Raw genomic sequence first — 70101 nt, forward strand, 5'->3', positions numbered from 1 at the left:
AGGATCAAATTTGATAGATAAAAAATTTCAATTAAAAAATGATAAGGGAAAAGCAAATAGCAATTATAAAAATGAGGACCAAAGTTAATATAAAAATTAAATTCTAAGGGATGAAATTAAAAAACAAATATTCAAAAAAAAATAGATATAGCAATCAAAAGTTTGAAGACCAAATTTGATATAATCAGTAAATAATATGATATTTCTAAATTTTTCACAACTTCCAAAAAGTGTTTTCCGCCCAAAATAAAAGGAAAACACTTTCCTGGAAATCAAGCCAAATTTTTCTTTGACTGGAAAGTGTTTTCCATTGACCAAAAAGTGTTTTCTGTTGACCAACTTTTCTAATGACAAACAAACACAGGAAAGTTTGGAAAATGATTTTCCAGAAATCACTTTCTAGGAAACAAACACATCCTAGGAGTATATAACAAGAGAAAAGAACCACCTCTCTTGAATTTTGAAACACTCAACTTAAAAGTTCAACCTTAAAGCTAATATCACTTCTCCTCTTTAGTACTCCTTTTTAGGATTATTATTATTATTATTATTATTATTATTATTATTATTATTTCTTTCTACCTTTTACTTTTACTATTGTGTATTGTTTTTTCTTTGTCACTTATCAATTGTTTTAACTTTTTGTTTTCTATGCTTTACACATGATTTTCACTTTCTTTCTAACAAATTTATTAACATAACATAGTAGAAGAGGTGTAAATTTAAATAAGAAGTTATTGTGTTACTAAAATTAAAAAGAAAACTTTTAAAGGGTGTAAATCAAAATAGATCACAGTTTAAGATAGTTTTTGTACGAACTAGTTCTATTTTACCAATAATAACCAGAAAGGGAAGAAAAAAAATTAAAAGATTTGAATTGGCATTTTTTTATTTATTACACTAGTATAATTGAGTTTCTGTAAATTCTAAGTTTAATATTACGGTTCACACATATTGTCATAAACCAGTTTTTGACCCTTCTTAAATATCCCTAAAAAATGCAAAAGGTATTTAAATAAAAAAGCAAAAAAAAATAATTCAAAAAAACAATATTTCAAGTAAAAAATGATGAAAATAAAAATAAAATTGAAAAATAAAATAAAATAAAATTAGGGATGAAATTGAGAAGAAATATTGAGAAATTGGCTTAATAATTAAAAATTGGAAAGCCAAGGACTTAATTCAAAGAAGCTGAGAACTTGAGGGACCATCGATCTTAATACAACCAGGGATAAATGAAAAAATATTGAGAAAACAAATTGAAAAAATTAGCCAAAAAAAGGTGAAAAACCAATGAGTGAACTAAAAAAAGTGAAGGAATTAAGGGACCTTTTTGAAAAAAAAAAAAAGGTGAAAACAACGTCATTTTATTTAAGTGAAACAATGAATTTCAACCTTAAGTGAAATTGCACAAGCCCTAAGTGAAACAAAGCATTTCACTTTTTTTTTTAAGCACACAACAACATTGTTTTGTGCATAACTTTGAAAGAGTCCTCTTTCTCCCATGCATGGCTTGTGCAACTTATTTCTTGTTTTTTTTTTCATGGTTATTTGTCATACTTTGGCCTCATTTTTTTGTTTTCCATGCCTTCAACAAACACCAAACAATACATCACTCCCCTAGTTTACATGTGTACTAAATGATTAGCTTAAAAATATCACACTAAGATAATTGTCATTTATTTCTGAGCATTTATTTTATTTATAATTTATTTATTTTATTTCCTTTTATTGTAGTCCGTTTTATTAAATATGCATTCATATTATTTTTCACTCATTCACAAAAACCAACAAAAGCTCTAGACTCGAGCTCGTATCGTTTTAGGATTAGATAAGGAGATTCAAGTGATAAGTGTGCCTTTTGTCCACTGATGTACATTTGGACTTATACTCAAATTGGAACTCACCCTATGCACATGGTATTATGGAGTTACTTCCTTACTCATGATGCATAAGGTTAAGAGGTCGGGTTACCCCACTAATAATTCAAACAATCTAGGAAACTAAAAAGTATTTAGGGATACATTAGTTGACCCAACCTTTGCATGATTTAGATCTTATCTACTAGGGTCGACCATCAATAAGACATAAATCATATCATGACAAATAGTATTCATTAGTGCTTATGGTGACCTTATTTTTTCTCTATCGATCATTACATAAAGTGTGAGATGTCGGGACATAAGATTACCAATAAGGACATGAGAACCAAATCGGAGAAATGCCTACCGATAAAATTTGAGTCTAAATTACTAGAGCGAGTAAAGCTTGAAAATAAAATACCTAATGTTAGCCAATTATTAGGTTGTTAGGAGATGTTATCTTTACAAGATCAAATTGTCTTCTAAAAGTAATATGAAGATATAACTCAACTACTCAAAAATCCAAGTACAACCCTCATGTTTCCAAGCTATGATAGATTTCTAAGACTTAAAATATAGATGGTTCACATTTAATATTGTACATATGACTCTTACTCTCAAGGAGTATGATTCTCTTTTAAGTTGTCAAAAAAAAAAAACTCAGTATACTTTAATATGTCAAGAGAACAAGGTCTATCAAATTATGTCCTGTTAACCAAGGTAGATTGTAAGATAATGGATGAAAGATGACCAAGAAAGGTTTCAATAATAGTTAGTTGCGGAACACATCAAACTCGTATTCAAAAGGAGATTGCATAATGAAGAAAATGAAATTCATTTGAGCATTTTGGCTTTGAGCACTTACAATTTAATCTTGTTTTTCCTTTAAGTGGAAGGAATGATTGACTTTGAGGTTGTCAATGTGTTTCAGAGTGTGATTGCTCTTAAGATTAATCTAGAAGTAGCAGTATTAACTGAGACTTGTTTATTTTTAAATCATTATAGAAAATAGAAAATGGTCATTTGAGATGTTGTTTGTTGTTGTTATTTGTTTGGATAATAAGCCACATGATAGTAGGTAAGATATTGGGTTTATTTGGAGCGCCGTGATGTTTATACTCAAAATTAGAGAAAACAAATGCTTACATCCACTAAAAGAGTTAGTAAAGACAACTTGAGAGCTGATGTTTTTAAGCTTGAACGAATCTCTACTTTATCAAAAAAAAAACATAATATGCCTATTTTGTTTTTATCTTTACAAACTATGGTGTTTACAAACTATGGTGATTACTCCTGAGTCTTGTTGACGGGAATTTGATGTTCCATTATTTATTGCCTTAATATAGTTATACAACATTTATGATTGGAGTAATTCATTTCGAGAACCACAAGTTTGGCTTATTTTTATAAAGAGTTCAGAATCCCAGGGAACTTACTTGAATATATTTATACAACAAGTTTAGAAGTGCCTTGGTATAGTTACAACTGCTAGAAGTGTTGATGGAAAATTTACTCCTAGGTATTCGATGTGGTAGAAGACTAGAGGAAAAAAAGGCATTGGGTTCCATGTTTTGAGGGACCATAAAGATTGATGTCTTAGATCTCAAAAGATGTTAATAAGAATATCTAAACATAACAAGAGTTTTACATTTCAGGCCTAAATTCAAAGTTGGATGAGTTAGGTGGCAAAACAATAAAATTAAAGGCCAATCTTGTAGGTTGAGAGCATGTGCTTGTCACCATAGAAACAAAAAAAAAAAAAAAAAAAAAAAGACCTGGTGACTCAATTGCAGCAACATAAACACATTTTCAAAGAATTTTAAGCAAGGTTTAGAAAGATGTCAGAAGCAAAAAAGGAGCAAGACCATAAGGAGGTAGAAATGATGCAGGCAATATTGGTAGGTGTAAGGAGAAAATTATGGAAAAGGAACACATAATAATCAAGCTCGGGGATGCTTAAATTGAGATGAATGGATTGAAACAAATAAAAGAAATGATTCAAGATGTACATTGTTTTCTGGATTAATGAAAACATGTTTTTCACACTTTCTAGACATACAATGGCTTGCATGGTATTCGATGTTGACTTATGTTTAAATAAACTCTTGTGAGATAAATATTTAGTGAAAATTTACTTCTTATTGTTAGAAAATATCCCAAAATCGAGCAAATTTCATATGGGTTTGGTGTCCTTAGTGAAACGTTTTCTAGAAAATTCAACCTAGTTTCTCCTTATAGTCCCAATATAAATAACAAGCATGCATACCCAATCCAACGTTTTGAATTCATTTATGCATTATATTTATTTTGTACATATCCATAATAAAAAATGTCAAATAAATAAATAAATAAAATTAATTTTTCTAAAACTAAAAAATTATCAAGTTGCGAGACTCTTGATTCAGGGTCTAACACTAACTAGACGAACATCCAACAACAATAGATGACCTGCAAATAAGCTCATAAAAGTAATTTGTACAGTTAAAAATATATGTAAAGTAAATTCACGAGAAACACGCAGCTAAAGTAACATTTCTTTGAAAAGATGTGGTGGTGGTAATTTTAATATTCTCTTAAGCGTAACCATGTCCTTGCTCATATATCTAAAATCATTGTATATTTTAGAATTCTTAATCTTTTTTAAGGAACTAGGTGACAACTTCATTTTCCATAATTCTCATTAATTTTTTGAGGTTTTATTTAAGTAGGTTGCGACACATATTTTACCTATGAGTCATATCTACCCAATCCAAAATTCTAGAGTTACAACTTTATTTTTATGAATGAGTTTGGGAAAGGTTGATAGATTGGGTACATATTTTCCAATATATATATATATATATATATAACTCAACATATGTAATGCACACATAATTATATTGGCTATTTTTACTAATATTAATATTTTTCATCTTTATTACTCTCAAATTAAGTTTAAATCAATATAATATCTTTTATTATAGAGTTATTGATTTTTTTTCTGTTACTTAAAATATTAAAACTATTTTCAAGTTTTTTTTTTTCCCGGAGATAAGGATATTTTCCAATTAGTTTACGTGTTAATCAAGACTAAGTCCTTCCTCTAGCAATTTTAAAGACACATCCCATAGTCTAGTAGAAATTTAATAAAATTTCTTAGATGTTAGCCTTAAAATTTGAACCTAGAAAGTCAATAAATGAAACAAACCTCCTTCACTACCGGTTCACACCATTTGAGGTTAACTATTTCCATGTTAACATTATATATATATATATATATATATATATATATATATATATATATATATATATATATATAAATCAATCTTTCAAAAATAGTTGATTTAATATTTTTCAAGAGGGTTTTAATAGTAAAAGTATTATTAAACTAGTTTTCGCTTATTGAAATAAAATCTTTTTTTTTTCAATCAAGTCTTAAAAAAAAGTATTTACACCCGAATATGCATTTATAAAAAAATAATCCATATAATAAGAGTTGAAATATTTTCTTTGCAAGAAAAAAAATATCAACTTCATAAATTGACCTAAACATACTGAAAATTGATGGACTAGAGTTGAGATTATAATCGAGCATGTTTCATCCTAACTTTTAACGATCTAAATTTAAGAAAATTCAATTCTTTTTCAATTTGAATCTATCAAACTGAATTACCAAATTTATGTATAGTTTTATGAGGGACAAATACATTAAAAAAAAAAAAGACTCCTCGTGATTTTGACACAAAATACTATTCATTATAATAGTATAATTACAAAATTGTTCTTGAACAAAAAAATCTTTGAACTAGGCATTGAGGCAATATAGTCTTTTCATCATGATAAAATTGTCGTTTTCGAATTATATAAGGGAAGATTAGTCTTTTCAATTTTTTTGGCCCAATAAAATTACTTAGCTACCCCTCAAACGAAAAATTAATTGAACTTATGTTTAGGGATATTTTAGTCTTTTTTATATTTTTTAAAACAGTAGAATGACTTTATTACCCTTAAAGATAAAACCCACTAAACTCTTATAGGGGCCTTTTTGTATTTAAGTATTTCTTAAATATTATTTTTTTAAAAAAATTATTGGTGTTTGCGTTGCACGTGCTAGTAAGTGGAGAACGTATGAAGGGTTGTTTGATAGCCGAATATCGCCTTTCATTATGGCGTTTGAATCATCTCGGTATCATCTTCGTGATGAGGTGGGGAGTGTTCTGAATGGCCATCTGGTTTGGCGTTGTCGACCTTTTTTTTTTCTCTCTCTTTATCTTGATTTCTATGTTGCCCCCTTTTAAATTCCAAAGCAACAATTTGAATTTATTTTTCTTTAGGTTTAGTCCCTCTTCTTTTGATTACCTTTTGTTTTATTTGGAATAATTTGTAGAACTAGAATTCTTTTTCGATTTCATCCCCATTCAATTTTTTACCTTTCAAATTTGGTCATCATTCTTTTGATTATTATTTTTTTAGATTATTTTTTTTATATAATTTTATCCTCCTTAAGTTTTTTTTTATTTTCCTATCAAATTTAATTCTCATTCATTTGATTACTATGTTTTTCTTGGAAAATTTTTTAAATTGATATTTTTTTTCTTATTTCATCATTCAACATTATATCAATCGAGAATTCAACCTCTTAATTGAGCCATAGTCTAGACTCTAGGATTTCATGGGTATTGAGTTTTAGAGATTAGTCTAGGTTTAGAAGGTTCGTCCAGGTTTATTTGATTTTTTTTTTAAGCTCATGTCTTTTTCAGTTTTATCCTTCAATATTTATATTATTTGCGATTAGGCCCTGTTATTTTTTTTTGTTTTTTATAGGATTTTCTTTTTAATTTTTAAACCTACATGGATAATGTTGGGTTTTTTTTTATTTGTCATGTTTTGTTGAGCTTACTTTGGCAAATTTTTTTAAATTGATATTTTTTTTTATTATTTCAGTTGGGAATTAGTTTTCTTTTTTAGTTCCATTCTTCAAAGTTGAGGTTTTCTGAAATTGGGTTTCTTGATTTTCTTTGATTTTGTTTCTATTCATTTATCATAATCTCATCACTTAAACTGTAAGTTTGAAGGGTTGACTTTGGTTGGCTCGGTTTTTTATAATCTTGTTTTTTAAAAAAAAAAAACATTTAATATCTTTTACGTCCCTTCCTTCAAATTAAGTTGTTTTAGAATTGAGTTTCGTAATGTTTCTTGGTTTTCTTTCTATTTGGGTTATCTCATTTGTATGATTTGGATCACAGAGTTTGATTGGGTGTTTGGTTCGCTTTGTGTTTTTTTTTTTTATCTTCTTTTAAATTTCATTCTTCCATGTTGGATTTGTTTGGAATTAAATTTTACTGGTTTATCTTGATCTCATGATCTAATTTGTATATTTAACATGCTCGTTTAGGTTGGTTTTTTTTTTTTCTTAACTTTTGTTCTTTCACATTTGATATACTGTAATCTTAGCTTTGCCGTCTCTTTCATTTCGTAATACTTTTTTTTTTTGGTTGGCACTTTTATTATTGTTATATGTTATTTTATTATGTAATTAATTATACCAAAATATTTTTGCTCCGTTGTGCTATACCCAAAGTATTTTTTTTTACTTTTTCAAAACATACTTCATCGGCCTGACATCATTTTTTACCGATAAAATAAATTATTCTAGCCTGCGGTGAAATGCACACCAGAATAGAAGGCTAATTACGAGTGCTAATAAATAAATATATTTTTTTATAGTATAAATAATTATAATTTTATTTATAGAAATTTTAAATTTTGATATGAAATTTGTTTATTTATTTTCCTTTCCTTTATATATATATATATATATATATATATATATATATATAAAAACAGACAGGGTTAGGTGAAAAGGATATATTGGTAAAGTAAATTAAGTAGCAAACTTTCGAAAAGTATTTTTCGTCTAAAATAAAAAGAAAATACTTTTCTAAAAATCAAGTCAAATTTTTTTTTGACTGGAAAGTATTTTCTGTTGATTGAAAAGTGTTTTTCATTGATCAACTTTTCTAATAACAAACAAACATAAAAAATTTTGAAAAATAATTTTTTAAAAATTATTTAAAAAAAAAAAACGCAACGATATACATATTAATTATCTAGTGCTCCTGCCACGATATGACCAAGATAATGGAGAAACGATGAATCACTTCATAGTTTCTGAAACCCTATTATCTTACATAATGACAAATAATACATTGATGGAAAAATATTTTGTATTTGTTCACCAACTGGGCAATACTCCGCTGGGCATAGCATGTAAGAAATTTTATTCGATAATTTACTGTATTTGAAAAAAAAAATTTCAAAAATAATTATTCACATAGTAGGTTGTAAATTTTTATTATACTGAATTTGGTAAAGAGAAATTTCCCAAATATAGTGAGATCTGTCGAAATAAATATGACTACTGCAAATACAAAAAGAAAAAGAAAAAAATGATTTATTTTACCACTGGAAATTCAATTTCAAACAATTACTTTATTTTCTCAAGAGAGACTAAATTAGAAAAACAATACAATATTATAAGTAATAAGGAGAGCAATAAAAATCTAAGAAAATCATACTTTTACTAATACAACTAAATAAGAGATGCAAGATATATATACTATAAGATCAAATCTTTTTTTAGAAATATAATATTTCTATATATTAGTCAGGTACCCGCACTACATTGCGGGTAGGATTCCAAAATAGCTTTTAGTGCAAGAGAAGAATATCCAGGCATTGTTTGTATTTTTTGGCATCTTTCAAAAATTTAATTGAGAATTTAAAAGTTGATGTATATCTTTAATAAAATAAATTAAAAATTATATAAATATTAATTATAAAAAAAGTTGGTAATGTTAACTAAATTCTAAAACAAGAAGCTGAAAGATATATATATAGACTCGTATAAAATATTAAGCATGGATTTCTTCTTGTTCTTCTTTTGTATAAAATATTAAGTAAGACTCGTATAAAGTGCAAATATATTTTAAAAGTTAAAATGAATACTATAGACTTTCATGCCATAACCAAAAAATTGAAAAACAAAGCGGTAGAATTACAATAAAAAATATTTCATCATTGTTTACCAACAAAAATTACAACAAAAATAGCGACGAAATAAAATAAAACAAAAAAAAATCAATAATTTTATCCGTATTGATTTTCATTGGTAATTTTAAAAGAAAATTAAACTCTAACAGTTCTCTTACCCAATATATTAGTCTCGATGCAACCTCCTTCTCTTGATTCTATTTCTTGTCAAGCTTCACTTTGTCAAGTAAGAAAACTTATCCATTTTTGTTGTAACACCCATTTATATTTAAAGTTAATTTATTCAAAATTTGTTTGTTGAATTTGTAGTTTACATGTCTATTTAAGTATCTTACTTATTTTATAATGATAATTTTGTTGTATTAATGTATGATTTGTATTTTAGGGTTTGTTTAGGATTTGAGAAAAATGAATTTAATTTGTGACTTGATGAAATTAGATGTGATTTTGTAACTTATGTGTGTTAGAATTTAAGATAAGTAATTTAATGGGTACTAATTAGTTTTTGTCAATTTTATGGTTAAGTTGAAAATTTAGATTCTTTAGATTTCATAGACTATATGAGGATTTTATGTATACCAATTTAAAATAATTCAGAGGATAAATGTTATTTTTTTGTTTGATTATTAGACAAATTAGTGCAACGTTGTTTTTAGATTATTTCTAATGGATTTTATGGTTGATAAACATCTTCTAAAAATATTATGTCTTTCAACAAACTTGGTAGGCGATTCAAAACTCCCCACTCTCATCGTAGCCAATCTAACAAGACCAATCAACTTGACAAGGAAGCTGAATCTATCCTACATGATCAAGGTATCAATCACTTTGTGCTTTACTATATATATATATATATATATATATATATATATATATATATATATATATATATATATATTACTCCAATGAAATTTAATTTTAGGCTTGAATAGGTATGTTTGATGAAGATTATTAACTTTATGAATGAATGAATTATATTAAGAGGTGTTATTTGAATTTTAGCTGAGAATGAATGAAATTAAACGTGTAACCTTTTTTAGCATATTATTATTAATTCTTTATATTCCAGTTCAGTTTGTGGGTATAAATATAATTGATTCCATGTTATTATTTTAGATTTTAGACAGCGTGATTGTTGAGGTTATAAAATATTTATAATTTTTAATAAAAAAATTTATCGATAATTCTATCAGCATTGAAATATACTAATGAAATAGAAAGCCTCAACGAGATACTTTTCGACCATGGTTTTTTATTTACAATTCTGTCAGCAATGCATTACCAATAAAATTTTGCTTAAACAACGGAATATTCCATCAATGTTTTCCAATTTTCTGATATCATTCAATAAAACTAATAAAACTGTATTATATATCTAATGTATAAACCTATGATGCTCGAACTCGGGATCAAATATAGGGATGCATGTCCGATTTGGCTATTTTGTCAATTTGTTTTCGATTTTTTCATGTAATCGTAGCGTTCAATTATCCATGCTCATGTCGAAGTATCCAATGTCAGGCATGGGTATTCCAAAGAAAAAGGAGAATAGAAGCACCAAAGTATACATATAACCGAGCAATTTATAGATGAATTTGCGAAAAAAGGGATGCAGTAAAGCAACACCAAATGATACGAGCAAAGAACCAAAGATAACAACACAAGAAATCAAGTATAAAGAGGTTTTTATTTCATTATGTTTTCATTCCAATATTTGTAACTGTAAACTTTAATACTGTCTAAATGGAGTCACATCGTCAATGTTCAATTCTCCATGGCTGTGTTCCATATGTCTATCTATAACCTGATAAGCGACAACAGTCTCAAAATGCTGCTTCCAGCATCCATTAACATAAGGCTCAAGGAATTGGAGATGAGATTCTTGAAAATTGGATGCCATACTGCAGAATCTTGTAACAGGAGTGTGTTCTACCCTGTTTGAGGTCCAGGCCATGAAACAAAACTGAAGCATGAAACACCGAGGCATCTCATGAACTTGCTTATTATAGTTATTGATAACAGTTCTATAATCAAAGGAAGATAATGTCAGCAAATGGCTAAGAACAATGGTCCATGGGCAAGGACGATTGTCCAGAGACAAAACTAGTGATCTCAAACATCCACGGCTGCTTTTTTGCAGATGGGGCAATTGTTCTTCTCTACGAGCCACCTCTTAATGCAGTTGAAGTGAAAGTCATGCCCACATTTCAGCTTCCCAAGATCATCTTCATCAGCATATGCCTCCTGCAAAATGATGTGCAAATACATAGTGCATGCAGGATTTTACCAACCAAAAAAACCTAAGATACAATGCACCAATTAATAACAATGAGCAAATATCAAGACTACAGAAATGTGTTCTTTAGTAAAAATGAAAACTATTTCTTTTTTCCTGAAAACTGAAATTGTTTTATTTTAAAAAATTTCTACTGAAAAACTACGAACACAGTTGTACTTTCCATTTAAGTACACCACTTCTCCTTAAGCATCTCTTGAGAATCACCGAGGTGAAGTAAATTACAGTGGAAAAGTGAAATTATTGATACTTGTAAACTATTCATGATCACACTGGCTTATGTATTTGTCTTTTAGATTATTCCTGTGGTAGAAGGTAGAAGAATTGAGCCAGTCTTACCTGACAGATGCAGCATGGTTCATCTTCACTGTCAGACCCATCTGCAACTGCTTGATACTTCCAATGCTTTAGAGTTGCCACAATAGCATCCTCACTTAATCCGGTGGAAACATTTCCCATTTGCTCCTCCAGAGCCAAAAGTTGCTAAAGCACAGAATCATTATTAAAAAAACAGTGGTCAATAAAGAATGAATGCAAAGTTATCATCTACAGGCAAGAAAAAACTTCAAAAAGGCGTTCATGAATGCCTTAATTTCTTAAATTCTTACCTCATAAGACATGTTGTCCACATCAAGACGCATATCTTCAAGTTCATCAGCCTCCTCATCATCAGAATCACCAAACAAAGCTGAACGGTCAATTAGCATCACATTCTGACATACCATCAATGGATCAAAATCATGAGCAGATTCTTCATCAAGTCAAAAGGAAAAGGATAAGCTGAACAAAGTTATTCTTTCCATTTGAATCAAAACTTCAATTTACTGTAAAGACTTCAGCTTAGCAAAGTGATATATATAATCTAAATACAGCATTAAGTTCAGCTAGAATCCGTACCCCAAACTGTAACGAACCCCTCCTACGCACAAGCGTCAGAGCATTGCGGACCTGTTAAGCCAAAAACAAGTGAACTTAAGAGCATCTGACTAAGATAATGGTTGACTAATATTGATTTATGAAGAAATAAAACCGATGGAGAAAATTACATTTATATAGGTTATAAGGAATTAGCAAAAATTGTTGCTGACATGTTCAAGGAAAAAATGAGTTTCAAGCTTTCTATTATGGTGTAGATAATCTAACCTGTATAACAGATTAGGGAATGTTATAAATGGATTTTTTTTTAATTCCCTTAAGCCATCAATACTCACTCTAGACTGATAATGTAAGTACATATAATTTGAAAAATTACTGTCAGGACTGCACGAAAGTTTCAATGCTCAGAAGCACCTCGATTCTTCATCAAGGATTCATATAGAAAAACATGCATATTTGAGCACACTTTTAATAGAGAATGGAATTAATCAGGAGGTCATAACTATATACTGATAAAATAAAAGGGTGAATATACCAAGAATTCATATGGGCCAGGATGAATACCAGCAGCTAAAAGCTTTACCCTGTCTCTTCTTGTTTTATATTTCTCAATAAGGCTAAAACAAATGGTAAATAATGGTGGCAGAGATGATTTGCCTACCCTTTAATTTGTGGTAAAAGTAGTTAAGTTTAAGAAGGAAATGATCTATTAAGAATACCTCAGTTGCTAGTCTGTTTCTCCTCTGAACAGCAGTCAAAGCCCGGCGTGCCATTTCACGAGTGACAGTTTGTCTCTCGGACCTCATCTCCAAGCCTGGTATAAGAGGCATCTGAGAAGGCCTTATATTGCCGCTTCCCTCTTGTAATCCCCTCTCTATTGTATCAGAAGAGGCAACCAGATTAAACGGACGATAACAAACTTGCCCCTGAGGCTCAGTGCGATTGACAAGGTTTGGCATTCTCCCATGATACTGCTCTTCCATATTACCTTGGACATACCAAATAGGATTATGTGGTTGGGAAATGGGAGACATACTTCCTGGAAAATATCTCCCATTGGCAAAGTGAAGGTTTGTTGGCATGTTCGGCATATGTGTCCTTTGAAATTCAGAAAAGAACATGTCATTCCTCGGATCATTCCTTAAGCTCCGATCCTGATGCAAGGTATTTCCTCCATTCATAGCATGAGTAGATGGCCCACTGGTTCTTTCCGCGGTGACCCCATTCCACTGGAAAGGTTGTAGAGGCTGTGAAGGATTGGGAGTATGCATAAAAGGCTGCGTTGGAGAAGCTACATTAACCATTCCCGTTGTTGCAGCTGTGTTTGAACTTGGAAGGTGATTGAATTGATAAAACACAGGTTGTTGACCAGATGATTGCACACGAGGATTCCTTATGGTCCAAAAAGACGAGTTATGGCCAGGTGCAGAATCTAATCGACTTGCAGATCTTCTCAAACGGGTATATCTCTGGGTGTTCTCAGCTTGTCCAACCACACTTGGATTTTGATGCACTTCAGAACTTGTCCCAGTTCCAGTTACAAATTCACTTGCTGCAGCACTCGAAGGTTGATACGGGGAAGGAGCTATTCTCACACCAACCGAAAGTCTAGCAGAATTTGGGTTACTATTCAAGGAGGATGGTAAATTGAAGCTTTTAGGAGCATTTTCTTCAGGAATATCTCCTAGCTTAACTGATCTCGAGCTTTCACCCAAAGAAAATTGTCTAGAAGCATCTTCAGTAGCTCTTCTTTTACAGGACAGACGCCTACCACCCGATGCAGAATCTTGTCCACCCTCGTTTTCTTCCAACACATACCCAGCAATTCCAGAAGAGATCATAATTGCATTAGAATTAGATGAATCACTAACGAGCAAATTTTTGTTCGTGTCCGATCCTCCTCCTAGCTCTTGATTGTCACCCATGCCATTGCCTTCATATGCAGCATTCAAGTCTATGTTGCGAGGGAGAACACTAGGACTAGCCGCCATTGTAGCTGATGGTCCATTACTATTAGTGAGCTGACTATTATTGTCTGAAGGAGCAATGTTCACCTCAGAATGTGTTCCTTCCGAAGAAGAATTGTCCGAATCTACATTCTGATTGCAGAGTAAATTGATGCCATTAGGGCCATAACCCAAATAAAACTTTCCTGGGAAGGCATTGGACTTGCTACCTTGACCTGCCATGTATAAATTCTGCTCTTAAGTTACTATGCAACCAAAGCAAGACTCCCCTCCAAGCCTGAGAATACACAAAACCATGCATATATCATCGATACGTAATACACAGAAACAAGAACATAATTGATTTACAAATGTTTACTCAAAGATAAATATAAAACTTTCCATTACCTGTTCTACAAGCTTTCAGGATTTTCCACATCCATTTATTTCAAACTTCATCTCACTTTTTTCTATATGAGACAGAAACACAAAACAAATTGATATTTATGAGATAGAAACGTTGAACTCTTAAAGATTAAAACAATTTCATGGGAAAAAACAGTACAGATTCAGATAAAAGGAACAAGGAAAAAGATATCAGCATCCCTTATTCACTCTTATCATGACTCAAAGCAGATTAACACACACGTGAAAGGCTTTTCTGTATGGAAATTATAGATCACCAAGAAGCATAGTAAAACAAATAAAAAATCTATAAAAAAAAAATCGGGATGGAAAAATATTTCTAGAAAACCCTCAGAACAAGAGTCTTCTATATATCAATCTTATGTCAAAGCCATATTTTCTTTAACACCAAACCCTAGTGTTTATTGCACAAAGAATTGTATTAAAAAAGAAATCCTATCAAACAAGGAATTCTACTCTAAATTGGAAAACCTAAGCATTTTTCCCGATATATAATATTCAACAAATTGCCCTTTTTATACACAGCAGAAAGATCTCAAACTAAAATACAGAATTTGAAGCAGAGTAAAAACTTCTTTAAACTCCAATACAAATAGTATTTAAATTTCATTAAGAATAAAAAAGTTTTCAATTCTAATATTTTAATAATGAGTGAGTATTTCCAAACTATATGTATATTTGTTCTCTTCTCCATATTAATCAACTCTGTGATTTTAATAGTTTCTGCAAGGAATTTCCATACTTAAATTTTCTGCAAATCCAAGTTTGAATCATTAGATCTTCGTTTATTACTTCAATCAAACCAATTTATAATTATGTAAAACCACAGTGCATATATATATATATATATATATATATATATATATATATATATATATATATATATCAGCATAAACAGGCAGGATCTTATGATGGATCTTCTATTTTTCATTCTAAATCTTTGAAAACTAATACATAGATTTTTGAATATAACGAAAAAATAATATTCTTATAAAAGTTTCTGGAATTATAGGGCATCATTTTTTTATTACGAAAAATGTGCTATTTTTGGAGGCATGTATCAAGATTGGTTCATGAACTCCCTTACATGATATCTATTCATTCCAATTTAATGATTCATGAACCAAATTATAGGATGATGTATGACCCTCAACCTCCACACGGTCAAATGATCATGTTTTTTTTTTTTACCAAGAGAGAGAGAGAGAGAGTAAGAGAGAATCACCGAAAATTAAAGGGGTGTTTGAAACAGTGATAACGACTGCTTTTCAAATTGTTTTTTACTTAAAAATATATTAAAATAATATTTTTTTACTTTTAAAAAATTATTTTTAACAACAGCATATAAAATGATCCAAATATATATATAAAAAAAATCAAATTTTAAAAAACACGATTTCAATCGCGTTTCCAAACAAACACTAAAAAAAACCAAAGAAACAGTATTTTTGTAAAAGGATGGTTTTAAAAAAAAAAAACAAACAAAAAGGTGTGTGAATGTATAATTAAAGATCTCAGAAAAATATAAATAAATGTTAACGCATGCCCTAAACCATAAGAGTAATTTGGTTTAACATCCCTCGTCAGTGAAACAATTTTGGTTTAAAACTTATTATTTAGTTTGATTCTCGTTTTTGTTTAATAGTTTTGAAGCCAAACAAATAGTTAAAAAAAAATCACTTAATTATACTATATAAGATAAAAAAAAAGTTTAAATATATTTCAAAATAAAATCAAATTATACCATCAATCAAAATAATTAGTATGATTAAAAAAAAAATCCTTAGAACATATGACTCTTCCCTAAAATAACTGCATAATACATCTGATTTATTCAGAAAAAAGTTAAAAACCAGTACTGCACAAGTAAATCAAGGAAAACAAACACTAACAACGTAAAAAACCAATCACTTGAAAGCACTATAATTTTAACCAACCCAACAATCCACACAAATCTCATTCAGACAAACAAAACTAATAGAAGGAAGCAATATACATACCTGGAAAAAAAACAAAAAAAACAACAGCTAGTCTCTCAAGAATCCGATGAGACAAGAAAACCTAGGTATAAAAAAGAACACACACAGTAACTCTTATTTAATCTCTCACTCTAGTTTGTAAGGATAGAAATCTAGCAAGAGCGAAGATTTCTAACGATAGATAAGGATCATAATTACAGAGACAAGTATGATAGTAAGGTGTCATGGTTGGCTGCTGGCAAGTGAGAGATTCTGCTCCAAGACTGATGGACCCGTGTCAAGCATTAGCCTGTCCTCCTCTCTCTCTCTCTCTATATCTGAGATTTTATGGAAACAAAACTCTCCTTCAATATTCCTAACAAAGGGTGCCGTTATTTTTCTCTTTTCTTTTGTGGGGTTGTGTTGTTTTCTTGGCGTGGGTTTTTGTTTTTCCCTCCTATGCTCGTGTCTCTTGCTCTCCTTTCAAACTTGCCTTACGAGGAACCAACTCATTTAATTTTTAGTTATTACTTACCATCCTGTTTTTTTATCTCATTGCTTTTTTACCTTTTGTGTTCTCTTAGTTTCTTTATATATATATTAAAGCTAAGAATATAGTTTTTATTATCTAAGAATATAGTTTTAAGCTATAATAGTCACTTTAAATTTTAAGCTAAGAATATAGTTTTTATTATCTATTTCAATTAAGTCTTTGTATGTTTTTTATTTAGGGTATTTTACACCTTTTATTGATATATTTAAATTTATCATCGTAGTCGAATTATTTTAATCATTCAATGTGATAAATGTTTGTTTTTTATACCGGCTAATAACTTTTATTACTTCAACTTGTTGATCTTGTATCGGTCTCTATTATTTTTGTTAATCTTATTGGTTACGGTAATTAATTTTATAATATTGTTGATTTAATAGCCTGATATTTTTGCCTTTTGAGAAATGATAAAAAACTAATATTATTCTCATATCATAATATTTTTTTTTATATTGTGAAATACACTAGAAATTATAGCTTAGAAAGTAAGGATTTCAGCATAATATACTCTAATTCTAATAGTTAAAATGTAAAATGATTGGTGTTTGGTTGGTAAATATGTTGTGAAAACAAAATTAAGGAATTGTTAGGTTAAGTAACATGTAAATTATTTTTCATGTGAAAACATATATAGTGGTGGTGCATAGAGTCTTGATCACATATTTACCCCACACTAAATAGAGGTCTAAAAACGACAATAACATACCTGATACTATTATGCATTTTAAGTAACTCTCTATGTGACCACAAATTAATTAATTGTTTCATATTCATTCAACTTGATGTGTATGAAAAATCCAAATCTTAGCTCTATATTGCACTCATGTGGCCTCAAATGAAATCCAAAGTAAATCTCAAACATTCAAAGACATTGAAACAAAAATCTAAACCAAGACTTGTAATATACTTGTTTGAAGCAAGGGAGAATAAAAGAGAAATATTTTCTGGACAACCAAAGGCATAAATTAGCATGTGGAGTTATATCAATTTTGTTACCTTTAATCTTTTTCTATCAAATACACTGGTGAAAAGGATTGTCACTTAATTCAATTCATTTTCTCTTCTATTAAAGACTTTTCAAAAGCATGTGGAGTTCTTTTATTTTTGTGCAATTACTTTGAGTCTGACATATTCACCAGACCAACGTTACCTGGGCTTGGCTATCTGTCATGTCCAAGTTCTTTGGGTCTGGCATGTTTGTCAAACCTATTTTATTTAAGATGATTTTTAGTTATAAAAATCTTAACCAAAAATTTAATTCATCAGTTTCCCTCAAGCCTTTAATGCGTAATCTTGCATTAGAGATTTAAGAGATTTTGAGGGAGACAATCGGTTAGTAGACATCTTGTTGTCCTTTGGGAAGAAACGGTAAGACGTTTTAGATCTCAAAAGATTTCTAGATGAAAGGAAAAGGTTTTAGGAAAGACCACTCGACGGCACACAATAAATATTGTAAGCTTTCTAGGGTTATAAATGAGGTGTCATTTATCTTGCATTCATATCTTCCTCTTTTCTTGTACTTTTCTTAAACCTTTTTTCCATTATTTCCTGACTTAGAAAATTTCCATATTTTACAAGAAAAAGGCAATTTAACAGCAAAGAGGATTTCATTGGCTAGGTAAATCAGATCTTCTTTCCTTGTGCTTTCATAAAATCTTCTTCAATATTTTCTTTCTTCTACCATCATGACTTCTAGAAAAAAAAAAGAAAATATTTCTCCTGAAGGTCATTTTAGTTTCAAGGTTGAAACTAAAACCACTCATCACATATCTCCGACCATAAAAATTGGTCCTAAATTTAAGAGGGATGGTGTCCAACCTTCTTCTTCCGAAAGAAATAATGGGGATTTTCCCCATGAGGTTTCAAACCTAAAGGGACATCTAAAACTACACAAGACTCATATGGACAACACACAAAGTTCAGTGACTTAGGACCAAGTATTCCTGGCTGATGCTAGTCATCCAAGAGATTATACGGTGGTTGTTTCTAAAGCTGGTGATCGTATCTCTCAGGTCACCATCAAATATAGTGGGGGTAATATTATCATTACAGCCCCATATGTCTATACGAGTTCAAATACTCATTTTCTTTACAAGGATTTGTAAGGGATGTTCTAAGGTATTACAACCTCAGTCCTGCTCAGATTCATCTCAATTGATAGACCATTTTATCCTCATTTAAAAAATTATTAAGGGTTTTAAATAAGGAGCCTACAATCAAGGTATTCAAGCACTGTTATACCTTGGTCAGTGGCACTTAAGGGCTTTAATCCCTTGGTTTTTTACTTTCTTCAATAGACGAAATGGACTAATAAAAAATACCATGAGGGGAAGGTTCTTTCCATCAAAAAAGTGGAGGGAGTAGTGAGTAATAATGAGATATATTGGCTTAGTCAGACCTCAAGATGAGCATAACCCAATCTAGGGTTGTACCTACTATTAGAGGACACCCCCCGTGGGTGCAAATGAAAAGTCTTTCTTGGGCCCAGAAAAGGAGAGGGTTTGTACTAGGTTAGAAAACCTTCAAACTGAATATGGCATTAGTTATTAAAGGGCTATACAACTTTTCACATAATTTGGCTTTTATATGTTTTTTTTATTTCAATACCTTTCATTTCTTGATTGTTTTTTATATAGGGTCTTTACTTGGGACTGCTAGATCTGAATTCAGTGGGTCTATATCATCTATACCTAGTCGCGTATCCATGTCTTCTCTTAGTGGAGACTCATCTTTTGAAAAAAATCAACTATTGGAGCGAAGATCAAGGGTTTGGTCTTTCATTCAAATGAACATTGAGGAGATTTCCATAGTCCAAGTCCAAGTACAAGCTGAGGATGTTCTTAAAGACATCCTTGTAACTAACCTTCCTGTTGATGAGATTTGTCAAGAGGTAGCGGAGGGTCGCGCTCTCCCCTATCAAGGGGTCCTGGGGTGCTAAAGCCAACACCGTTCATTCTGGAGGCTGCTTCCTATTGGAAAAGAATAAGAATCTCCATCTCTTTTTATTTTGATGTGGAGATCATTCCCTCTCCACATAGCATTCCTGCTCCCATAAGTCCAGTTTACTTATTTTCCTCCAATCAAGCTCCTCCACCCTTTAGGGTAGAGAACATCTTCAATCTCAAGTTGAACCATGCCCCCTTTTATTTCCCCACTCTAAGTAAGGAAAAGAGAGGGATAATAGAGACTATTCTTTAGGAGAGGTTCACGCTAGAACCTGTTGGGTTAAACATGATAAAGACATTGGAAAAACTCATCACCTTTTCTTCTGATATGGAAGGACTGACCAACTTAAGCTTCCAGCATCATTTAGCCATTACTGGACATATGGCTTTTCAGGTAAGATAGTAAATTAATTTAATTTAATTTTTCTATGATATTTTGAAAGTTAACTTATATTATCTCTTTTATTGTTTAGACCTTATGATGTGTGCCCACTCCAAGAGTAGATGGGCTGAAGAGAGAAGGGTCATAAAGGAGGCTATTAAGTAGTATCGTGCTGATAAGTCTAAAGTACGCAGACTTAGAGAAAAAACTTTTGCTCAAGATATTTAAATGTATTCTCTTAGGACTGCGTATTTCAAGCTGCAATGGCAAATGAAAGCTTAGACCTATGTCTTAAAGTAAACTGAACAACAGCTGACAGAAGCTTACAACTATATTGACCTCCTAGAAAGAGAGATGGTTGACTTAGAGAAAGAGATAACTGAGCTTAAAGGGGCAAGTGACATCCTATGAGAAAAGCTGGATTTCATTAGCATCTAGATAGGTTGTGTTTGGTTCTTGTTATAACTATTTTTCAAACAAATTATTTTAAAAAAAATTAATATAAAAATTTCAAGAAAAAAAGCATTATCAATGCAATTCAGCTAACTTGTGCTTATGAACCCAACCCACTATATAATACTTTCAGCACGCACATTATCTTTAGGTTAATAAGGGGAGCTACTAGATCCTCAATGATTGTTGAGTCCAGTAACACTTGTGAAACAACTAAACTCTTAGGGATAGTTTTTTTATCATGATTAATAGCTCATGAGCATTGTTTTTATTTATTTTCTTTGCACCTTATAGGCCTTGATTTAATTTATTAATGCCTATTAATCAAGCAATGAAGGATTTTTTTAGACCAAATATAAAACAAAGAAAACAAATATAAATTATATTTTAAAAGCTTAATTTTTCTTGAAAACCTACATAATTCCAAGTTATGAGAGATAAAGAGGGAGCTCAATTCAAGAGAATTAGATCAACTTCTTGAATTACGAAATTACTCAGCTAATTGTTTTGCTATAACAAACTATTCACCCTGAAATTTTTTATAGGAGACCTATGCACACAAAAGCTAATACCGTATAGACATTTTCAAACAAAATAATATTAAATTAAGCTGGTTAACACTCGATAAGGAATTAATTGATCGGTTCTTGAAACTAGATAGAATTGTTTAATTCATTACAAATTAATTTATAATTTATTAACTTTTAGTTATTAAATTAAGCATGGTTAATAAAATAATAATAATCTTTATTTTATTTTTTTGGTGAAAAACCGAGAGAATTGGTGATATGATCTTACGATGTAAAAAAATGACCACATTCTGTCTCTTTATATTTGCCTTAATAATTGTTATTATTTCATAAATTTCTTAGTACCCATTCTGCTTGTTTCTACGTGCAACAAGAAGCCTAAACTCAAAGAAGTCTTCTCCCTCTTAACTTCTCTGTTTCTTTGCTGAAAGAAACGAAGAAAGAAAATCTATATGGAGAAGGAAGAGGCAGGGATTGATCGTTTACCAATAGACTTGCTGGCTTACATATTTGGTTTGATAACTCCCTTCACTGATTTAGCCCAGGCAAGTAGTGTTTGCAGGAAATGGAAAGAAGGGGTGAAGCAATCTTTGGCACAAAGAAACAGCTTGAGCTTTTCTGGTTGGAAGATGGATGATGACTCCACTACCCGTCTTGTTCGCCTTGCTTACAACCTTAAAGAACTCGATATGTATGCCTCTGTCCCTTTTCAATTAATGATTGAGACTTGGTGGTAATTTTTATTTAATGGGTTGTTTGCTGATAGTAATTAAACCACTAAAAGATTGGAACTTTGTTCAATAGAAAAATGTAATGTTTGCAAGAGGTCAGGAAAGTTGGTTTATTTTTTCTGTGATTTTGGGTTTTGTTTGAAACTAAGGCTTTTACGTTCTTGAAAGATTCAAGCATAAGCAGTCATGTCTCTAGCTTTGATATCTTTTAAGATTTTAGATATCGTTTTTTCGTGGGATGGCTTGAGAAACATGCAACTTGTTTCCCGTTTTGATTGCCCAGTGAACACTATTGCCTAGAACAGCCAGAGCCTTCAATATTTATGTGTATAGTGGTTGATTTGGCTATTAACATCGCCTGTTGGATGATTATTTGTGTTCAATATATATAGTGGTTGAATTGGTTATTCGGAGCTTGAATTGGCAAGAGCTTGAAAATAATTTCTCATTTGCCTTTTCAATTTTCAATTCAAGGAGCCGGTGGGGTTGCCAGATAACTGACAATGGACTGTACCAAATTTCTTTGGCAAACTGAAATCCATATCTCTATGGGGCATGGCCAGGATCACCGACAGGGGTGTTGTTCAACTGGTATGTGATAGACGATAACTGTAACTTTGTTTAGTGTAGAACTTCATGTGATAAGCTTTGGTGACTGTACCAGTCTCCAATCACGCAAAATGATTCAACCTTGAAGTATTTCATAGCTTTCTTCAAGTTTCAACAGATTTCAAGGGTAACTCCTTGCAACACCTGGACATAGGTGGTACTTTTATGACAGATGAGTCTTTATTTGCTATCGCAGATAGCTTTCCACATTTAAAGGTGAGTTGCCTGATGACATCACCCCGAATTCCATTTTGGACATAGTTTTAGATGTTTCCATGTTTATTTGTCAAATAGCAGTGATGGTCTAACAATTGAACTGCTCGAAGGATGAAATCTTGCTTGACTGATGTTAATATTGGTCTCTAGAAAGTAATCTTACTGGAAATGACTTTGCATCTTCCTTCTTTCTAGACTGTTGTCCTATGGAGCTGCCGCCATGTAACAGAAATCGGTCTTCTTTCTTTCTTAACGTATGGGGAACCAGAATTCCTGTAGATTTCTTCATTGATTTGCGTGACACTAGTCCTGCCCTTCAAATTTAACCCCCAGGAGCACTATTAAACAGTGCTCATTGCTCTTGTATGGATTATTATTTCCCGATGGATCCAATAAACAGCTGGGAATATCCTTCAGATTCTTCCTCTGTAACAATGAAGTTAATTATTCGTATCTGTAAATTATGAAATTTGGCTTTGATACGTCAAGATTTGTGCTTTATACAAATGAATCTTCTGGTTTTTCAATCTATGCAGGCTATGATTTCTGTTTGCAAAAAATAACAAGGCAGAACTAACAAAACAGCTTTGCCCTGCTGATGCGTTCATATTTTGATTTCTTAACTGTCGTTGTGCTTATTATGTATTGTTCTATCCCTTGCATATAATTCTCAAGAACCAAGCCATCATGCTTTTTTATTCCAATTGCTAGAATTCACTGAAACATGTGAAACAACATGACCTATTTCATTCTAGAAGACAAGCCCTCGAAAAACTCCTTATCCTAACAGCCTACATGTTCCACATTATTCAGATGATGATATGCAGAGGATAATAATGGCCCAAATATAAGTGGGCAAGCAAACCAAAAGAAAATGTTGAGTGAAACTAGTAATGTAATGGAAAAACTTCAACAGTAGCTCCATTCTACTACCCCAACCGCTAAATACTATGGTCAACAGACAACCTGAAGAACATGAAGAGAAAATCTGTCAAAACTAGAAACATAAACATGAATTCTTCTTACAAGCAAAGACGAATATGAGCCTTTAACACATGAATTTTTCCAAAACTGTGTGCAGTACAGAGAGTATGCAGTACTTGCAGAGCTGCTACAATGTTAATGCCTATCTATTTCCTCATTAGTTTAAAGGGCCCATGCGCATATTTTAAGGACATTAGGTGTTTAAATGAAGAGATTGTAGGAAACCAGGAACAAAATAAAATTAGTGCTTAGAAATAAAGTATATACTGAATCAGGGATGAACAAGAATGCAGATTACCAGAGAGAGATTAATATACTGTGTTCTAATTGGTAAGTTTCTAGATATTACCTAGAACCTGCCAAACACCTTTACCACTTGAACCAACACCCAAGTCCTTCAGAATAATAAAGAAGAGACTACCACTTGGCATCGTTTGCTAGAATTCTTTAGCATTTTCAAATTGAAATTCAGGGTAATTCAGTTTCTACCAGTAGAACCCATAAATCTTACAAGGTTAATGAACTTTTGACAGGATATGAGTAGCATTTGACCATATCAAACTGAAAGCAATTGCTAATAGCCATGAAGATGAATAGGGAGAACAGCAAGTATATGAAAAGTTAGAAAAACATTTTGAAAGTTGGAGATTAAGTTTATGGTTAATAATAATAATAATTATACGCAGACAGCAGAATTTAATGAGTATGGCAAAAGTCTTGGTTTGCAATTACAAGAACGCAAATTCAGATAAAAAGTCCTCATGCTTCAAAATGCAATATATCCAGATATTTGTACACTTATTTGAGGCTTTTATTACAAGGTTTATGGAAATCTAAATCATGTTTAAGTAAAGATCAGGAACACAGATGTTTAATGTTGCTAAAAGTAAAATAATGGCAATTCTTTAAGAACCACACAACCTTTAGAGTGAAGCAAACTACATACCTGAACCTTTTCATGACATATTCTGGTCACTGTTGGCCACTGCATACCTGAACCTTTTCATGACATATTCTGGTTACTTCTGGACACTATCTACCTCAGATTCCTGTGCAACTCCTTACTTTTTAGCCTCAATATAAGAATCTCAAAAGTTATTTGTTTACAATCACATTTCATATCTCTGGAAAGTATTCCTTTACCTTTCTCTCAATAAGGCTGGGACATGGTATACCAGTTATTATTGGAGAATACATACAGAAACTATAAACCTCTACCAAAGAAGTAACTCCCTAACCATCTAAGGAAAAGAGTGGATCCCTAACCTCCATCCAGAAATCATTCACTGTATCCATAATATGATCAAGATGCTGCTAATAGAAAAGAACAAGAACAAAACAAAGCTATTTGGAGATTGGATTTTTGATGCAGATTTCGAGAATTGAACAGATCCAGTAAAGCTTCCTGCAGTATTTGACAGTGGGCTTGTACTTCCCGCGGTATTTGTTACAGGACTTACATTAGGTATGGTAACATTATTGCAAGATCCAAAAGGTGCTCCAGCCTGCAAAAGACCATAATATGGCATCTTTAGCAATCAAATTTATTCACATTCTAATACCATAACTAGTCAAGAGCCCTTCACAAATGGAACCCCAGGACTCAAAGTGATCAAACTATATTGTCCAAGTCATAACCAAAACAAGAATCCATTGCTTTTTGTTGAATGAAAGTAAACAAAAAGCAAGGAAAAAGTCAAGTTCAAAACTTATGTCATGGCAAGTCATGTTAAATCCTTTAACCTGTCACAGTGACAATACACCATGAATATGTTTTAAACATTTATTCAAAACTCCTACTCATCATCCTATTATGGCACAAGAATCACTCTCCCATGGAAGGGGATATGAAGCAAGTCTCACAAGTTACTGGCTAATTGTGATCCTACTCTAGATTGAAAAATGCACCCCAAATTAAATACACTAATATTCAAACGAAATCAATTAGGCATGCATTTGGAAATATGTCAGAATTGGAAATTTTTTATTCTTTGTTTCCAGAAACAGCTAAACCACAGTGTGGAAGTAAGGCAGTTAATATGACATAGGTAAAATGGATAGACCTGGCAAGCAGTCACAGTGCTACAACCGCATGCCTGTCCGTTCATTCTATCCATAGCATCAAAAACACCACCACCATCACTCCTCTGCACCATATTCATCCCAGTTAGAATGCTTAAATAGGATATGTTTATTTCACATCTATTAGTGCATGCTAGTACTAATACCATGTAAAAGTTGACTGCCAAAAAATTTGGCATCACATTTCCAGCTGCTTTATAGCAGGTACCAACCATCTGAGCAAGTGGAGTTGAATGCTCTTTGCAAGCTTCAGTTTCAACTGGATATGTTGGGAAGTAATTCATTAAAAAAAGTGATGCACTTTTGGAATTCAGTGGCTTTGATTCTTTTCTGCTTGGGCACGAGCCTGGTTTTACCCCAGGATCTCCAGCTGAAATTCAATTAAACATGCAGTTGTTACTGGACCATTCACCTCCAAGCAAACTTTATAAAACCAATAGATATTTATGAACATGATGCTTACCCTCATTTTCCAACATATATTTCCATTGATAAGCAACTCCTTCCTCTGCTTCCTTTGAAGCAATAGAAGTGAATACCACAAGCCTGTGATTTTCTTGCACCATCTCTGTCACAGTAGGCCAATCTTCTCCCTTTTTCGGCATCTTAGACACAGGAAACCAATACTTATCCAAACCAGCATTGGTGAACAAATTTATCAAGCCTTTTGGAGTATGGACGTAGTCCTCAATGATAATTGTCACAATCTCATTTGGATTCTCGCTCAAGAATGATTCCACTTCCTTCAAAGTGTTTATTGCAGGTTGCTACAAAAAATGCAGATGGGCACATCATAAACCAATTTACAGAAACCATTAACAAATTTCAAATTATTTAAATTGGTAAAATGGAAAGATGTATACAAACGCAGTGAAGTTGTAACATTGCCCTCGAAATGAATGGCAGAGCCAGATGTCGCCCTCGAAATCATACATATCCAACATCAACCCCCTCACACCATTCTAACAAACAACCATGAAAAGAAAACAGGACAATTAATGATAAGTAAAATATTCATCAATGTCTACGAAAAAAAAAGAAAAAGAATTGATTAGCTTGTCTAATTGCCAGGAAATTAAGCACAAGAAGGGAACGAAATATAAAATTAATCATTTAATTGTCATCCAACTTAGCACCAGTATATAGTTGAATACTCGAAAAGCTCAAAATTTTCATTTCAGTTTTTCTCTCGCCTCCAGATTCTGAGTAGTCAAACAAGTCAACAAGGAAAAATGAAAAAATAGAAACCAAATAAAAACAAAAGGAAGAACAAGGACCACATACCCTCAACTGATTTGTCACAGTGTCTTCTTGATTATAAAATGTAAGCCTCTGAACACCAGGCAAAGGAGGTGCATCAACAATGCTAAAAGAATTATGAGTAACTAACCATGTATACTTATTAAAAGGCAACCCATTTATCTGCAAAAGCACACACACAAAAAGACACAATCTTTACAGTGTTTTAGCTAAAAACAACCCAAACCCATAATCAAACACAAAATTAAACCAAAAAAAAACATACAAAAGAATTAGGTATGATAGCTTGGCCTCTGGTGCAAATGGGTTGAGTCTTGCCTAAAGCAGGGCAATTTCCACAATAAAGACCTGGCCCACAATTTGTGGCTTCTGTACAGGATTGTAACACCTATGGGATTGACTCAAAATTCTGTTATAAATTGTACAGATCATGAAAAATAAAAATAAAGAAAAGAAAGAGATGCAAGCACCTGTGCATGAGCTATCAAGAATGAGGAGAGTAGCAGAGAGAGGTAAAGGAAGCCGATTGCAAGAGGGGCTCTGCATAGGCTACGGTGGACCGTGAAACGCGGGGACATCGCCACTGTACGCTTATGCAGAGCTCGAGAACTGAGTAAAGAAAGATAGAGAGAGATTGATAGAGAGAAAGAGAAGTCTTTTGTACTGTGTAAACTGTAGTGAAGGTGACAAGGCGGGCTTTAATGGCACTCCCCCTTTAATTTCTCTTTTTCTATAATTTTATTTATTACATTTATTTTTTTTTTAAGAAGAAGAAGAAAGTTTATTATATTATTTAGTCCATAAATCATTAAATTGTGCTGTTTTCCATGCATACAAAGGATTTATGTTTCAATTTTGAATCGTTGGTAATATTTACTTCCTGAATTCATTTTAAAAAATACTTAATAGGAATAAAAATCTAAAAAATATATTCTTATTACTTCTCTTTTTGTTTTTTGTAAGATAAGGTCAGATAATATCACTAATTATTCCCGATGATCATAAATATTTTTGTTGTTTTGAATTAAATAGTAATCATATTCATATTCCCCTTCCAATCAAGAAAAACATTTAGAATTTCATCCTTTATTATAGTAATAATTAAAAATAAGTAATGCTAAATATAGCTGTAAATCATATATAAAAAGCTGTTTAAGAGACTTCATCGGAAAAATATTTTAGTTTCTCTCATATTAATTAATTTTGTTTCTCTGAAAAAAAATGTTCCTAATTGTAATAGGAAAAAAAAAAGGCAAGGGATACCCTATCATCAACGGGTACGGCTCCCAACAGTTTGCAGTCTCTTTTACTTTATTAAGGTTAATAGGAACTACTTTTGTTTTTGAGCTTTTACTTTAACAATAACAACGACGTCGTTTGGTCTCAAGACTCTCAGGAGACAGGCAGTTGGGCTCGTTTATGTTTTTTTTTTTTTTTTTTTCTCGTTTATGTTTTGAAAGGTTGATTGAATGTTATCGAGTAAATTATAATTTAGTCTCTATAGTTTTAAGAAATGAATTAATTAGTCCCATCATTTTAAAAACCAATTATTTAGTCCCTGATTAGCATTGATCATGCTTAATTTAATATTATTTAATAGCGAAAAAAGTCTTTTTCCCATCAACCTTTCCATGATATATATATATATATATATTCGTTCTTATTTTTTAAGTGAAAAATAAATGGAAATATAGCATAAATTGAATGAAAAGGACTAAATATATGATTTTTAAAATTCAGAGGGACTAAATAATAAGCAACTCAATTTTGTCTTCACAGGCTTAACCTTTTGTCAGTGCCTTTCACATGGTGGGGTTAGGCTGCCTGAACTCCGCGCCGAGACAACATCTTTGGATATCATGCCTTCACATGATTGGCTGTCTTTGCTTTACCATTTTCTCCCAGAAAATTGCAGAAGTCATGTTTTTTAAAAAACAATTATTTTTTTATTCTTTATCATTTTATTATATTAATATCAAAAATTATTTCAAAAAAATATTATTTTAATATATTTTTAAAACGGAAGTTTTCCAGTAAAAAATGATGGAAGCTTGTAGGGTAGCTTGCTTTAGCAGGTAGGAAAATGATGAGTACTTCTAACTAACATTAAATCTGCAGTGAAAAGGGAAGAATATAACAAAAGAAACACTTTACGTATGGGATTTATCCATTCTTCTAAATAAATTTAATTATTATTTATTTCGACTCGAGTTAACTCTGAATTAAAAAATAAACCGTGGACAGAGCTCGATTTGACTCACGATTAGAGCAACATCTTAAAGTCCAGTTGGGGGCCCACAGGTTCGGTGGTTATTTACAAGCCTCGGTTAATCATGAAGAGATGCCTCCCGAGAATTAGATAACGATACTCCTGACCCGTGAGACGCAGCGGGTAAAAAACTAATAATAATAATAATAACTTGCAATATGGATGTTTAAGCAACGGTAATATTATTAGTAAAGAAATAAGAAAAGCTCGACGTTCAAGTTACTAAACTGACTGAATTCAACAAGATCATGTAATATAATAGTTTGATTTAAATCATAAACAATTATAATAGACAAATTATATAAAAAAAAATATTTAGTAATAATTAATTAAAATAAATAAGTTGTTAATATAATAATTGGAAAAAAAAATAAAAATAAAATCGTTAGAGACTCACCGTCATTTTACTGTGGATGATGTCCACCGCCAAAAAAACCTTGCTGAAATGGTCCAAACCCCACTACAAAAGAGTGTATGATGATATTAAAAGAAGCCACATGAGTCGTTAGAACAATGTTGCGGAAAAGAAAACTAAAAAAAATAGGGAATGATTATTTGTTCATATTCAACCAATCTATTCTATTTAACTCAATAATAAAATTTATCTATAAAAATAAACTTAATAAAAAGCAATGAATAAAAAAATATGAGAGAACTCAATCCAATAAAAAAAAAAACAAATGACACAAAAAGCTGGAAAAAATTAGAGTCGAATCTCTAATTAAATAAATATCAAATGATAAAACCGAAAAAAATATTAGCTTTAAAAATATTAAATAAAACAAACAAATCTCCAGCAAACCCCTTAAAGTTGGGTTAATTTTAAAAACTTACAACTCATAAAATCCTAAACACGAGCTTAACCAAAAAGCTAAAATTCAAACAAATTAAAAGTTGAATGATGAAATCGAGTAAAAAAACCAATTTAAAAAAACTTTGCAAAGAAAAAAAAACAATCAAAATAATGAGGATGAGATCTAATAGGAAAAAAAAATAATAGAGGTTGAAATCAGAAAAAAGAAATTCAAAATCAAAAAACTATCTCAGATTCTATAAATAGTAATTAAAAAAATAAGGATTAAATACAAAGTAAGAACTTGAATGAGAATGAAATTCAATTTCATAAATTATTTAAAATAAAACAAACAATAACCAAAAGAACATGAACTAAATAAAAACAAAAAAGAAGTTTAATGGATGATCTAAAAAATTGCAGCCAGGTGCAAAGACCAAGAAAGAGAGAGGAAAGAAAAGAGAAGAAAAAAAGAATGGTCGTCAGCGACAAGCTAGTGAACTTATTCATGCACGCACTACTTTTTCATGGAGAACATGTTGAGACGCATTGGAAGCAACCCTGGGACTATAATTTTGGCCTTCTAAATCAGTCGCATGTGCTGTCATAAGACGGTGGAGTGGCTGACGTGTGCACAACACACAATCCCGGGACTTAAATGACCCCACCCCAACTCATTAATTACAAATACCCAATAATAAAATGACACAAATACCCTTTAACCTAAAAGTTAAATTATTTGACATCAAAGATGCCAAGATTATTTTACAATGCACCAAAAATTAAAATTACAAGAAGGCTCCTCATCGTCAGTTATATTTTTTATTCCAATGGTGGATATGTTATTTTATTATGCATTATTACTATGAAAAAACAAAAGTAATCCTCATTATAAGCTAAAAAAGTTGTTTCTTTTAAGGATAGTGATGTAAATTTACAAATATATTTTTGTAGTCTAAATCCATTTTTCTTATTCATGTCTTTTTAATTAGCAGCATGGTGTTTTTAGTAAAAATTAAAGGTAATTAAAATAAATATTCATAAGAACTTTCAATGATTTTAATTAAAGAGAAAAAAATTACCTTTTTAATCAAAACTCCCTTTCTTTATTAATGGAAGTTTTTTTATTATGAAATTTTTTTTTTCAAAAATACTTTTTTTAAATAAAACCATATCATGATTTGAAAAGAAAATTTCAATAAAAAAACAAAGAAATTTTACTTCAATAAATTTTAAGTGAATGCATGAAAAATAAAAGAATAATTAATTGGATGATATTAAATAAAAAATTAACAATTAAAAAACAAAATAAATCTTTTATTCTCATTGAATATTTGTTATAATCTTTTTAAAAACTAATTCCACATATTAAGTTGATATATAATTATTCATTATGTGATTGTTACTATTACCATCTAAAGCTCTAACCTTATTTAAAAACTATGGCATAATATGATAGTTTCTTAAAAAATTACTTTAACAATTTTGTTTTAAAAATTTATTTTAAAATAAAAAAAAAGCTGAATGACCATTTTTAAAAGTCCGGGCACAATTTATTTTTTTAAACGAATGACACTTTGTTTACTTGGTTTATTTTAAAATTTAACAAAAGATGTATCATTTACTAATTCAAATTCTGATCATGTTTGATAATTAAAAAATCAAAGTTCGAGTTTTGAAACACTTAAAACCCAATTTTCAAACATGTTTTCACTTAAAAACACTTATAACAGTTATAAGAACCTCAATAATCTTATTTCTAATTTCAAAACATCATTTAATCAATTTAAAAATTTAAAATCAAACTAAATAAAAAAAAAGGTAGATTTTGATCTATTTTTTTCGGCATGGTTAAAGACTAAAGCCACCTACATCAAACTTTCCCTCTAATACAAAGTTATTAACACTAAAATCAATTTTTTTTTTTTTTTGCAACCAGAATATGATTGACTCAAAGTTTTCTCTCTTATTTCTTTTTTGAGCAACTTTCTCATACTTCTATCAGCTCACAAGGCCTGAATATTAAAATGTGAAGTTCATGAATGAGATGTAAACACCAAAAACTATAGGGACCAAATAATGAAAATTTAAAAAAATCTAGGGACTAAAATATAATTTTCATACAAAAAAACACGTACTTGAGCAATGTTTTATTGTTCCATGAACAGTAAACCCCAATCTCTTTTATTATATATGATGTAATATTATAAGATATATCAATATCTTGTTCGGTTAACAAGAATTTATTTATCTTAATAAACGAAAAACAAATATATACTTAGAGTTAAATTAATCTTTCTCTATACATTTATATTCCTTGGACTTTTTATGAATTTAAATGTTGATTAAGGGGCATTGTTGTGCATTGTAGTCCGGAATTCTTTTTGGTTGATCACAACTTCAAAAATTATTTATTTTTTATTTTTTAAATTGTAGTAAAAACTAGAGTTCAAGAAAAGATATAGTTTGTAAATTTTCTGGTAGAATTTATCATCGTGTTTTATTAATGGATGTTTTCAAGTTGTTCCATAAGGGAAAAGATATAGTTTGATTTTTGATGGAATTGATTCACTGAACTTATCTTTTTCTTTTGTTTCTTTAACAAATTATTTTATTTTATTTTATTTAAAAAAGACTTAAGAGATTTTGTGGATATACTAGTTTGATTCATCGCACTTCGACGCAGGATGGAACAATTTTATTTTCTCAACGCAAAAAAAAAAAAAGAAAGAAAGAAAGATGTGGGTGTTATTAACTTTTTTCTTACCATCAAGAAAAATTATAAAATACAAATTTAAAAGTTCATATGTGATTTAAATAAAATAAATCAAAAATTATATATAATACTAAATGATAACAAATTTGTTTATTTCAATAAAAAATTAAGCCAGAAAGCTAAGATAAAGATGTTATTCTTTTTTTTAAAAAAATAAATATTTATTTTAATTTGAAATTAAATCACTAAAGTTTTCATTGGTTATGAATAAATAAAATTAAATTTTATTTTGTCAAATTGAGTATTAACTCAACATCGAAACTTATTATTAACATCATGAGAACCCCATATAAAATTAATTAAAACAAAATATAAAACTTAATCTGATTCAACTGAATATGAAATGATCAAATTGAAAACAAAAGTCAAATGAAAAAAAAATTAAGGAAAAAAAGAAAACAATATAGGTAGCTATTGCAACCCAAAGTATATTATATCTTCCTCCTATGTTGCATTTTCATTATTTGTTTTTATATTTCTTCCATCTTGTATTGTTTTACGTTTTCATGATTTTAAACATCATTTTATGGTTTATCGAACATTAACTCTGTGAAACCGAACTATAATTTTTGCTAAAAATAACAATCGAAAGCATATAAAACAAATTTGACCAAAAAAAACAACAAAGAGTTAAATGCATAAACTAAGAAGAGGAGAGAGAAAATAGGGGATAAAGAAAGAGAAGAAGATCGGGTTATTGAAGCCACACTAGAGGCCCTTCGTCTTCACACACCACCAAGTAAGAAAGCCCTTGATTTAATGACTATGTCGATATCATGGACGGCCTCAAAGACAGCTTGGTGGTCACCATATGCACCATTATAGTTCTGCAGCCTTTCTAAGTTGCTAGCTTGTGTGTTGTATGTGCTAGACATTTTTTTCATGATCGTTTAATCTATCCATTATTTGGTAAAAAAGGAGGTAGATATTTTGTTTTAGTTTCAAATATGATCCCTAAAGCTTCAATTGTTTTAAATCCATAACAATAAATATTTTTTTGTGTTTAACCTAGCATTATCCAAGCGTCAAATTTTTTTCTCAATATCTCGAGAGCCCTACACCGAGCAAAACAAAAAACAATTATTAAGCCCAAAAGCAAATCAACTTACTATAAAAAGATTAAATATAAAAGATTAAAAAAAATATGAGGATGAAAATAAAAAGAAAAATAACAGAAGCAAAGTATAAAGAAAAAGTGTGGAGGAGTTTCACTGTTTATAGGAACAATGAAACAACATCAAATGTTTTTTAATATCTTTTATAATTGTTCACATATAAACAAATACATTGTTTGGTTATTTTTTTAATTGCATCCTTACAAATATATTAAATGAGATTTCAAGTTTATAATTTATCTTGAATGGCTTCCGATAGGGTTTTGAAGATGTCGAAAATATGTTTTGATGTTAAATAATATAAAATTTGGCAATATAAAATTTAATTTTGTTGGTTAAATAAATTGAATTTTTAAGGAATGAATTTCACAATAAAACGAACATGGAAACTTTATCTTTTGTTACTTTGTTACCAACGCCTTTTCTAAAAACAATTGCCTTAAGATTTTTTATAATTAATTTTTTTAGTTCTTTTAGTTTTTCAATTATACATTTAAATTGAAAATTCATTTTCTTAACAAATCAATTTTGAATTCGAGAGATAAGAGAGAGGGTATTCAAATAACAACACATGAAAAAGAAAATATTTGATTGACCACATTTTAATAACGAAATAAATCAGTTTTGGTGTTAATAAATTTATCATCTCAAGAGATATTCAATAGTAATGGTGTTTTTTTTAATATATTATTAAAGTATTTTTAAATGAAAACAAGTTAAAAAATACGTTTTTAAAATCTAAAATTTTAGACCTCAGTTTTCTAATCAATAGACTTGATCGGAAACTAGTCAATCATGAGCTAGCTTGTTTGCCACAATAGATGACCTATCACATGTTAGAAAAAAATGAAGTTTATAAAAAATATATATATAACCAGGTGTGTTTGGGCACGAAGGTCAAGCTCGTATACTATTTTAGGGTTTTTTAAATGTTTTTCCTTGAATTTCAATCTAAAATCTTTTCAATTAATTTATTTAAAATATATTACATATATAATTTTATTATTTATTAAACTAATTATTGATATATTGTAGATATTATTTTATTAAATATTATTCAATTTTTATTTTGCTTTTGATTAAGATTATAGTAGTCTTTTAAAAACGTTAGTAAGCATTCTTTTTGTGCAACCAACCATAATAATTTCTTTTAAATAAATTTATTTGATTGCTTTTTCATGAGCATTTATTTTTAATATCATATAATTAAATAAGATTTTTTTAAAAAAATGAAATTATCAAACCTGGAATTTCAATCTAATTTATTTTTAATTAAATTATTTAAAATATATTACATATATAATTTTATTAATTATTAAATTAATTATGGATATATTATAGATATATTTTTTTTATTAAATACCATTCAATTTTTACTTTGCTTTTGAATAAGATTATAGTAATTTTTGTTTTTAAATGTTAGCAAGAATTCTTTTTGGACAACCAATCATGATCATTTTTAAATTTTTTTATTGAATTACTTTTTATTGGCATCTATTTTTAATATCATATAATTAAATATAAAATTATTAAATCCAACTATATCAATAATCCAAATTGTAAATTTAACATATTAACTCATCTCAATATTTTAAATACTTCACCTTGAAATTTCTCTTGCAGTTCAAGTTACCTTTAAACTCATAAAGTGACATCCGTAACTTCACATCTTAATATTCAATCACTGTTAAGAATTCTTTTTAGCACGCGATTCTCAGTCTTTTTTATTTGACGTGCGCATCAGATTTTTGAGTTCATTCACAATTAATATTTTTCTTGCTACTAGAAACACTTTAGCAATATCTATATACCGTAAGATTTGTTTCTTGCAGCTTGTTCTTGCTCCAACCCACATCATCGTAGTACAGGTAAGTTAACTAGTTTCAGTCTAAATTGGAATACAAATCAGTTTAAGTTATGGCGGAGATGACAATGGCCTCTCCGATAACAAAATGACTGATCATGAACCTATCCCCTACGATAAGTGAGAATGATGCTAGTAATTGTAAAAGAATTGACAAAAAATTTTGAATTGAGGATGTAAGTAGATGCTCGAATTAAGCAAGCTTCTTGGCACGGCCACTTGAATGGCCGCCATCTTCTTTCTTTGATCCAGACGCTTCAGGCTTCCTAGCCCAAGCAGGAGCTCTGTCTGGCTCATAACGATAATCATAGAAAAGTTCCTCCCCTGCATTAATCCTTTCTTTGGCGAATATGCCCACTCGGTGATCCCCTGCAACCATTATGACCTGCAAACAACGCGGTGGTTGAAAGTGAGGAAACAGTGGCAAGATATTAAATACATTCCAGCCATGTTTTTAGCACGCTATTAATCAGAAACCAAGTGCAAAAGTCTGAAAATATATATTAGATAGGCTGTTGAGCTACAGTAGTCAAAGAGGATACCTTTGCATAGCAATTTGGTTCTGGAGAGTGGTTGGCAAACTTGAGTTTGTCACCCTTACGGTATGCATCAAGAACAAACTGCAAGAAACAAATCTTGGTTTCATATAAACAATCAAAGATGGTGGTTGAATCCTCATATAAGATCTTAAATCAGTATAATGAGTCATGCCTGATCGTTGAGATTGAAGAGAAATGATGAATTTTCACGGTCGTAGATCTTCCCACGCTTATCTGCTTCCCTATGTGAAATCAGCTCTCCAGTGTACTCACCCAGGTACTCATGCTTGCCGACACTATTCTGTGAGGAGCCAGATATATTCACAAGTATGAGGAAACAAGCAAATAAATCTCTAGGTTTTTTCCCAAATGCCTCTGAGATTATTCTAAAAAACCACATGGGATAAAAAGGATTCAAGGGCAAATTTTTCTCATATTACGTAGTCCATCCAGAATATTACCTTCAAGAAAGCACCCCAGCCTGATACATCAGATCTTCCGAGTAAAACCTATTCATAGAACAAGATATTAGTAAGATAGAGAAAATGTAATCAGCTTGAAAAATGACCCCATCAAACGTCTGTTGTTTGAAAGCATTAATTTATACATAATTTGATGTGGACATTGGAAAGAAAGCAATCAAAGAAAATTTTTTTTTGATGAAGTGGAGCAACCCATTATGGGTGGTATTTGGGATGACGGTATTCGTTGGCTTTTTCCGTCTTGCAAGTGGCGCTCTTTGCACTTTCATCAGTTTCATTAACAGTTCTCGTCTTCTTCCTAGTTCATAGCAAGACTTTAAACACCTTCATAATTTCATAAACTACCAGTATATGTTGTTTTTTTTTTTTTTTTTGATAAAACTCTATATGCTTCCAAGGACACCCTGAACTTTATCGCCCAATACATAACAAGCAGTTCTGTATTGCATAGTAATGCCACAAATCTTTCTTATACACCACATTTTTCAGTTGACTACATTTTAGCATCAGCTTTCAGTTCAGTCAAGCCACAAAGAAAAACTTGGTCAGTTTCACAACTCTATAAAGGAAGCTGAAAAGCAAGCTAAAAGAATAGTTTTCCACATTATGGGCATTCATGAAGACAGACAACTAAGAACAAATAGAAGAATGGTACTGTTTACTAGAGAACTTCACCAATCATTGCACTAACAGATTACTTCAAATGCCAGACAACTAAGAGAAGCGAATATTCAAATGTGTGTACCTATCTCTAAATATCAAACAATGAAAGGTAATAAGAAGATGAAAGTGTCTCTACCCTTTGTTGTTGTTTGAGAAGAAGCTTCATATTTCTGCATTCATAATTATCACCCCTTTGGCTGGGGATACCAAGAGTACCATCACCACAACTACAAAGCAAATTTTAACAGTTCAAATGATATATAGTAGTGCAAGAAGAGTGAGGAAAAGAATAAATATATTTCTGGACAAGTAATAAACAAAACATTATTTTGAAACCCTGTGAAGGATGAAATTTCACAAGTACATCAAATGACATAAAACTGACAGAAATAACCATAGCATTTTCCTAAGCACAAAGAGCCAAAGAGAATGGATATGGCAAAAGCTTGGATGTACTGAAGCTGGTAAATGCTGGCATGGGCACAGTGGTGGGAGTGACATTAATCGAGTGCTGTTTACTTGACCTTTCACTGGTAAATTTTGAGAAATGGAACCTTCATGTATGGACTTAGAACCAAAATTTGGACCTTACCACTCTGAAGTCCACAGTTCATAGCCTGTGGGATACAGCCTCTTGTAACCAAACAAAACGCTGACATTAGAATACACAAACCCCACCTTTAAATTCTTTGAAACTCGATATAGTTTCAACCCCAGAAGGAAGCTAAAAGTTTGGCTACCTGAACCAACTTAATGGAAATTTCAAACCTTTGTGATTCAATCCAACATTAGTAGAAACAAATGTATTACTTACCAATGTGCACATCATTAATTTCCAAGTGCAGTTATCATGAAAAATTTCATAATCTTCTACAATTATGATAAAAACAGTACACAGGCAAAGCTAAGTAAATGATTAGCTTAGAAATAAATAGTTCATGAAAACATTAAATAGAGAAAAAAAAGGAACAAGAGCACCAACTCACCTGACCCAACAATTCCTACAGACATCTGGATCACATTCCCTGTCTGCAGCAAAGCATGGACATTGACGACTTCGACATTGACTTTTGGCACAATGACAGCCTCTAAATCGGTTCTTGCAACTCTTAGGACATCTAGAGGAACAAGTAAAAAATAGTTGAGAGTATTCATCACACATGTACAGACACAATAAAAAACATCTAAATCTAAGGCCCCAAATTTGTTTAAGCTAGCAAGGTATGAAACTCTACAAGAGAAAACTCTAAATTTGAATGAAGCTGTACGATAAACTCAATTTTATTGAGTTCTCATTTCTGGAAGAAAAATAAATGGTAACTAAAAGATATACAAATACCATAAACCTTGATCTCAAATTTTGGGTTGTTAAAGGAAGGCTCACCCGCAATACTTCTCACAACAGGTGCCATTTAGCAGACATGTGCACTGCTTTCCACAAGCAGCTTGGCAACTACATGGATTATACTGACGGCAGGGTTGATCTTTTCTTTCAGTTATCCGCTTCCTAATAGAATGGTAAGCAGTAGATTTCCAAGAGTACTTCAAGCGGCGAACTCTACCTCTTCTCCTTAAAAATCTTGATCTCCTTCTTGCTTCATTCTTACCCTGATATGCAGTTCAATACCCCCAACCAAAAAAAAAGGAAGAAAAAGATTAAGATTCACTTGCATGCTAACAAAAAACATGGCCATATACAAGAAGCAAAATTCTAACCACTGTTCCGCTGCAGTCAAACTTGGAGTAGCCTTCACCAAGAGTTCCAGCATCACCTGCCTCACAGGCTAGCCTATTCTCAGAGCGAGTTATATATTGAAAAACCTCCCAACACGTCTTTAAGCCATTTAAGAGGTTCCTAGCAATTAAGCAACTGTCATGGAAAACAAAAACAAAATTTAGACAGAGAATAGATGAAACCGCAGCCAATTCTCTTCGGAGCAATATGAAGGTATCAGTAAGATCATTAGAGTGTAACTGTAGGAAGGTCAATGGTAAAGGCTGTTAAATTTGTGGGACCATTCATTTGATTTAGTCAGTTTCATCATAATTTATAAGAAATAATGGAAAATAAAATGTGAATGAGCACATGTATTATGTATGCATGCATAATAAGAAGCACAAATGGTAAAGTAGATCAATGGGAATGAGTGAAGATTTCATGAATTCCCTCCACGCACCCCAGTCCAGGCCTGAAAAAAAATGAATTCCCAAATCTCACTACAATTACTCAGGATAATTTATAGCACATTGTTTATCTAACTCCATTTTATAAAGCATTAATTCTGAAATACTCTTTTTAAACCAAGATACTCGATTAACCTCTTAAATAAAAGAAATCATTATTACAAATATCTCGTTTAACAAAAAAATTCTTCAGCAGTCTTTCATGGGTTTGATTCCACTGGATATCACTGTACTATCTTTATTTCTTAAAACAAGTTCAATGGCAATGAAATAAGAAAACTGAAAATGTAAAAATCTATTTACCATAGGTGAATTAAGTTAAGTACCTTCTAACATAATGGTCACATCAAACATCACTCAGTCAAAATCATCACTCTTCCAGAATATCAAAAAAAAAATCAACAAACAAGGAAACTGTAACAAAATTAATGGGAATGAACAAGAAATGCACCCCCTGACCTGTTCCCGCCAAAAATCTCAACACCTTTCTCAAATAGGCTTTTTTCAATAGCTTTCCAAGATCTGTTATCACTTAACTCTTTTTTACATGTATTTTTGTCTATGAACTCTTCTTTCCTAAAGGTGTCATCACTGCTAGGCACAGGTGGATCCATGACCATCTCACTTGATGGACCATCATGAAACTCACTCTTTCTCCTAGACCTTGCAGTGGTGGGAGATTTCAAATTCTTATGGGAAGAAGAACTTGCATCTTCCTTTCCTTTGTGTGAAGTGGACCTAAGTTTCATATCACTTGACAGAAGGCCTCCACTAGCAACAGAATCAGTATCAGAAGCCACCATTTTCTTCTGCCTTTTCCGCATGCAACTTAGAACACGTTCAGCCACCCGCTTGCTGTTCCTTTTACAAGTCCCACCTTTCCCAACAAGCTTAATCTTGGAAGGTGACAACTGACTAGTGGGAGAGGTGTCTTGCCGAGGTCCAATCTCTGAATCACTGCTCTCTGAAATGTTTTTTGCATTTGACGAAGCACTTTCACTTTGGCAGGACTTCACCCTCCGGTTGGCAGATGGAGCAGAAGATTTCTTTCTTGATGTTATAGGCACCCCAGCACCATCTGATTGACAAACAGAATTTTCTTCAATAAACCCACGCTCAGGAGAAATCCCTGAAGAAATTCTCTCTGATTTCAAAACCTGACATGAAAGAAATTGATGGCACTTAAATATTTTTGTTTGTCAGATCCTTGTGCAGAAATGCCCAGTCTAAACAAATTTTATTAATAAATCACCACACATATACCGATTTGTAGCACTGTGGACCACATGTTATGTTGTCATCTGGATAGCTCCATGGAGATTGTTTCTCAGCCTAAAATATGTGTGTCAACAAAACATATGAGATTCCCTCTAGATACTAATGCAACATCATGATGGTTAGTCATACAAGATCAACTTACAGGGAAGATAAGATCCTGTGAACATCCATGTAATCTGCAATCAAATACCTGTCAGCATGAAACATAATGAGGAAGCTATATAGTAACGGTTAAAGCACAACACTGAAAGTAGTACAAGAATGATGCTTACAAGACATCGGCGACAAAATAGGTTGTCAAAAGAATCCAAAGCAACTTCAAGATCTTTATCAAGAAAAGAATTCAGTGTTCGTGCTTCATTATCTTTATTCTTAGAATCCTCCACGGCCTTCTCTTCCTTCTTAAGAACCTCAAATCTTGCCTGTATAAGATGTTTGATGGTGTTTCATATCTGTGTAAAGCCAGCAAAAAGCAAATGGGAAACGGCTGGACCCAAGCTTACACTATGACCTTTTTCTCATTAGATATTATATGGAAACAACTGTTAGAATAAAAAAAAAATGGATCCTTCAATCGAAGGCAAAAAACATATAACATAGTCTCAATATAATACATTCTCCTCATTACTAAAAAAAACACCCTCTTGCAACAAATGCATACCTTGACTTCACTAGAACTTCTAGAAAAACACTGTGCTAGTGATTCCACAACTGGATCGGACAATCCAGCTTCTTTTATAGTCATCCTGGCAAAACAAATTATTAACCAACAGAAAAAACAACTTGGGTTGCATACTGAAGCATAATAAAATCCCTGAAAAAAAATCTGAGGACATAATTTACATTGAACTAGGAGATAGTTAAATGTATTTATATTCAAGGTTTTAGCATCAACCAGTATGCATAGCTATCCCTTTTCCTTTTTAGCATTTATTGCTAAAACTGTATCGAACATATATGAGTTACATCACATGGCAACTACTTGTCAAAAGTCACTGGCTAAATCAACAGACAACTCATCAATATTTTTGACACAGCTACGCCCATTATTTTGACAGCATTTGGCACTGTTAATGCTCAAGATAAAGGCCACGAGCTGGTCCATTCAAATACAAGCTAGATTAAAATTTCTTCCTTTAAGATGAAGATAAAATTTCCAGGGAGCTCCCACTCCAAACAAAATTCCCCTTTTTTGTTCAAAAAGTTTGAACCTAAGACATTCAGCGCCAATCAACCTTGCTTTAGCATACAATTTAAAGAAAAAAGAATCAATACATCACACCAGATACCATGATTATACCAACCGTAGAATATAATCTTCAGATTCTAAAAAATCTCGCTTCTCCTCTTCTTCATCAATTATTTCCTCTTCACTGTCACTGCAGATTAGTGCTTCACCACCATTTTGGTCATAATAAATTCTCCTTCGACCAAGCACCGATTGGTCCTCTGTCATTCTTTGATTTCTACAGCAGGAATATCATAAATTACTAACCCAAAACCAATGCAGCAAATTATAAGTTAGTGGCATGAAGATGTATAGAAAGAGAGACCATGAAACTTGAATTCAAAACTCAAAATCAAAAAATGACCAACTACCATTCCGGTAAAACAAAATCTTGATACAGAATAATCTAAACATACCTGTCCAAAAAAATCCATGATGTGTAAGGGGGTAACCTCTTCACTTCAGGTAGCTTAATTGGCCGTACTGCATTCTTTACTGGGATACTGGATCCCAAAAGAACTGCAGTAGAAGTATTACCATCTTCTTCAGAGCCAAGACTATCTTTATCTACATTACTTGAATCAATACCACCATGCATACTGAGTGCATCCTTTTGCCTCTTTGTAAATAAATCTACACTATTGTCAGTATCACTAATCCAACTGTTCTTCCTTTCCTTTGACAGCTTATAGAGGTGGTTCGTAACACCAACCAACTTCTGTTTGTTGTCTTCCATCCTTTTCTGAAAGCAATAAATATATAAATGGACTGAAAGCAAAACTCAAAAGGAAGCATTTCATTCAAATAACAAAAAATGTACCATAACATAAAAACATCGGTCAGCTGCAACTTGCTTCTTTAATGATTCAATAACTGATAAAACCATTTTGCTTGTTAAAGCTGTCTCTTCATCAGACTCCATCGCCTATATAAAAATAAAAATTCATCAGTATCCATTCTAATTAGTAATTACAACCATGAACGACCGATTCCAAAACTGAAATAAAAAAGTTAACTAAAATCGGAAAACTTAATACAAGCAACCAGGAAAAATTGAACCGGACCAGACTGGTCTGATCATAACCATAAATTATAAATAACCTCAAAATAATTCACTGAAAATTAACTAAAAAAGGAAAATCACAATCACCAACCAGAATAATTGTAAAATAAACCGTATCAGCTGGAGCTCCAAGGCTAGTGCAGCGACATGCATTGCAAGGATTTTGCAATATTTTGAATCAAAATTTAGTTTTGAACCACAAATTATGCAAAAATTACTTAAAGTCAAAATTACCAATATAAATGCACCAAAAACAATTAAGACTAATACGAACAGCTCAGTTATAAATTAAACACGTTCTCTCTACTGTCTTAAGAAATCATCAACAAACAAAAGAGAAAATCATAGTAAGAATAACCAAACGAAACCTTGTGAGAGAAAATAATGTTCATGAGTTGGGAGAAAGGGAGTACCGGTGAGACTTTAGGAGGCTCCGATCTGGTGACGGAAGCAGGCGGAGGCGGCGGCGACGACGACGCCATTGTTAGGATCCGAATCAACAATGTGGATCATAAAAAAATGCCGTCGCTCAAGGAAAGATTGGGAAAAAACAAAACAAAAACAAAAACAAGTAGGAGAGGATTTGGCGGGTCGGCTTGAAACCCTAAGAATAAAAATTTGGGGGAGGTTTGATTTTGGATTATTTTTTTCTGGTTGTTTTGTAATTATAGTAATTTAATAATTTCAATGGTTGTTGGATTCTTTTCTATTTTTCCTTTTTTTTTTAAAGAAAAAAAAAAGGTGAGTAAAATGTTATGGGGGGAAAGGAAACGTGGCAACTTTATTTTGAATTATATACTGTTTAAAACTTTGCAGTGTATCGTGTTTTTGAACCCACAGGCTAAATGGTCGCGTAGCTCTGCTCTTTCTTTGATATTCCTAGACTTTGCTTTTCAAAAATTATATAGGTCAAATCTAGCAAGCCAACGACAAATATTATGGATGGTGGCTCACGGATCACCCTTACCTTTTCAAGTAGATTTGAGATGGTTGTTGGTAAGTGTTTTCTTCTAAATAATTCAAGTTAGATAGGCTTCTCAATTATTTAAGATGCTATGATTCAAGGGAGCATATATGTTTAATATTATTTTTGGAAAAAATTTGAAACTCAAGTTTTTTTATTTTTTATTTTTGAAGCCCGTTTGGTATTGTGTTAACGTTTGTTTTTTAAAGTGATTTTTATTTAGAAACGCATTGAAATAATATTTTTTTATTTTTTTAATTTATTTTTGATATCGACACATCAAAACTATCTAAAAACACTAAAAAAGTTAATTTAAAGCAAATAAAAAATAAAAAAATTTCATTTTTTTCAAAAGCGCTTTTGAAACGTAAAAACAAACATAGTTTTAAACCCCGTTTGTTTTACTTTTCAAAAGTATTTTTTAAAAAAATATTTTTTTATTTATTTTAAATTAATTTTTTTATATTTTCAAGTTATTTTAATGTGTTAATATCAAAAATAATTTTTTAAAAAAATTATTTTAATATATTTTTAAATAAAAAATAAATTAAAAAATAATAATTATCATATCCTGCCTGAATCAACTACTCCAGCAAACAAAATCCTAAGCTCCCGTGAACCTTACATATTTCAAGAAGAAATTTTATAGTATGATAATTAATTACATCTTATAAGTTATAATTTAGTTTTATTAATTAATATGTCACATCGTCGGCTCATGTGAATAATTCTAAAAGTTTAGTTATTCTGTTTAACTCTTTTTTTTATTCCTACAACTCTCGATTCCCCAAAAACTCACAGCCTACCGTGATTTCATTGACCATCTTCACTCAAAACAACAAAAAATCACAACCTACGCCTCCTTCTCTCTCTACCGACCAAATCCCAATAGCTCTGTTCCAAACCAGATCCATTGTCAAGCAACCACCACCGGAACAACCACCTATCAATCATCGTCAAGGGCAGACACTCTTAAGAAAGGTTTCCCTTCACATTATTTTTCTTCTTCTTTTAGTTCAATTGGGTTTTGTTGAATCGTCTCTATCTGGGTTAAATTATAATTTAATAATTGTAATCAGTATATTATTTTAATTTGATATTGTAGAGGGTTCTTTGTTATCAGCAGCTAGATTACTATTTAGGATCAAGAGAGAAGGGTTCTGGGGATCAAAACCATTTACGAGTTGATTTCAAAGGAGAGAATACAAAAGACAGGTCTATGGTTTTGAAATCAATCAATGAGAACAGACTCCCCTATGTGTTAAAAACAAAGAGGGACTAGCATATACTGTTTGATATGATGGCTGTGAATATCACCATGCCTCTATTATGATGCTATTACAGGGAGATACAGAAGAAGATTTTATCACCGTTTTTACGTTTGAAGTACGGAGATTATGTTTTTTAAACTGTTTTTTGTTTTAAATATATTAAAATAATTTTTTTTTCTGGCAAATCAAAGCATGAGAAAGAACATCACCTTCCTTTTTATGAACATGCGATCCTGGGATATAGGCACTCTAAAATGGAAAGCCATGCTTTAATATTGCCTTGTGTTTCAAAAGAAATTGTGATAACAAGGATATTGTAAACAAATAATATAACAAATTATGTCACAATTTGAAAAGACATGTATTTAACATAGATATTGTAAATAAATAATATAATAGATCGCAAGTTCTTAAAAATCTAATAATATTTTCAGAACTACCTATTGTTTGAAGACATTAAAAGCAAAATAAAAGTTTATAATAAAATATTTAATAAATCTTCATCATTAGCTTCCATCTTCTACAAAGCAACGAGTCCTTTGAGTTTGGGCTGATGGATTGTACCCTTAACAATGATTAGATGAATTCTATAAAAAGAAATTGTATCTAGAATAATATGAACAAATAATTAGATTGAGAAGAAATTTACCTCAAAGTTATTTTTCATTGTTGGAAAGACATATCAAGTGCTTCTATTAATAATAATTTTTTTTTAATTTATTAATTATTTTATTAATAATAATATTAATTAGATAACTTTTTATGATGTTGTAAATATTTTTTTTTAGATAACTTTTTATTCTTCTTTTCATATTCCCATGCTTAAGTTTGTTTTTTTTTTAATCCTTTTGGCCACTTATTTGCAGGATCCAACACTAATTTCTCATTACTAGAACCAAAAGGATTGAAGTTTCTAATATTATCTATTTTTTTAATATCATCATTATCTTTATTTAGAGCGTGTTTGAGAGTATGGTTGTGGTTACTTTTTAAAGTGTTTTTTACTCATAAATGTATTAAAATAATATTTTTTTTATTTTTTAAAAATTATTTTTGACATCAGCACATCAAAATGATCTAAAAACATTAAAAAATATTAATTTAAAATAAAAAAAAAATATATTTTTTTAATTTTTTTCAAAAATACTTTTAAAATACAAAAACAAATAGGATTTTAAATCACTTTGCAACCTTGTAATCTAGACGTAGATATCATCCAAAATATTAGAACAAATATTTGAGTTATTTTCATCATTAGGAGTTATACTCAACACAACAAAGGCTCTCCTCATTAACTTATTTAAACAAAGTATAATGGATGATGATAGAGCATTATTTTTCCGATTAACATAATTTTCAAACACAAATTCCTAGCTTTGCATTCTTTTCCCACCTTTTTAGAATATATTGCGAGAGAATAATAGAAAGTCTCAAATCTATTTGTAAGATTCACGAAGCATGATAGCATAATAAACCTATTATCTTAAACTTACAAAAAGTACAAATAATAATAAAAAAAATCATTCTCATCAATATATGTTAAATAATTCTTTTGAGACACTACTTGCAAAAATTCATCCCAAAGTTTGGAAAACATTGTTCATGTATAAACTTTAGATGCATGGATCAAAATCTCACAATTGTCAATTAATACTATTGGCTTATCTCTGCTATTGTAATCATTACTCATCATTAAAAGCAAGAGATTGTTTTTCTCTCAAATAATACAAAGTTATAAGCCAACTATTTTTAAAAAGATAAAACTCCTTAAGTATTTGCTCCCTCGTTGCCTCAAATTCATTAATAAAGTTGATATTTCATAATAATATATTAAAATAATTATCCCAATAATATATTAAATAATTATCCCTAAATTTTAGGTTTCTTATCAAATGAGACATATTTCTCATAGTGTTTCACTTAACATGCTATTTCACATAAATGATGGTGAGTAAATGAAAAATTCTCTTTCACTCTTAACTATTGAATAAGCTTGATAAGTAAAATTAGTTTATGGTGACTCACCACCCATTGCCTTAAAAAATATTTAATATTAAAAAAAACTAAAAGTCATTAGTAAATCATTGTAGCACAGGCATAAATCATTATGGATTAAAACAATAAAATTATCCTTTTGCCTTTCTTAAACAAAATCATTAAGCTTGATATAAGGGGTAATATGGTATTTTCTCAGAGGTTTACTAGTTATTATCAAAATGATCGGGAACAAATAGATATTTTTATTTTTTTTAGCACTGTAAAATGATTTAATTACACTTAAAAGAAATTTTCATTTCTCTAGCTTCTAGTGGCTTTTTAGTGTTTTTTTCTTTTCAAAGCACTATAAAAATAACTAGATTACACATGAAGATAGAATTTTTTTAAGTTACATCCATGAGTGTTTTTGTATTTTCATCATAGATTTTTTGTTATAATAGATTTGATTGAGGGGTAATTCAATATTTTAACGAATATAAAATGTAATTTTTTTAAAAAAGCATGGAGTGTGGTAACATCTATGCCATTTGAGAGATACATTAGGCACCTTCTAATGACCAAACAACGACTTCCACGTTGGAGTTGGAAGCACTGTGATGCTTGTTTTCATGTGGGGTTCCCTTTAAAATTCACGTTAGTCATTCAAAATCTTAGAGTTGTCCTTTTATTTAATGATATTTTAACTTTAATCCTTTTTTTTTTGTTCTTGGTCCTTTTGTCAAATTTCAATTTGTTTTCAATTTCATTATTGGATCCATAATTATGATTTGTTATTTTTTCAAATTTGGTCCTTATTCATTTTATTTTGATTTTTTTTTTGGATTCTTTTGTTGATTTGATTTTTTTTTCAATTTCACTCTTCAAATCAAAATTCTAAATTGTCCTCTTATTTATTTTTTATTACACAATTAGTCCTCATTTTCTTAATCACTATTGTTTGTTTTTTTTATCCTTTTATATAATTGAAGTTTCTTTTTCAATTTTGTCCTTTAACATTTGATATATTTGAAATTACGCTTCATGCTTTTCTAAGATATGGTGCTTCTGGTTTAATAACTTAAATCACTAGGTTTGAAAAGTTAGCATATATTAACATCACTTTTTTTGCATTGTTTTCTTCAATTATAGCCTTCAATATTGTTCATTTTGAAAAACAAGCTTGATGATTTTCTTTGGTTTCCTTTCAATTAGATTATCCTGATCTCATAACTTGGATAACAAGTTTGGTTGATTAACCCAACCATTTTTTTAGGTTGTTTTTTCATATATTTTTAATTTTCATCCTTTAAAATTGAGTTCTTTTTAAAATTAAGCTTTGTTATTTTTCATGTTTCATCTTCCATTAAGTTATCCCATTTGTATGATCTAGCTCACGAGATTTAGGAGCCTTACCTGGGTTTATAACAATTTTATTTTCTACGTTTATTTTTGTTGAATTATTTTTTTTAGCCTTTTACATTTGAATTGTTCGGGATTGGCCATCATTATTTTTTTCAATTTGCTTTCTATGATGTTGGCTCGACCTCACGACCTGAGTTGTGAGTTTGACATGCTGCTTGGGTTGAATCGAGATGCTTTACTTTGTCATTTTTTATTTTTATTTTTTATTTTTTCCTTTAACATTGGATTATCTTGGATTCAGCTTTGTGATTTTTTCCCTTATGACAAGCATTCCTTTTCTTCTAGTTATTGTTATCATCTTTTCTTTTAAGATTCAATCCATTTACTACCATTGCCTTTTATATTGTATAATTGAATAAACATGGGTTTTTCTTTCTTTTTTAAAACATGTTTGCAGTGCCTAAGTATTGATTTTTAAGTTACAGAGAAATTGGTCTGGCTCGCCACGGATTGCGAGCCACCTATTTAGTAACCATAAAAAAACTTAAAGTATCATCACACAAAATGCATTTCCAAAAAATGTTTTATCCTAATAGTGATTTATACCCATAAACAATGCATAAATCATGTTATATTTATTTGTGTGATATAAAAAATTAGCATATCACCAAAAGCTTCATAAATTCTCAACTAAAATCTATGAAATCAAAATTCAAACCAACAAACCCAAGCTTCATTAGCTTAATATACAAAGTCCACACAAAATCAAGTAAAAATAACCTTAACTAAACAATAAGAGGAAAAAACAGGGGGATAATAAGTTGCCAAGGTGAAACCCGACATATTCCAACCATGGAAGCTATGATCATTTAGTCGTTGGTTTTGGACATTTTCAATTTTATCTTTGATTATTCTAATTTTTTTAATTTCACCCCTGTTTGCAACCGAATTCGACCCTTCAATTCGTGCGTCTTTTACGAAAAGGTCCTTAGTCTTTAATTTCTTTAAATTGGCCCTTAATTGACTCCCTAAACTTTGATTTTCTTGCAATTTTGTCTCTAATTTCATCCAATTGAGCTTAAAAAATTAAATTTGATCATCTAAAATTCTAATCTTCTCAATTAAGCCCAAATTAAACTTCCAAACTTATTTTTTCACCAATTAATTCCCTAATAAAATTAATTTGACCCATTAAAAGTGTACTTAAGTTCTTGTACTTAATTAAATCTTTTAATTTGATCTAAATTAATTCTTAAGCTTAATTAAACCTTTAATTGGGTTCATGATTAAATCAAATTGGCATATTAAAAGTCTAATCAAGTCCCCAGACTTAATTTTTATGCAAATTCATCCAATAATCATTTGATTTGACATTGAATCTACATTGTCTTTCGATCTAGGGTATAATAAAGTATAATTAGACTTCTAATTCTGTCTAAAATCCCACTAAACATTACTCTTCAACTTACAATATATATTACTCTTTAACTTACAAAACAGGACATGGTGAAGTTTTTAGTTACTCATGCTACAAAAAAAATATATATATATTTATATTATATTTATACCAAGATATACATATGAAAAAAAATGAGAGTTGCTGTCAAAATTCCATTCCTCTCACCTTTTCTTTTAATCTATTCCTTTTAGAGGGACTCCCTACTATACTTTCTGGAATATCATTTTCTTTTAATATTTGAAATTTCTCAACACAACAAGAGATTGCTCTTCTCATCTGGCTTTAAATGTTACATGAACTTTGACGAGGGATGTTGAAGTTAATGTCTCCAATTGATGACTGAATTCCTTTGATATGTGTAAAGCAACGGCTTGTCTACTTTCTTTTAGAAGTAGTTGTCTTCTTTCCTAATCCTATTTACCTTAAATACCTGTCGAAACATGTTTTAATGATTTCATCGAATAGTCAGAGAGCAAGTTGGTATAAAATATTAATAATAGGAATACCACCAATTTCTCCTCATGTTTTTATAGCATCTAGTAGCTAAATTTCAATTATTTGTGAGTTTACTAGTTTTGGCTTCTTGAAGATGTTTGCGGAACATTTTTTCATGAAAACTTTTAGGCACACATGAAGTAAATAATGATATCTTATTAATTATTTTACGGGATTTACTTTGAAGAAAAAAATAAATATAAGTAATAGAGAGATAAGTACTTACTGATCACCATAAAAAAATCATAATCTATAAAAAATGATAAAAATATCTTCACCTAATTTTTTTTTTACTTGTATTATCTTTTTATTCAAAGTGTATCATAGAAAGTAACTAAAAGATGCTGCTAATTACTTACTGATCACCATAAAATATCTTTTTTTTCCCATGAGTTAGAGCATATTCTATAGTTGTTAGCAGACTTTAAAGTCGGGTTATGGATACCCGAGAGATACCCAAAACTCGATTGAGTTTGAGTATCAAACACCCATACCCATTAGGTATAAATAGTAATTTTGGGTTTAGATTCAGGTATGGACTAGTTTAACTCACGCTTCACCGCGGATTATATCATTTTTTTTCAAAATAATATCGGGCATACAAGCTACTTCAATGTATTTTATAATAAAAAAGTTTAAAGTGTAAATTGAAAAGTCTATGCAAGTATCTAGTTAAATAAATCGATAATTATTTATGTAAATAAATGAAAAAAATCGTTAACAATAATCAAAAGAAAAATTAAAAAATTAAGAGAAGAATGCAGATTAAGATGTTCAATCATACAAAATAAGATATTCACTCGATTGTGTTCACTAAACTTATTTACTTAAATCAATAAAAGATAAATTTATACCCTAAAAAAACCATGACCTAAATGATAAACACAAACGAAATTGACTGAATAAACCCATGCCCTAAACAAATTACTCAAAGCCGAACACATCAACAATATTATTTAAAAATGAATATTTTTATTTTGAAAAATAAACTTCATTTGTATAAAACCAAAAAATAATAATAAATGAATTAGAATACTATCTTGAAAAATCAAACACAAACAAAACAATTCTAAAAAAAACTTATATTATAAAAGGCATGTAAAACCTGTGACTTGGATCATGAGACCAGAACAAACTCATAGAAAATAAATTGAAGATAATCACAAAACTAATATTAAAAAAAATACAGAATGATAAGATTGTATGGAGCCGAATCCCCAACAAATCAAATGTCAAAAGATGAAATCATGAAAAAAATCAATTACAGAAAAGTTCTAAAAAAAATGAGAGCGAAAAAACAATTCATTAGAGGGCAAATAAAAATTTGATTTGACATGTGCTCCATAGTGGGCTGTAACTTTTTTTTCAGAAAAAAACTTGAGTATAGAGGTTATTTCAATATGTATTTTTACACAACAAAAATTATTAGTGTAAATCAAAAAGTCTATCCAAACATCTAATAATCATATATGTAAATAAAAGAAAAAACATTAATAATAATTAAAAGAGAAAGTGGAAAAATTGAGAGATGAACGTAGATCAAAATATTTAATCTCGTAAAATGAGACATTTAGCTGGTTGTATCAACTGAATTTTTTTTATTAAAATTAATAAAAGATAATAGAAATAAAAACACAAATGAAATCGGGTGAATAAAATAAAAAACAATGCAAAACAAAATAAATAACAATTAAAAGAATCAGGATTTAATGAAATCGGGTGAACATAAAATTAATTGAAATTAAATGTGTTAGGGGAAAATGTAATGAAATTTAATGTTTAGGGATGAATTTGAAAAAAAAAAACAAATCAATCAAGAAAATGACTCGAAACAAAAGAATAACAATTAAAAGAATGAGGATCAAATTTGATAAAAAGAATAAAAGAAATCAAATGACCAGGTATGAAATCAAAAATAAAATCCAATTAGAAATAATCAATGTAATTAAAATAATTGCAATTAAAAGAAAAGGGACTGAATCAACAGAAAAAGGAAATTGAAGGGTTGATATAATTTTTTGCATGGCCAACATGTAACCCGAAGAAGAAAAAGAAGGAAAAGAAAGAAAAAGAAGAAAAGAAAATTAGCCCCAAACCCAATCGAACCACTATACACACGCTACCCAGAGAGGAAGAGGATACCGAGACAAATCAAATGATGCGGCGGAAGCACGATTAACACCATCAAAGTTAGTTGCACGTGCCACCCGAAGACGACAGATCGACTTAAGTGTGCAAAGCATGTGTCAGTAGTTTATCATTTTTTTGTACAAAATTGAAAATATTCTTAGGATTAAACAATAATAATAATAAAAAAACCATTATGAAATTACAACCAAGCCTTTAAAACCAAGGCTAAAAAAATTAGATGTTAAGGGTAATGGAGTAATTATATTGTTCAATGAGAAACAAAATTACTATAAGGCACTTAGACCGAAGATTATAGCTATTTACTTTTTAAGATCAATACGGTAATTGTACTATTAAAATCAACATAAAATTACTACAACACCCTCCATTAGTCTTGAAAATAACAAATAAATCAATAAAAAAACAACAATAATACCCTAATACCAAGCCTTCCGAGTTGTGAAATTCTATTATGCAAGTTCACAGTAGAATGTGTTTTGGTAAACAGTGCACATACAGTAGAGATCCCATAAAGTATAGAGTTTTACTAATAAACTAATAAAAAAAAAACAATACCCTCATCCTAAGCCTTATGAGCTATGAAATTCTACTGTACAAGTTCATAGTAACCTAGTTTTGAAACCCGGACCGACCCGACGGGTCGACCTGGGACTCGGTCGATCCGGGCTTGGGATCGTCTGAGTCTAAGTAAAAACCCGACTCGGAGTTGGCCAGGCAAAACCCGATCGACCTGGTGGGTCGACTTGGAACGCAGGTGACCCGGGCAAACCCGGCTGAGACCCGACCTCTTTTTTTTATATATACATAGCTGTGAACGCTGCAGAATTGCAGATAGAGAGAACCTAATTGAAGAAAAGCAATTTCAATCCATAGCTCCTGTGCCCGTAATACGTCTCCACCCCAAACACGACGTCCCCTCCATCAATGGGCTCTACCCTTATCGGCAGCCTCTCGTAGTGATCCCTACTCGTTCCCTCCAATTCATTGAGCCTGGACAACCCCTGCCTCGACACAGCGTATCAGATGTTATTTGATTAAGGAACGGTTAAATGAATCAACTGAGTTTTATAGTTTGATGAGAAAAGAAGGTGTTGTGCCTGTTTCTTTCATATTTACTGCTCTTTTTAAGGCTTGTGGTGCTAAAATGGATGTGGGTTTGAGGCGACAAATTCATAGGCAAACAATTTTGGTTGGGGGGTTTGGTGAGGATTTGCATGTTGGGAATTCTATGATTGATATGTATATAAATTGTGGGTTTTTGGAGTGTGGGCGAAAAGTGTTTGATGAAATGTCCAATATGGATGTGATTTCTGCTTATGCGAAGAGTGGGAACATGGAGAGTGCAGAAGAGTTGTTTGATGGGTTATTTGATTTTTAATTTTTTTTGAATTGATCCAGGTCAACCCATCTGACCCATAACCCAATTATTAGACCGGATTAATCACCAGGTCGGGTTTCAAAACTATACATATTAGAATATCTCTTGATCCCAAATTCAACTCAAGGTAACCATTGTCTTCTTTAGCTGCCGCTAAACAACAGGTCTGGGCCTCAAATATCTGGGCTTTAGCCTCAAACCATCTTCCGGTCCCGACTTCTCCACATTTGTATCCAAGGGCAACAGCAGTGGCAGGGAGCAAACACCACCGTAGTTCACGATTAGAGGCATGAAAGTCGGCGGAGGAGTGTTTTATGGAGCTCCACGCGCCACCTCATTCCTTCTCGGCCTCCGCAGACATACTACGCTACGCACTTTTTCTTGTTCTTCATTTCCTGGTAGATACCATTATTTATACAATTTTGTCGTTGCCTTTATTTCTTTGTTTTTAACAATGTAATGTTGATGAAAATTTACAGACCATATCGGTTTTATCAAAGAAGTGGCTGCAACTCAGCCTCCTAAGCATTTGTCTCATTTGTTGAGGATGTTAAAGACAAAAGGTAGATATTGTCAAGAACAAAACTCACTCACTATTCAACTCTTGAAGAACAGAACTTTAACATTCTTGAATTTTTTTAAATTAATTGATTTATCATTTTTTTTATCAGGTTATTTGCTTTATTTGGCTTGTAACTCTTGGTTTGTTTTTGGGTTTTTCTTTTTGAGTCGTGCTAAAGATTGGCTAGGATAATGAATGCTACTTGGTTTATGTTTTCTTTGGTGCTTATTAACTTATGTGACAAGAGGTGCATTTCTAGTCTATAAAGTCTTATTTTTGCTGTAAATGTTTCTTTTTTGAGGTTGCTGAACTTCTGCTGTAAAGTGAAGTGCGCAATATCAGATGCCATTTGGAGATTTATCATCCATGGAGCCATCAACTCATATTTTCAAATAAATTGTATATATTGTGATGTGCAAAAAAGACCTTCCTTCCCGAAAATATGTGAACAAATACCTCGTGGTGACTAACAAAGCTGGTTGACGAGGCTATAATGATGTATTATGTTTGTGTAATAATAGCATCCTTGTTTTTGTTCAGTTTCCTTGTCATCTAAACAACCTCTCCTTAAATCTTGTTGCATTAAATCCTTGGTAACAGGTGAATCTATTGTTTCTCCTAGAGCCAAGAAAGGGTTGTTCCCTCTTGCCATTCCACTGGCTAGAAACAGTTCAGGTATTGATGAATGCAAGTTGTGGGGACTTACTATTTTTAAGATTTGAGAAGCAACTAATTTTTAGCATGATACATGTGATTTATTTGTGCGAATAGATGCTGTGATTGCGCTGCTGAGATGGCCAACAGCACCACCTGGGTAAGAGTCTCAAATTATTCATGGTCTTTGTTTGTTGTTGTTTTTCTTTCCCTGCAGTCATTGTTGTCTGATGTGTCCAGGATGGAAATGCCAGTGGTTGAGGTTCGTAAACATGGAGTTTGGCTTTTGGCAAAGACTGTAAGTTGAGTATGCATGCTGCTGCTCATGGATATAACCAGTAGTCAGACCCTCCTTGTGTAAAGAAATTTCACTAACAACATAATTTTTGTCATGGTACAGGTAGATCAATATATTAATCGAATCCTGGTCGAGGAAGATGCTGATATTTCATCAGAAGGCAATGCTGATCTATTTCATGCTGCAGCTGATGCTGGAGATAATCTTTATGAAAAGGGTGACTATGCCAAGTCTCAGATTTTAGACCTAGATGTATATCTCTTAAAAAAGGTACAAATTGTACTGTAATTAGCCATAAAAACTTTTTTCTTTCTTTGATTCGATCGAGCTAAACAAATTTGAATTCCTAGCAGTGGACACTTTGGAATCCTCAAATTCATCATCATTCTCTTAATTGAATTTTAATTGTTAAAAGGTTTATTTTCAGGTAGGTTTGTTTCCAGATGTCTTAGAGCGCAAAGTGATGCTCCATTTGCAGAAAGGAGATCATGTAAGACTAACCTAACTTTGGTTACTATTTGCAAGCAGCATGGATTTGCTTGCGAGTCTGGGTGGCTAACTGTTTGCATATGCATGTTTGTAAAGGTTTCAGCTTTAGTGATTGGGGAGTTCTATACAAAGAAAAAGCATTTTCCAGGATTTGCAAGGCCTTTTGCATTCAATGCAGAGGTTATGCTGAAGTTCGTATGATTTTCTTCTATTGCTAGCTACAAAAAAAATGTTCTGAATTTTCAGTTTGTCATTTATTTCCTTTTTCATTTCAGAAGAAGCCTCTTATACTTTCTACAGGATTGGACGTAAGTTAGAAGCTAAAGATGCTGCCAGGGGAGCTTTAAAATCACCATGGTGGACCCTGGGTTGCAGATACCAGGCATGGGCTGCTCAGATAATTTCTCTTTACCATTTTATTGTACTGTGTTGTGTTTTCTCTTCCTTTCTTGAATTTATATTGTTGAGGTTGGAGTCCTATCCAGGATGTTGCTCAGATAGCACAATGGGAGGATGAGCAAATTGAGTATATTAAAGAAAAAATGACCGAAGAAGGAAGGCAAGAAGACCTTAACAAGGGAAAAGAACCATCGCAGGTTTCCTTCAGTTTTATAATGTATCTGTATATGCTGGACTTCACTATGAAGCAAATTCATAGCGAGTGTGTATGTTGATCCTTGTCTTTCAAACTTGCAGATTGCATTGGATGAAGCTGCATTTTTGTTGGACTTAGCTTCTGTTGAAGGGACTTGGGATGAAGCTGCGGAACAGATAGCTGAGTGCTATAAACAGGCTGGACTTCACGATGTTGCAAGATTTATCCAATATAGAGATTGAGTGTCTAGGTTGGTAGATATAATCAATCGAACATATTTATGCTGAGTCAATTTGGATTTTGAAATTCCATTTTCAGTTTTAAATACACAGCATGACAGCAAATTAAATTTTGAAACAATTTAAAACTTCATATATACTGTTTGCTATACTGATGGATAATCTGTGGTGACTCTTTCAAGCTTGAGCATACAAATGACCTCCAAATTCAAGCCTGCATCAGGATTTAGGCTACTATCCAATTAGGGATAACTACATCAATCCCCAATTTGTTATTGGCCCCACAAACCAGTCCTTAACCCATCTGTTTTATCTAGACATCATTCAACTTTTCATAAACTTAACACGTTAGTCCCCAATGTTAAAACAACCACCACCTTCTTTAAAAAAACTCACTCTTCCCCACACCACGGTCTCCCTCTCTATAACATCACCAGTATAATCCCTCACTCAAATATGGGGATTCAAATTCTCAAATTTAAAACCCTAACAAAAAAAAAAAAAAAAAACAATAGCAGTCTCAGCTACTCTATTACAACCTCAGCATTTTTTTCAAAACGAGAATCTCCGAAACCTTTTGTTACCTGTGTGAGAGATTGACTACTACAATTTCCGGCAACACATTTCCAGTGCCTTTAACCAGAGATTTCTTGTGGTTTCAAGGAATCAAATACAGTTAAACTTAGTGTTATTTTTAATCAATTTTGTTGGGTGATGAATTTAGGTTTAAATTAGAGCTATTTGGGTTATTAGAGCGAAATTTATTTTCTTTGTTTGAATAGAAAGGATTTAGCAGTTTAGGATTATGATTATTGTGGCTTGATGATCTGATTGCTACTGTTGTGTTGTTGTGGCTGATGTTTTTTTTTATTTTGCTGTCTTGTACTAGTTCTACAAGGTGTTTCTGAATTTTGATGTCTAGTGGTTTTCTCAGTTCGGTTGTGTGTACCATTTGAGTCCTGGATTGTTGCCCAAATACTTTTTTGTGGTGGGGTTTGCTGTTGCCAATTTCAGATTCTTGCAAGTCCAGTTTAATATGCCTGGAACATTCTCGAACTACTTGATCAGCTTCTGCCTCTCGTGGTATCTTGTCATTCTTTGTTGTGATGGGGTTTGCTGCTGCCAATTTCAGAATCTTACAAGTCCAGTTTAATATGCCTGTAATGTCTTTAAACTACTCGATCAGTCTCTGCCGCTTGTGCTATTTTTTCATCAGATCTCTCTCAGTTCGGATTGTGGTGCTCTTGCTATCTTCTACTTGCCTTGTGTTTTTTTTCTGGTTTCATGTGCATCTGCTTCCGTTTTTGAGATGCTGGTGTCCTTATTATCTGGCTTTTGCAGATTGCCTGTCTGGTAAGTCTAGTATTTTGTTTTGCATCTGTTTCTTCTTTTCCGTATTGTGAGAGTTGTATAGCTAAGCCATTTTTCTTACTGGCTGCATTTTATATACAAATTTAATTTATTAATGAGAAAAAGCTTAGGATTATTGTGTTTTGGAAAGACAGACTTGATTAATTTAAGCTTTGTCCTAAGCAATGATCCCCTCAGAAATTAGAAAGCATTGTCCGAAGTGCAAAACCTCGCCTGGGGACAGCCAGTTAAATGTACAGAAGGAATACACACGAAGATGCAAAAAAGAGCTCTCAAAATAACAGGAGGCAGACCTTAATGTATTCGATCCCTAGTATGCAGCAAACTTGAGAGCTACCACCGTGGATTACCTGTGCAACCAATTTTTATTCTATATGGACCGGGGACTGTGCAGCCAGTTACGGGGCAAATGGAAAGGATGGTATCTTGATGTTTGATTTCTTCTTTCTCCATAGCAGCTTTCTCCACAAATTTGCACCTCCACTTTTCTTGCTAGGCACAATGGCCAAATAATTAATTGCAACGTCGTCATCCTGGTGTTTGATTCCATTTAAAACGGGGATCTTTTCCAGAGGTTCGATCACCTTAGTGGAAATGACGGTGGGACTGGAATTGTTATCACTTTCTTTGCGATTGATTGATTTAGTGTCCTTCACTTCAGCACTGTCCTCTTTTAGCATCTGATCTAGCAAAGAGGACCTCTTGTTCTTGTTCTTGGGTGAAGTCAAGGCTTTGCTTGTGGACGTGGTGACTGCGGTGGTATTTGTGTCGGTGGATGTAGAGATGACCTTGTCAAACAGGGCTGCTTCGCTTGGTGAAGCCATTGCCTTTAACTGCTTCCCCAGGTTTAGAATTGTCTCTTGGCACTCAGCCAACTTTTCTGAAGCAGCCGTTATCTCCCAATCCTGCAAGATTCAGGAAGTTCTTGGTTCAACAATGAGATACATTCACATGTAATTTAGGCAATTTAAAGGTGACAAACATGAAAACTCTGATAATACAAGAAAGAAAAGAGGATAACACGTAATTGGAATCAATGATTGTTCTGGCTTTTGGAAGCATAAAATGCACTACATATTCTTCGGAAAATCATGTTATTTTCACTGATAATAAAGGACCAGGGGGTTGTGGAAAAGTAGGGTTTTAAGAAGGGTATCTTGAGCAGTTTTGCGTGAAGTATCAGCTTGCAGATGTCAAACAATGTAAGCCAAGACGCTAGACAGTGACCCTTCAATGTAAATCCCGACGACTTAACAGCTCTTAATCTCCATGGTTAAAGAGGAAACTTCATCCAAGCCCATGAGAATGAGCTGAAGTTAATTTTCAGATGAAGTGTCTCATTTTTTCCCAGAGAAGAAAAGGTTAAAGGGGAATCAACTGATCCCATATGCAAATTGGCTTTACTCAAACTAGGTAGAGAGTATATATTTTGTTCAAAGAGTTCAAGTGCAATTCTTAAGGAAATGCCATTCTTTATACCAACTAGCAGTTCTCCTATCCTCTACATGATTCTATAAATCACAAAAAGAAGTAAATATAAAGGCAAATGAAAATAATTTGTATGTTCAAGGTGGCATGATACGAACTTACAGTCCGGAGTTGGCTCTCTTCCTGATGGAGTTCAGAGTTAGGGACTTCCTTTTTCGTCTTACTGAAAATAGCACATCAGACAGATGAGATCTCTCAATAATTTGTTTGAGGGAGAAAATTCAAAGTTAGACAGCATTTTGGGTCATGAAGAGTATGGCATCCTAAAATGCATGCGATATTCTATCTTTCATGTATTATGTCGATTTTATCTGATGTTGTGGGGTTACTTTATCTTCAAAAGAGGGAAATCATACAAAAATTAAATCCACTACCTTTGAAGTTGGAGCTGCAGTTCAAGACATGTAGCTTCCAATTCTTCACAGCAACTCCTTTTGTTCTCCAGTTCCATTTCCATGGAAGATAACTTCTGGTGAGCCTCATTCAATTCAGCTCTGGCCACTGTAAGCTGTGTGTCAACATCTTCTTTCGTCAGCTTATGATTTTCATTTTGGCTCTCCAACCTTGCCTTCAAACCTCTCAAAGTTTCTAAATCTGTTTGCAGGCCTCCAATGATTTTCTCAGATTCCTTGAGTTGATTCATCAAGGACTCACTGTTATTAGTAGCTGACTGGAGCCTGGCTTCCACGTCCCTCTTTTCAGAGTCAATATTAATCAAATCCTCTCTTAACTTTTTATTCTCGTCTATAATTGTAGATTGATGACATTCATCCTTCTCAAAGTAGCTGTGATGTCCATTTGAAGCAACAAACTCTGCTTTGCACCCACTCCGTGATTCATCCCAGTCAAAATGTTTCTTATCTTGAATGGAAAAGCAGTGGTTCATAGTCCAGTCCAAAGCAGAACATAATTCTTGGGCAAACATGTTCAAATCGGATTTTCCATCCAACAGATCATAACACGCATGAGCAAATTGCTGCAATACAGCAATTAGTTCAGAAGTTTTCCACTGCAAAACACGGACCATGTAGCCTGAAGGTGTTTCTGTGTTCTCATAAGGCAAAAAACTCCCATCCTTTCTGGTCAAGGTCTCTGAGTTTCCATAATCAGCAAAGGATAAAGTGATCCCTTCAATAAGCTCAATAATCTTGCAGAGTGATTTGCTGAGATCTGGCTGACTGCTCTTATCTGTCGACAAGGCATCAGCTTCAGTAATTCTACCAGGTGCATCAGTCACCAAATATATAGGTTTCCATGACGTATATCCACCAACATGAAAGGAATTTAATCCATCAGAATGTGTTGAGCTTTGCCTTGTATCATCATATTCTGCAGGGCTTGCATGATTTATATTTGCCAGAGCTATTCTAACATCCTCCAGTATTTCATCAGGCTTTCTTAGTGTGACACGATTTTGCTCCAACACGACTTTCAGAATATCATGTAGCCAACCAGAAGCTTTATCTCTGGAATTGATTACCTGGTTTGATACAGCAGATCCAGACTCTGATACTGGAATGATCTTCCGACCTATTTCGTTAACATTGTCAGAAGAAACACGAGGACCTTCGAACTGTTCATCTACTGAGACTATTACAAGTTTTTCCATTTCAGCAAAGTCATCCATCATGGATATGTCTGAAGCTCCTATAGTTCTGTTTGTTGGCGACCCCCTTTGCTTTCCCTGTTTGAAGTGCTCCAATTCTGAAATCAAAGCAGAAGCCCAAGATTCAGCAGAGCTAACCTTATTATCACCGCCAATCTCAGACGTTGAGGCCAGAGACAGCTCATGTGGCATAACCACGCTCCTTGTTCTGTCTAAGGTTGTCTGTCCTTTTGACAATTCATCAAGATGCGACTCAACCTGTGATAATTTGGAAGCTGTGCGAGCATACATGGCTCTTGAAAACTGGAGTTCATTTGCTTTTTTATTAAAGGCTTCCTTGAGAGTCTTGTTTTCTTCTTCCACTACACATAGCTGCTCAGTCAGAAAGTTGATCCTTTTTCTGGGAGAATCAGCAGAGTTTTCAACAGCTGAGTCAACCACTAAATCCATAGGACGACCATTTAACCTTCTCCTGCTCATTTCAACTGAATCTCTTTCAAGGATTTCTACTTCACTTCTCATTTTAGCCAAGGCAGCAGGGCCGGGCAACCGCTTGCGGACCAGGACACGAAGCCTCTGACATTCTTCTTCCAACTTCGCAATTCTTTTCACACTCTCTAAGTGTTGTTTGTGTGATACATCTGCTGTTCTGCGATTAAATTCTGTCTCCTTATTTCGGATCTCAAGCTCCTTTTCTAGCACTCGGACTTCGTATATGAGAGAAGCACTATCTTTTTCCGTGGACTCTAACCTACTCATCAGGGCATTAAAATCTGCCTCCACCTGAGCCTTTTGCTTACTTAAATCTTCGATCAACTTTTCCTTTGCTAAGAGAGCCTTGCTTAGATGAGTATTCTCAAGACCAATTTTGGCAAGTGTTTTACTGGTCTCTTCCAGCTTCTCTTCCAAAATCATCTGGGACTTTTCAAATTCATTGGATGTCTTCATGACAGCATCATGAATCCTTTGCTCCTGATCTTCTCGAACAAAACATAGCTGCTGCATACACTCCTTGAGGGCAGCTTCCAGATGAGTCGATCTTTGTTCTCCAGCTGCTCTTTGCTGTAAGGATTCATCTAATTGTTGCTTTAGAGACACTGCTTTTGCTTCTGCCTTCGCCTGGTCTATTAAAAATCAATAATCATAGAGTACACAAGATTACAGAAGACATTTGACAATGTGAATTGATAGATTGGCAAAAGAACCCTACCACTTAAGTACTGAAACGGAACAATATTTAGTAATTTACCTGTCATGGCTTCCTTTGCAAGCTTGGCTTGTTTCTTTGCAAGATCATCTTTGGCATTACACTCAGACAGGGCTGATGAAAGCTTGTCACTCAAAATTTTCAGGTGATTCTCCAATTCAGCCTTATCAGCCAATAGTGTCTGTATCTGGAACATCCAAGTTTTTTAGTAATCATCCAAAATAAAAATCAATTCTAAATGTATACGCGAATTTATTAGCAAAACTTCCAGCAATCAAGGACGTGCCAAACTGATTTGACTCTCTCTCTTCTTTGACCAGTTTTAGTGTTTCCTTGCACACATTTTTACACACTAAACCTAGAGACAACTAGCTTGATTGCTCTTAATAGATGGCTAAACTAAGGCATAATCATAACACAGAAGGTTGTTAGTTCTAGCATAACTCAAAAGAGTCCCAGTGGAGGAGCAAATCTCTTCATTGACAAGCTTTATAGGTTGAAGCAAATCATGGTTTTTAGTATTGCAGAATTTAGATCTGAAGCTAGTAAGCAGGTAACTCTCTCCTCAAAGAAAGTGAGCAACTCTCCCCTCTATGGTTCTTCTTCTATCCCACTCCCATCTGAAAAGGAAATCGGTGAATTAATAAAAATAGCGATTTGCCGTTGACCATCACCTGGAAGACGTTGCTTCAAGCTTCAGAGACAGTAAATATTTGAGTTTTGGTTCCGAAAGTGCATTTTAACACATTGTTTCAACTTTTTTCTTTTTAGCCATTTGGTAAATCAGGGAAATGTCAAGTTTTTTCTAAGCTAGAAAAATGATGGATTTGAACTCAGGTTTCCACTACCATTCAAGGAGAAGCCTTACCACCTAGGCAGGGTGGCATCTTCATTGTCTTAACCGACTTTCGTAACAGGCTTTGGTATACCAATCTGGATTAATTGTGGTTCAAGCATCAAAACTAGCTTATTTCATGTTGAACTTCAATATAACATTGCAAGAAGTTGTAATTATCAGAGTCACTGCAGTTATCAACCAAGAATAAATACAGTGAACAGTAAAGGCTGACCCCTCTAAATCAGTGCATGACATGCAAAGCCAATTAGAATCTTTTACAAGAAAGAAGCTGATGTTCTTAGTGTCCATTGAGGAACAATTATGGAGCTTTCCCAAGAATAATTGAGTGATCTTGTGTTCCGATTTCTGATCACAAAGAACATATATTGTGGGATTGGAGAACCATAAATTGCATTAACTGATGATTCTAATTATAGCTTGCATTAATATACAAAATTGAAGCTCCCAGAATTGCTGAAATTTACCTCTTCTTCGTTTGATGAAAGGTCAACTTTATGATCAGTTGCAACAACAATCTTGTCTGCAGATTTCTTCCTCCACAGCCATGTTTTATGGTCCATGACTTCACTCATAACTGCTAATACTTCAAATCACTTGAAATCAGAATGAATTGCAGCAGAAAAACAAGAGAAAGAACCATCAAACACTCTTTAACCTATATATAACAAACTAGAACATGTAAGAAAATAAAAAATTATCTTACCATTTCAACATTTAACATGCATGGATCATTAAAACCATGAAATGACATATTGATCAGATTTTCTTGAACAAAAATGGAATTCAAAACACGAAAGGAAACAAGTACTGAATAAAGAGAAGAGAATGCAAGACAAAAACACAATTGATATTATTATCCTACCGACAAATATAAAGAAAAGAAAACCCTCAAAGAAGAAGAGAAAGGTATACAAAACCCCACACTTACACACAGCTAACAAAGAGAGAGGGAGAGAGTAGCTGAGGCAGCACTGCCTGTCACTGTGAATTGTGTAAAAGTAAAGTGAAGGAAAAGCAACGTATGAGCTATAGAGAGAAATTTGTGTTACATGTATGCGATCCGTGGATCATATGTTTATTACCCCCGGGTGCTGGACCACCTTTCGTATTGTATTATTATTCAGCGGAAATGTAATGGCATGCCTTTATAGTTTCAATTTATCGATTTTATGAGATATCTCTCAGCAACCTTCTTCCGTTTGAACTGTTTCATAGAAGAACAACAGGCTATGTTGAAAGGATTGCTTCATTTGTAAATTACCATAAATTTGACTCTTACATTAGTGGTCGTTGAAAGGACAGAGGCTGGTTATTGCTTCGATGAAACGGACCGGAAGAGCGCGGGTCTTTGTCGTTGATGTTATGCTACTTTTTGTCATTTGCTTCTTTGCTCTGCAACTCCTGCAAGTGGCAGCCTGGTCAATTTGTAAGGTAGGTAATACAAGAATACGTAATATCTCATGTCTGTATCGAGGATTAAGAAACAAGCAATTAGTTGATTAAGATTAAATTAAAAAATATACTAAAAATCTAGCATTTTCACTGTAGTTAGTGATTAACGGTAACTATAATGTCTTTGTGAATAAATTAACGATAATTTTTTCTAAAAATTTGTCAGATAAAATCAACAAAAAATGACCAAAGTATAAAATAAAAAGAAAGCTACAACCAACCTCTAAGTTGCATGAAAAAGTTTTGATTAGTTCACCTACTTCCCTTCTTCTTCCACTAAAATCTTTTTAGTTTTTACCATTTTAATTTTAATTTAAAAATTCATTTTCTTAACATTTTAGATTATTAGTTTAAGAGAGGAGAGAAAAGTCACCTAAAAATAATGAAGAAAAGAGAAAGAGTTCTTAATTGGTCATATTTAAACAATAAAAAAAGGTTTTATTCAATAAAAAAGTCTCATTAAGAAGTTTTTAGACCTCCTTTTTGTTAGAAAAGGTGGATTGGAGTTGAGAGATATTTTTTTTTCATGGTTTGTTTTTGTGTTTTTTGAGCTTTTTAGGGTTTTGTTTATTGATAGAATGTTTTTTGAGATTCTAAGTGTGTATATTAGGTATTTTTAGATGATAATGGGTTGAAAATATATTTTCAAGTAAAAAAACTCGGTTTCTAGCCACTTCTATGGTGATCAGATTCTAAATAGACAGACAACGTGTCATATGTTTTTTTTTAATAAAACAAATGGATGAACGAATTTGAAAAAAAAGGCCAAGGCATGCTGGGCCACTTAGGCTCACATGTCTGACCTATTTTTTTTTTTATTTTGTTTTGGAATTCTCCCAACTAATTTAGATGTAATTTCTTAAAAATTAATTGATTAAAAATATATTAGGTATATTATTTTATTAAATTCTTACAATAATTTAGAATTTATTTAGGTATTATTTTATTTAATACCATTCAGTTTTTACTATGTTTTCAAATAAGATTATAGATTTTTTTTAAATATTAGCAAACAGTATTTTTGTATAACACATCATAGTTGATTTCTTAAAAACATTTTATTTGGTTGCTTAACTATGAGTGTCAATCTCTATTATCATATAATTAAATAAAAATAGTTTTTTTAAAAAGGTATTAAACCCAGCCAAATCTATGACCTGGGTTACAATTTAGCAGGTAAACTTGGGTTGACCTATGTCGAATCAACATGACATTATCTCAATATGAAAGGAAAAAAAAGATGACTTCTTGAATTTGTTTTAGTCAAATCAAGTTTTGACAGGTTGTTCAGCTCGTCTTTGGACTGTCCTGTCAATAGGGATGCATGGGTCACCCCCCCCCCCAATTTGATTTGAAACCCTGGCCACACAAGGAGCTGGGTAGGGTATCTCCAGATTGACTCGCTTGATCAGGTTTAATGACATTACCAAAGAGTTCATTGCGGTTGTACGCAAACATTATTTTATTCTTATGTTTTTTTTAATATACTCACATTTAAATTTAAAAAATGTTTTTTTTTTTCATAATTCAAACTTGCTTTTATAATAATGATCAAACATTGTCTATACAATAAATATTCTCCTAAGAAGTTTTTGAAAAAATTAAGCACGTCAATTAGACAAAAGAGTTCTAATTAGAGAGATATCTTTTTTATCCTTAGTTTAAATTGTCCAAATTTTTTAGGGGTATGTGTTCTGATTCTTTTGATTTTTAACAAATAAACAACATGAAGCAAGAAGTTATATATATATATATATATATATATATATATATATATATATATATATATATATATATATATTTTTATTGAAACTAAAGATGTTAATAAGAAAAGGAAGACCTATACTAGCAAATTAGTTTGTTTTGATGGTATTTTAATTATTACTCTTCTTAAAAATGATTGTGCCATATAATCAATTAAAAAAAATTAAAGTTCTCCTAACAATACAAGGTCAAATATCTTAATCTACATCTATTTCTCAACTTATGTTCAAATGTTTTCTTATAATTAGAAAACACATTAGCAATACCTGCATATTTTTTTTTATGTTTATTTTTTTTGGAATCGATCCAAAGCGAAGTGCAAACCAATTATCTAGTGTATCTAGATAAGTTAGTAAAACATCCATCATGTATATGCAAATTTTTGCATTTTATATCTAGACATTATTATCTTAGACCCTCCTTAATTTTATATATCCTAACAAATATGGTTGGATGAAAATAATATTTGACGAGGTTTATAAAAAACTTTAAAATATCAAGGTATTTCTAAGGTTGATGAAAGAGCTAGAAGAATGAGATTGCTAGACTGGGCCTTGTGAGTACTTGCAAAACAAGTCTTCTATTGGTTTTAAAGGACCATCTGATGCTTAAGTTAACATACATATATGGAGGGTAAAGCCTTAAAGGGTGTGTTATGTATGTTTAAACAATGCCAGAGATGATTAGATGCTGAAGAAAAGAATATGAGCTTCTAGGTTGGGCTCTTTTACCTAATGACTCATGGATATTTTTATAGTCATGCACCACAATAACTTGCATATAGATAAGACTGGTAGTTCATTGGTGAGTCAAAATGATGATATCACAAGGGTTATCCCTAAATATAGACATACCATAACATCATTAAATGAGTTCCATTATAATAGAAGGATATGCGAGTATTTAATACATATACATTCTATCACTATAATTGGTGGTGAGTAAACTAGTTTTGATTAGGGAGTGATACACTTAGGATGTAATAGCTGGATTTAGAGGTATAAGCTTTATTAAAGGAAATGTGTGTACATCAATAAAGAGGGGGACACATGGTTGATCAACCAATCAAGGGGGACATTTAGTTGGTTTGCCAAGAAAGGGGATTTGATATCGGTCCCATTAAAAATGGTTATTTGATCAGCTCCGTTAAGAAAGAGGGATATGCGATCAATTTATCAATGAGAGAGGTATGCGATCAATTCAAGGGACGCGTTATTAGTTTATCAAAGAAAAGAACATGATCAATCTTTTAAAAAAAGGGTACATGAACAGTCTATTAAAAAAAAAGGTGTGTAATCAATCTAAGGGATGCATGACTAGTCCACCAAAGAGAAGGTGATGAGAGGTTGGTCTTATTACGAAGGGCATATGGCCAAACCCATGAAGAAGGGGGAAACATAATTAATCCTTTAAGAAGAAGGGTGCACAATTGATCAAAGTGACATATATTCAATCTATTAAGAAGCGATCAGTTCGATTAAGGAATGATGCATATTTAGGAATCTCAACAGTCCAAGTATCTTACCAATTCAGGAATCTCATCAGTATAAGTATCCCATCAGTTTCCCTTGTCTCAAAATAAGGCTCACTTAGATTGAGATTGAATGGTTTTATTGTACAAGTGATTTAGGAGGATTAGTTATGTAGATGCGAGTCATTAAGCTTACATTGTCTAGCCACCTTGGTTGATATGTTAAGGTGCTTTCTAAAATGATCAAGGATTTATCTAGGATAACTTCAAAACTTTATTGTGATAACCTTTTATACTATGTGCCCTTATACTTGAGTATGATGTACCACTTAACTATAGAGGACATTGCTTTTGCACCTAGGAAATGTAGGTGTCTTTAAATTTTAGACAAAATGGTTGATTTGAACAACTCATGAAAAACAACATATGAACATCAACTTGTAGAAATTAGACAATGAAAAAGAATTCTTATAACCAAGGTAGAGAATGTTTGTGTACTCAAGTAAAAGTGTCTCTTATTTGAACAATATATTGAGAGCCACTTTGTAACCAAGGTATATAGTGCTTTTGTATTTATGCTAGGTTGATTCATATTCTAACAAAATATAAAAAGCCACTTTGTGCCTAGGGTGTAAAGTGTCCTTATGCTTGGATAAAGTTAATTTTTATACTTGAGATGGAGAATGTCTTGAGTTAGATTAAGCCATTCTGTATTTGAATAAAGATTGTATTATACCCAAGATAAGTATTTCCCTAACTTAGATGAAGGTGTCTTCCTTATCTTACTTGAGCTATGTGGTCATTTCATGATCGTTTTAGAGATCTTACTATACTCAGATTAGATATTGTCCTAAGTTTAGATGTTGAATGAAGAACGTATTATACCTAGGTAGAGAAGCTCTTGCCTAGTGTCAAGACTCTTGTAGATAAAATCCCATGATGAATGTTTTATGAAGATCATTGTATAAAGACTATTTCATAAAGATTACACATGATGATTTATCATAGGGATTGAGTTATACCCAAGCTGTGATGTTCTTTCATATAAAAAAGAGAGTCATATGCACAAAATACCATTACAAATATTTCATGAAGATCATTTTCCCCCTAGGAAAAGTGGTTCCTCGTACCTAGAGTGGAGAGTATCTTTATCCTTGGGTAAAAATATATCTTGTACCCAAGATGGAGAATGTTTTTATGAAAATCACAGAGAGCAACTTCAAGAGTATTTCATATGGATGACCGTATAAAGAATATTTTATGGGGAAACACACATGGGAAAAATCTATAGACAACCTTATAGATAATTTTATTCAATTTTAATAGGGTAAAGAGTATCTTTATCCTTGGATAAAATTATATCTTGTACCCTAGGTGGAGAATGTCTTTATGAAAATCATTGAGAGCCACTTGGAGAGTATTTCATGAAGTTCATCGTATAAATAGTATATTATAAGGAATCTCACATGAGGGAAAAATTATAGAAAGCATTATATGGAGATTATTTTATGAAGTATATTTTATATAAAGTTTTTTATTGAGACAATCTTATAAAAAGAATTTATTGGTGATCATTATGTAAAAATACTTAAAT

The 70101-nt window shown here is 31.9% G+C and overlaps 7 protein-coding genes and 1 long non-coding RNA gene across 16 annotated transcripts; 3 read left to right on the forward strand and 5 right to left on the reverse strand.

Annotated features, from left to right (window-relative positions):
• Positions 1-10562: 10562 nt before the first annotated feature.
• On the reverse strand, positions 10563-11668 carry LOC127905598 (probable E3 ubiquitin-protein ligase HIP1). Its single transcript, XM_052454794.1, has 2 exons — positions 11530-11668; positions 10563-11138 (listed from the first exon to the last, which is right to left on the reverse strand). Exons 1-2 carry the CDS (start codon positions 11647-11649, stop codon positions 11007-11009), a joined length of 252 nt encoding a protein of 83 aa, XP_052310754.1. The 5' UTR covers positions 11650-11668; the 3' UTR covers positions 10563-11006.
• Positions 11669-11786: 118 nt separating this feature from the next.
• LOC18101178 (E3 ubiquitin-protein ligase MBR2) lies at positions 11787-14255 on the reverse strand. The gene is made up of 3 exons (XM_024605679.2): positions 12786-14255; positions 12061-12138; positions 11787-11903 (listed from the first exon to the last, which is right to left on the reverse strand). Exons 1-3 carry the CDS (start codon positions 14253-14255, stop codon positions 11787-11789), a joined length of 1665 nt encoding a protein of 554 aa, XP_024461447.2.
• A 7245-nt stretch (positions 14256-21500) lies between these two features.
• Positions 21501-23344, forward strand: LOC18101177 (F-box protein At5g67140-like). Of its 3 annotated transcripts, none has more exons than XR_008059722.1 (3): positions 21501-21950; positions 22465-22815; positions 23011-23344. XR_008059722.1 is itself a non-coding variant. In XM_052454605.1 (2 exons), exons 1-2 carry the CDS (start codon positions 21712-21714, stop codon positions 22523-22525), a joined length of 300 nt encoding a protein of 99 aa, XP_052310565.1. In that variant the 5' UTR covers positions 21545-21711; the 3' UTR covers positions 22526-22769. The 3 variants fall into 3 exon arrangements, 1 of the variants encoding a protein (XP_052310565.1); XR_008059723.1 differs by having other exon boundaries at positions 21509-21950; positions 22465-22581; positions 22796-23344; XM_052454605.1 differs by lacking the exon at positions 23011-23344 and having other exon boundaries at positions 21545-21950; positions 22465-22769.
• Positions 23345-24845: 1501 nt separating this feature from the next.
• LOC7483103 (PI-PLC X domain-containing protein At5g67130) lies at positions 24846-27837 on the reverse strand. The gene is made up of 8 exons (XM_024605717.2): positions 27612-27837; positions 27407-27529; positions 27166-27303; positions 26745-26843; positions 26345-26648; positions 26028-26251; positions 25863-25946; positions 24846-25304 (listed from the first exon to the last, which is right to left on the reverse strand). The coding sequence occupies exons 1-8, from the start codon at positions 27717-27719 to the stop codon at positions 25083-25085; spliced, it is 1302 nt and encodes a 433-aa protein (XP_024461485.2). The 5' UTR covers positions 27720-27837; the 3' UTR covers positions 24846-25082.
• Positions 27838-35864: 8027 nt separating this feature from the next.
• On the reverse strand, positions 35865-44112 carry LOC7462603 (histone-lysine N-methyltransferase CLF). The gene is made up of 17 exons (XM_024604986.2): positions 43809-44112; positions 43153-43257; positions 42749-43074; positions 42409-42570; positions 41766-41850; positions 41377-41526; positions 41247-41294; positions 41090-41158; positions 40286-40983; positions 39359-39512; positions 39027-39250; positions 38629-38760; positions 37779-37869; positions 36959-37006; positions 36670-36798; positions 36501-36578; positions 35865-36343 (listed from the first exon to the last, which is right to left on the reverse strand). The coding sequence occupies exons 1-17, from the start codon at positions 43875-43877 to the stop codon at positions 36152-36154; spliced, it is 2760 nt and encodes a 919-aa protein (XP_024460754.2). The 5' UTR covers positions 43878-44112; the 3' UTR covers positions 35865-36151.
• Positions 44113-45092: 980 nt separating this feature from the next.
• On the forward strand, positions 45093-45820 carry LOC112328133 (uncharacterized). The gene is made up of 2 exons (XR_002982764.2): positions 45093-45340; positions 45483-45820. It is a non-coding gene; the product is annotated as an uncharacterized LOC112328133 (long non-coding RNA).
• Positions 45821-54571: 8751 nt separating this feature from the next.
• LOC7483102 (protein IN CHLOROPLAST ATPASE BIOGENESIS, chloroplastic) lies at positions 54572-58764 on the forward strand. 2 transcript variants are annotated; one of them, XM_024605417.2, is made up of 12 exons: positions 54572-54850; positions 54932-55015; positions 55615-55689; positions 55786-55828; positions 55909-55966; positions 56069-56236; positions 56394-56456; positions 56552-56646; positions 56756-56837; positions 56941-57051; positions 57152-57300; positions 58224-58764. In XM_024605417.2, the coding sequence occupies exons 1-11, from the start codon at positions 54742-54744 to the stop codon at positions 57290-57292; spliced, it is 1029 nt and encodes a 342-aa protein (XP_024461185.2). In that variant the 5' UTR covers positions 54572-54741; the 3' UTR covers positions 57293-57300; positions 58224-58764. The 2 variants fall into 2 exon arrangements, with proteins under 2 accessions (XP_024461185.2, XP_002310717.4); XM_002310681.4 differs by lacking the exon at positions 58224-58764 and having other exon boundaries at positions 54573-54850; positions 57152-57426.
• Positions 58765-58772: 8 nt separating this feature from the next.
• LOC7462602 (filament-like plant protein 7) lies at positions 58773-65211 on the reverse strand. Of its 6 annotated transcripts, none has more exons than XM_024605412.2 (6): positions 64870-65211; positions 64285-64394; positions 63004-63148; positions 60523-62878; positions 60251-60311; positions 58773-59565 (listed from the first exon to the last, which is right to left on the reverse strand). In XM_024605412.2, exons 1-6 carry the CDS (start codon positions 64889-64891, stop codon positions 59059-59061), a joined length of 3201 nt encoding a protein of 1066 aa, XP_024461180.2. In that variant the 5' UTR covers positions 64892-65211; the 3' UTR covers positions 58773-59058. The 6 variants fall into 6 exon arrangements, with proteins under 6 accessions (XP_024461180.2, XP_024461179.2, XP_024461184.2 ...); XM_024605411.2 differs by having other exon boundaries at positions 64285-64403; XM_024605416.2 differs by having other exon boundaries at positions 64749-65211.
• Positions 65212-70101: the final 4890 nt, after the last annotated feature.

The sequence above is a fragment of the Populus trichocarpa genome, chromosome 7 (assembly GCF_000002775.5).
Source record: "Populus trichocarpa isolate Nisqually-1 chromosome 7, P.trichocarpa_v4.1, whole genome shotgun sequence".
Lineage (NCBI taxonomy): Eukaryota > Viridiplantae > Streptophyta > Magnoliopsida > Malpighiales > Salicaceae > Populus > Populus trichocarpa.

What these genes read in the sequence shown, in the direction of transcription:
- LOC7462602 (XM_024605411.2), bottom strand. Translation starts at nt 64,891, where the DNA reads ATGATCCACGGATCGCATACAT. An exon ending in TTTCATCAAACGAAGAAGAG is followed by an intron (nt 63,149 to 64,284) that starts GTAAATTTCAGC and finishes TGGATGTTCCAG; the next exon opens with ATACAGACACTATTGGCTGA. An exon ending in CTGCAGCTCCAACTTCAAAG is followed by an intron (nt 60,312 to 60,522) that starts GTAGTGGATTTA and finishes TGCTATTTTCAG; the next exon opens with TAAGACGAAAAAGGAAGTCC.
- LOC7483102 (XM_024605417.2), top strand. Translation starts at nt 54,742, where the DNA reads ATGAAAGTCGGCGGAGGAGTGTTTTATGGAGCTCCACGCGCCACCTCA. An exon ending in TTCTTGTTCTTCATTTCCTG is followed by an intron (nt 54,851 to 54,931) that starts GTAGATACCATT and finishes GAAAATTTACAG; the next exon opens with ACCATATCGGTTTTATCAAA. An exon ending in TTTGGCTTTTGGCAAAGACT is followed by an intron (nt 55,967 to 56,068) that starts GTAAGTTGAGTA and finishes GTCATGGTACAG; the next exon opens with GTAGATCAATATATTAATCG.
- LOC18101178 (XM_024605679.2), bottom strand. Translation starts at nt 14,255, where the DNA reads ATGGCAGGTCAAGGTAGCAAGTCCAATGCCTTCCCAGGAAAGTTTTAT. An exon ending in GAAACAGACTAGCAACTGAG is followed by an intron (nt 12,139 to 12,785) that starts GTATTCTTAATA and finishes TTGGCTTAACAG; the next exon opens with GTCCGCAATGCTCTGACGCT. An exon ending in TTCTAGCTGAACTTAATGCT is followed by an intron (nt 11,904 to 12,060) that starts GTATTTAGATTA and finishes ATGGTATGTCAG; the next exon opens with AATGTGATGCTAATTGACCG.
- LOC7462603 (XM_024604986.2), bottom strand. Translation starts at nt 43,877, where the DNA reads ATGGCGTCGTCGTCGCCGCCGCCTCCGCCTGCTTCCGTCACCAGATCG. An exon ending in AGCCTCCTAAAGTCTCACCG is followed by an intron (nt 43,258 to 43,808) that starts GTACTCCCTTTC and finishes ATTTTTATATAG; the next exon opens with GCGATGGAGTCTGATGAAGA. An exon ending in TATTTTGTCGCCGATGTCTT is followed by an intron (nt 41,295 to 41,376) that starts GTAAGCATCATT and finishes TCATGCTGACAG; the next exon opens with GTATTTGATTGCAGATTACA.
- LOC127905598 (XM_052454794.1), bottom strand. Translation starts at nt 11,649, where the DNA reads ATGGGAAATGTTTCCACCGGATTAAGTGAGGATGCTATTGTGGCAACT. An exon ending in AACCATGCTGCATCTGTCAG is followed by an intron (nt 11,139 to 11,529) that starts GTAAGACTGGCT and finishes ATCATTTTGCAG; the next exon opens with GAGGCATATGCTGATGAAGA.
- LOC18101177 (XM_052454605.1), top strand. Translation starts at nt 21,712, where the DNA reads ATGGAGAAGGAAGAGGCAGGGATTGATCGTTTACCAATAGACTTGCTG. An exon ending in AACCTTAAAGAACTCGATAT is followed by an intron (nt 21,951 to 22,464) that starts GTATGCCTCTGT and finishes TTTCAATTCAAG; the next exon opens with GAGCCGGTGGGGTTGCCAGA.
- LOC7483103 (XM_024605717.2), bottom strand. Translation starts at nt 27,719, where the DNA reads ATGTCCCCGCGTTTCACGGTCCACCGTAGCCTATGCAGAGCCCCTCTT. An exon ending in TCTTGATAGCTCATGCACAG is followed by an intron (nt 27,530 to 27,611) that starts GTGCTTGCATCT and finishes TCAATCCCATAG; the next exon opens with GTGTTACAATCCTGTACAGA. An exon ending in ATATATGTTGGAAAATGAGG is followed by an intron (nt 26,252 to 26,344) that starts GTAAGCATCATG and finishes ATTGAATTTCAG; the next exon opens with CTGGAGATCCTGGGGTAAAA.